Source organism: Nelumbo lutea, chromosome 4, assembly GCF_056320005.1.
Source record: "Nelumbo lutea isolate HS-2025 chromosome 4, American lotus-T2T, whole genome shotgun sequence".
Lineage (NCBI taxonomy): Eukaryota > Viridiplantae > Streptophyta > Magnoliopsida > Proteales > Nelumbonaceae > Nelumbo > Nelumbo lutea.
In genome coordinates, this window is record NC_142687.1 from 12,000,909 (window position 1) to 12,072,508 (window position 71,600).

General features: G+C 41.8%; 3 protein-coding genes and 1 pseudogene across 5 annotated transcripts; 3 read left to right on the plus strand and 1 right to left on the minus strand.

Annotated features, from left to right (window-relative positions):
• The first annotated feature begins 5,546 nt into the window (after nt 1-5,546).
• On the plus strand, nt 5,547-18,746 carry LOC148853939 (splicing factor PWI domain-containing protein / RNA recognition motif (RRM)-containing protein). Of its 3 annotated transcripts, XM_088985201.1 has the most exons (9): nt 5,672-6,336; nt 6,838-6,920; nt 7,588-7,654; nt 7,793-8,049; nt 8,214-8,366; nt 15,707-16,127; nt 16,348-17,007; nt 17,098-17,696; nt 18,071-18,746. In XM_088985201.1, exons 2-9 carry the CDS (start codon nt 6,915-6,917, stop codon nt 18,320-18,322), a joined length of 2,415 nt encoding a protein of 804 aa, XP_088841327.1. In that variant the 5' UTR covers nt 5,672-6,336; nt 6,838-6,914; the 3' UTR covers nt 18,323-18,746. The 3 variants fall into 3 exon arrangements, with proteins under 3 accessions (XP_088841326.1, XP_088841328.1, XP_088841327.1); XM_088985202.1 differs by lacking the exon at nt 7,588-7,654 and having other exon boundaries at nt 5,574-6,336; XM_088985200.1 differs by lacking the exons at nt 6,838-6,920; nt 7,588-7,654 and having other exon boundaries at nt 5,547-6,336.
• A 14,932-nt stretch (nt 18,747-33,678) lies between these two features.
• On the plus strand, nt 33,679-36,783 carry HB-1 (homeobox 1). The gene is made up of 4 exons (XM_088983579.1): nt 33,679-34,366; nt 34,876-35,009; nt 35,388-35,627; nt 36,087-36,783. Exons 1-4 carry the CDS (start codon nt 34,285-34,287, stop codon nt 36,477-36,479), a joined length of 849 nt encoding a protein of 282 aa, XP_088839705.1. The 5' UTR covers nt 33,679-34,284; the 3' UTR covers nt 36,480-36,783.
• Nucleotides 36,784-39,144: 2,361 nt separating this feature from the next.
• On the plus strand, nt 39,145-40,190 carry LOC148853941 (WD repeat-containing protein DWA2 pseudogene; annotated as a pseudogene).
• A 13,833-nt stretch (nt 40,191-54,023) lies between these two features.
• On the minus strand, nt 54,024-56,572 carry LOC148853942 (methyl-CpG-binding domain-containing protein 9-like). Its single transcript, XM_088982075.1, has 2 exons — nt 55,334-56,572; nt 54,024-54,742 (listed from the first exon to the last, which is right to left on the minus strand). Exons 1-2 carry the CDS (start codon nt 56,249-56,251, stop codon nt 54,497-54,499), a joined length of 1,164 nt encoding a protein of 387 aa, XP_088838201.1. The 5' UTR covers nt 56,252-56,572; the 3' UTR covers nt 54,024-54,496.
• Between the last annotated feature and the right edge of the window lie 15,028 nt (nt 56,573-71,600).

The window sequence follows — 71,600 nt, forward strand, 5'->3', positions numbered from 1 at the left end:
AATCGGAACGGTCCATATTCGGGTCGGTTTATGCAGATATTGGTCGGAGTAGACAATCCAGACCGGGCAAAGCACACAGGCACTGAGCCATCTTGCTTGAAACCATTTTGAACTCAGGTCGACTTGGACCGGCTTGTACCAAGTATGTGTAAATATTGATTGGACCAGATGACCCAGATCGGGAAAAGCAAGCGGTACCGAACCATCTTGCTCGATGTCTATTCGGATTCGGGTCGACTCGTATCGACATATGTTGGATCGCATACGCTTTGAACTGGTTCAGGCTCGAGTCAAATTGACTTGGATTTATGTTGGATGAAGTGTGTCGCTTCAAGACAAAACTAAATTTAGTCAATAATTATTAGAAAATTAATGCATTAATTATAAATTATTCTGTTCAAATGAAGAAAATAAAAAAAAAGGCTAAAAAATCCACAACCCAACCCATTTAAATGAGCAGGTTGGGTGGGTTAGATACTGGGTGGTTTGGGTGAAAATTTGCCACCCCTACTTGAGACGGAACTAATTGAGGTATTTGAAATTATAGACTAATGAAGGCATTGTCTTCTACCTTTAGGTTTGAAACACATTATTGTTTAGTTATTTATTTGCTTTTAATTATTGTTTCCCTATACCATATTTCATGTATTTTTTCCTCTATTTTTCTTTGAAGATAACTAATTCAGTCTCAAGGTAGAAGATAATGAACAATGTTTTATTTTGAAGGGTAGTTTTGACATTTTCAATAGATAACTGACGGTCGATTAACAATAGGGACCAACTTGACACTTTTTGAATGTTTAGGTACTACAATGACACGTTTGGAAGCTCGGGTACTAACTTGACACTACCCCCAAAATTCAGGGTACTAAAGTTGAATTCTCCCCTCCTTTTTTTTGTATACGTTAGAGCATGGTTTTCAAAACTAGACCGAATGGTCGGACCAAAAAACCGGGAACTGGTCACTTGATTAGTTTCATTTTTCCCGGAAACTATTGATTTTGGTCAGCAAACCGCTGAACCATTCAAACCATTCGAACGGTTTGACCATTTTTTTATTTTTTTTAAATTTTATTGTCAGAACGGGCCGACCGTTTAAGTTGAACGATCAAACCATTCGAACCGATAACCAGATCCCTGACCAGTTCAGTTTTAAAAGACATGCGTTAGAGTACACTTGCTTTTTTACTCATCTTATATATTTTTTTATGATTCATAAAAAATTTAGATATAATATATCACTCGTTTTTGGAAAAAAAATGGTGCCTTTGATTCAACAAGTATAGATGGAAAAAACGAAACTTGCCTTTTTAAGTAAAAAAAAATAGAGATATAAGAATGAAACTCTAAGGCATTACAATAGTGAGTTCACATCTTCTATGCCCTTTGTGCAGATTTTTTTTTGGGGTACTATATCAATAGCAACCTGCTACATCATTTTCAAAATCACTTTTAAGTTTAAAATGGAAAAATAGCCTAGTGTTGCAAACTGCTGTTGGCTTGGTACAAAACCAAGGGGACAGAGGACGTAAATTAATCAAAATCATAATGGGCCATTCAGATTCGAAATATTAGGTGGGGTGGAACCTGAATGCCATCCCATGGAATGGAATCTCCCCCTCCGAGGAAATGGCCATCCCCTTCCCTTTTGGAATCAAATCCCATTCCGATTGATTCCAATGTCCACTTCAATTCATCTTTGAATCAAACAGACTTGGGGAATAAATTATTCTGATTCTAATTCTAATTTCGAACAAAATGGACCTTAAGTCCCTATTGAAGGCAGTGTTATTGAAGCTCAGTTTGGAAGGAGCACAATTACGAGTGCAAAATCTTGTATTTTGTATATATTTGCATTTGTACTCTTTCACAAAGGAAAATTATGAATGAAAGGGCTTGAAAAATGTAATGGCATTGTTCATGAAGCAATAAACCTTCTTACAAAAAAAAAAAAAACTTATTTGTAATATTACAAAAAAAAGGGATAAAAGAAAACATTCCAGATCTGCCATCACGAACTATTCCTACATCCATTTGTGATGATGTAGCCAAATTGAAATTGGATTTTGTAGAAATGAAACGCATTTGAATGCCCCCTGTACACGGGCGGGGGTTGTTAGCTTGAGATAGATGAGAGCCTTCCCATCAAATTTAGCAAAATTTGGAGGGTGAAAGGCTAACTTGGTTTGTACCACTTGAAGTAGATAAGAAAAATAATTTGGAATCAATTGGTTACGTGATTCTTTAGTTGGTTTGATTATGACATAGATTTGGCTCTGATAAGGGAGACATTGGAGAGCACGAGTAAAGCATTGTATGAAACTTTTGCTGTGTGCATATCAATGGAGATGGACTAGATCCATTTGCCTTTAAAAGGGATGAATGAGCCATTCAAGAAGAAGTTGTAGCCACCATTTTTTGAGACCACATCTCTGCCCCACAACGTCCCAATAATGGTACCAGAACAGATGATGTCATCATCGGGAGATGCTCTCAATACATGACTGGGATGTGCTGTGGAGCATTGTGGGGCAGATATGTGAGTTCCCATTTTTCTTCACTCATGAAGCATCAAGATTTCAAGTGTTTCAAATGTATAGTCACTATTGGAAAGGTGATTGAACAAGATTTTCACTTAGGGAGATTCAATCCAATTGTAAACTCTCTACCATCTGGTATAGTAAATGAAGTGTTGTTGCAAACAACTATTAGCAAGTTAACTCTTCCATTTTAAAGCATATTGCTTTTCCCTTGTGACATGATAGAGTTAAGAAGGCTTACCTTACTCATAGTGTCACTTTGATAGTTACTCTCCCTATTAGTACGAGGAAGACATTTGATTATACTTCAATTGAGGCCACTTGAAAACCTGCTTCTTTGAGGGTTTAGGTCAAATATATATTGTGATTGTCATAAAATGCCAGGGCATCATACCAATCAATGTATTTATCTTCAACTCGCAGTACATAATCCTATTGACAATGAAACTTTGGGTCCGTTTGGTTTTCAGGAATAGAAGTTTAGAATCGGAATCAGAATGGGTTATTTTGATTCAAACTGTTTGGTTGGCCGGAATAGAAACCCCATTGCCATTTCTGCTGGAACATTCCCTGCCCCTCTCTTGGGAATGGAATCCCATTCCTGCTGATTTTAATTCCCAGTTTCATTCCTGTCTGAACCAAACAGACAATGGGAATGGACTATTCCGATTCCAACTACGAACTAAACGAACCCTTAATTGTATTCCTTCATCTTAAGTAATAACGTTGATGATGAGCATAATTATTAAACATAGCATGGATTTTCATGTTACAAATATTATGGAAATGATCAACATCAACAACTTTTAAATGTAAAAAGCCTCATTGTTCGTAACTAACAAAAAAATGCTACTGATACCCTTGTAGCCTCAATAGGTAGATTCCTAATAACTAGTAGACCTGTTCACATGTTGGGCTTGGGGATTAGTTGTACACAGTTTCATGCTTGGGCTTCAAGCCTGGCCCATTCATATTTGGTAAAAGTTAAGCCCAAGCTAGGCCCATAGACAAATCTAATAACTAGTAAAAGTGCATGTGTGTTGCACATAACATTTTCAAAAAAAAAAAAAAAAACAACAAAATGGAAACAATTTGAAAACTGAAAAAAGGCTTTTTGAAGAATACCATCCTATTTATATTGTTTAGGGGTGTCAATGGTATTTGAGAAATCGATTTTGAATTCGAGTTTTGACATAATTGAATCGAATTTGGATATAACACTATTCGATTTGATAAATGTCAAATATTGACTGATTATTTAATTATCATATACATTATATAAAATATTTAAATAGTAATAATATAAATAGTAATAGTAATAGTAGTAATAATAATAGTAATAATAATAATAATAACATAATTTATATACTAGGTAAATTACTAAAACCTCCCATGAAGTTTGATAATTGCAATCACTTCCTCTGAACTTCATGACATAGTTGCAACTAGACCCCCTTTGTTATAATTCACTAACTAGAGGCATGAAAATGTTCAAATTACTCATGCAGTTACTATTGAAGCTGGTTTTTTACAGAAAAAACATAACAATAGGAATGATAATTTAAAATTGAAGCTTTACCTTTAAGTGATTGATACAAAAGGGCAAAATTGAAAAACAAAAAAAAAAAAAAAAGATATGGGAGGGGTCTCGACTAACAATTCATATGAAGAGAAAATTAAAAAAAATAAACATTTTGGTGAAAGATAACTACATGGGTGTTTTGGATTTTTTCATGCCTATTTTTAAAGAATTTTAACAAAAGGGAATCTACTTGCAACTATGTCACAAAGTTTAGGGGAGGTCATTGCAATTATCAAACTTCAAGGGAGGTTTCAACAACAATCAGAAACTCGATGAGAGGTTTCAACAATTCACCCTTATATATCTATATAATTTATATAATTATAATATTTATTATTTACCTAAATAATTAATCGAACAAATTTGAATTGAATAAAATATTCAAATATTTAATCAAATTTAAATTCGGACATTTATTTTCAATATCTATCGAATATCAAATCAAATCTAGATATTGAATTTTCTAATTGGATTTAAATTTAGATATTGCCTGATTCGATTCAAATTCAATCCGTTTGCACCCCTAATCTTGCACATAACGACTCATCAATAATCTATCACAGCCTAATTGTCACACACTCACACTAAAGTTGTTGTTTACCATTGTTTTTAATAGAATCAATAAATGTAAACATTCACATGGTTGTGATAAAACAAGTGTTACCATGAGTCCATGACCATTCATAGTTTTAAGTTATAAAAGCACCTCTACAAATAGCTTGGGAAAAACATATTTGATTAAATTCTCATGCTACACATTGTACGAAGGTCGCTTAGGTTGTATTTGGTTTGAAAAAGCAAGGTAGGAAAAGGAAGGGAAACATGTAGAGCCAGCATTGTGCACATGCCTGATGTGGGCCTAGGCCAGATTAGCTTCGACGAAAAACTTATTTCTGGGCCCAAAAATATGCGTCTAGTTGGATTTAAGCATAGCATGGTTGCAAGAGATAAGGGTTCCCTGCTCTACTATTTACACAATCTTCTCCACATGAGACATGAGACATACGCCTTTGATTTGGCATGAGCATACTTGTAGTTGTAGTTGTAGATATGGACCGGGTTAGGCCTGGCACTAGGTATAACGGGCTTCATGTGAGTTTAGGCCCAGCCTAAGCGAGCACTTATCTGTATTAAGCTGGGCCTTTTGGGCCCAGACATTATGGGACATACAGGAGCCCGGCCTTCGAATCAAAAGATAAGCCCAGGACTGGAAATTTGCGGGCCAGATGGATCAGGGGGAGGGGGGGGGGGGTAGGCAATGATCAGTTTGATCACCCAGCTTGTGCAGAACTCAATATAAAATCTTGACCTTCCATCTTATTTACTGTAAAGAAACCCTGCCGGGAAGACCATGTATAATCGGAGCCGAAGTATCAGCTTAGTAAACCCGACCCGCAATGCCAATTCTGTGATTGTATTCTTATTTCTTACCGCCCCTCTCGCCGAAGCTTATCAGAAGGCAAACAGAACCGTGACAAGCAGTCAGTGCATTTGGGAAATCAATCCATTGAGAAAATCTGAATATCAAATAGACAATAGACCAAGACAAAGGTGTTTAGGGTACGCTTACAGCCCACTTCCCCGAACGCAACGTGCTGCAGATCCCTCCAATGGAAGTTACTCCATCCTCTCCCGCAACCCTAGAGGCCAAAGCAGAGCCCTCAGAAGCCGAGAAACCAATCCAACAATCAAATCAACCAGATCCATCTCCTCCCATTCTTGCACCGTCGGTGCCTTCTTCGACTTCAGCTGTAGCTGCATCTCAACCCGCCCCGGAGAATCCCAATTTAAATCCTCCTCTTTTAACTCCATCAATTCCCCCTCCAGTCCAATCATTCCCCCCAGCGACGATCGCTACTGCGCCTATCCTTCCTCCCGCCCCGTCCTTTCGTCCCGTGGCGCCTGTTCCTGTGCCGATACCGCAGTTCTCTCCCCTCCCAAACGCTAATGTACAAAACCCTAATTTTCAGGGCGCTAGCATTCAGAACCCTAGTGTTCAACCGCCTGGAGTGAACCCTGCTTCAGTTATGCTTCCAGGCATGCCAAGCGGAGCCGGTTCGGTTACGGTCTCAGTTTCACCGTTACGTCCCACCGGTATGTACCAGGTTTCTCTCGGACAGGTCCCCAATCCTGCCATGAGACCTTACACGCAGATGCCCAACGGATTCCTGGCTGTTCCTGCTCCAGCACATCAGGGCACTATACCTCCTCCTGGTGGGTTGTTATCCTTTTTCCTTATCTACTTTTTATTCTCAAAAGCAAGTGTTTGGAGTTTAGTGGACGATTTCTCGCATGTTAAATTTCCCTTTTTTTTCCTAGCTTGCTCACGTCTTTCGTGGATAGTAAAATTCACACTTCTGGGTTTAATTTTATTGTATTGAATTGTTACGAACTTGGAAGATAGGTTGTTCTTAGATATTGACCCTGGCCATAATAACTTCTAGGTTGGCTATTTGTGGCCTGGTTTCCTAGATCACGTGCTCAATAGATACATTTTTAATTGTTGACGAAGAACAGCTAAAAGAAGAGTAGATTCTCGTCCGCAACGAGAAGGTTGCCTGAGTTTAGTATCACGGGTTATGAGTAATCATTGTAGTGGTTGGCTTTAGTTGGGCGGAGTTCTTGAATGAGAAAGGTACACAAAGAGTGTGAAAAATCCTATTCGTTAGATAAAGGATGCATGAGGTATCGATGACAGGATGTTTTCTCCTACAGTGTCTTGATTGATCACGGTGTGAAAGGTTGGAAGGCTTCATCTTGCGGTTCTTTAAAGATCCCCTTCTACAACACCTATGTTGGTATGAATAAATTCTCTTAGTTTTCTTGAATTTTGATAAAGTTGCACTGTTATGGTGAAAACTTCTATTTTATATTTTTGGCAATTTAAACTATACTCGGGAAATTCAAAACTCAAAGTCCATGATGCCAACAACTGTGTCAGTCCTTCACAGTAAATATAAGTGTTCAAGTCTTCGAGACTAAATAGTGGCTGGTTTTATCATCTTCCTCCTACTAAGCTATTTTCTGTTAGATATAAGGATACTTCTCTTTTTGGCCTTCATGGGTTTTAGATTTGCGGCAGCATATCATGTTAGCAACTGAGTGCTCATTGCGCTTGTGTTACAAGGTATCACAATCTCTTTTTTCCCCATTACATTATGTCCATCTTTCTGTTTCTTTTCTAGTGTATTGCCGTGTTCTTTTTTGCCCTTTTTCTTCTTTCTTTTTTCCCCTTTTCTTTTCGACTTCTATGGTATTCAAAGGCAATGGAACATGGTAGTGTAGTGTTGTATCAACAACTCCCTTGGTTTGAGTGAGACGCTGCATGTCTCATATTGCTCAATTTCACATTTAGTGCCTGGGATAACTTCTGAAGGATACTATTGTTCAAGGAGATATATAAGGTAAGCTGACTTTACATTTATAGTTTATAAGCTGGGTGCTGTTTTCCCCATTTTCCTTCAGGTTATCTGTTCAGCTGGTGATAGTTGCCATGCCTTGCTGCCCATCTCTAATATGCTTGTATTGTGTGGTAAAAGCATTTGGTTGACTTGTCAAATTTTTTCTTCTTTAAATAAATAGTTCAATTATTGGGAAGACTATGATCATTATATATGGTTTCTAGGCTTTCTCTGACAAGTTTGCATAGATATTGTTTGCATCCATGCAGGAATTCCACGTTATGCCACTCCATATACAACTATGGTCCGTCCCGCTTTTCCTCCACGTCCACCAGGAGCAATTGGTGTGGTTCCTCCATTGTCACGACCTCCAGTTCCAGGGATTCGTGGAGTTCCACCGATTGTGCCCCCTGTTATAAGGCCAGTTATTCCCATTGTTGCCCCAACAGAGAAACCACAAACCACCGTTTATGTTGGAAAAATAGCACCAACTGTGGAAAATGATTTTATGCTCTCCCTTCTCCGGGTAGGTTACTTTTATTTTCTTATATTTTAGATTGTTAGACAACAGATGATTTTCCTGATTCAATCCTTTACAAGCTACAATGTTAAAGTACTTTGCATTTAGTTTTCTTTCTTTCTTTCTTCCCCTTCTGTTTCTTATGGGGTTTTGCATCCGTATTTTTGAAGCTTTGTGGACCTGTCAAGAGTTGGAAACGTGCACAAGATCCTAGTGATGGAACTCCAAGAGGTTTTGGATTCTGTGAATTTGAGGCTGCAGAAGGTGTCCTTCGTGCACTGCGTCTGCTAAGTAAATTTAATGTTGATGGACAAGAGCTTGTGGTATGGTTCTGCTATAGTTATTCTATATGGAACGCTATTTTATTGTAGTGCACTGGTTCATTCTTTTAGTTCTGAATTAATGACTATAAAACAGTGATAAGAAAAATAACAACTGCAAAACACTGATGTTTGTCTACTCCATTGGGGGTAGGAAGACTTCCTGCACTGGTTTGGTATACTTGCTAAGTAACTTGTTATGTGTTGCATAGACATGAAGAGTGCCAGATGCTAATTCATGTTACTCAGTCATACTTCTCAAGCCAAATAAGTCTAAACCCGTTTGTGTGCTCATACTTAACTGATTTGCATATCTTTTCATTTCTATCATTGCAAGAATCTGTGCAAGGAAAATAGTAACAGTATTATTTGAACTGACCTTAATGATCATAAACATTTCAGCCACATGATGCGAACCAGATATGGTGAAGCATATGCAGAAATTGGTTTGACAATATTTATCATACATAGTTTTGCTTGCATAGGGGTTTTGTTAAATATGTTTAGAAGTGGAATAGTATACCTTTTTCATAGTTATATACAACTATACAAATTGTTGAATATTCCATTTGATGAGATTGTACTCATTAATGAACTATGAGGTTTACGGTAGACAAACTTAGTTTAGAAAGCTCTATTATTTACTTCTAACTTGTTCTTAGGCAGGCACTTTGAGACTCATTTTGGCACATCCAAACTGACCTATAACTTTGAATGCTATTACATTGAGACCTTATCTCAGCCTTCTGCCTCTAGTGGTCTGTCTTTCCCTGTTAAAGAGGTTTGGAACAATTTGTATATACAACTATACAAATTGTTAAGTATTCCATTTGATGAGATTGTACTCATTAATGAACTATGAGGTTTACGATAGACAAACTTAGTTTAGAAAGCTCTATTATTTACTTCTAACTTGTTCTTAGCCTGGCACTTTGAGACTCATTTTGGCACATCCAAACTGACCCATAACTTTGAATGCTATTACATTGAGACCTTATCTCAGCCTTCTGCTTCTAGCGGTCTGTCTTTCCCTGTTAAAGAGGTTTGGAGATTCCTCCTCGAGTTGGTAGTTTTTGTTGGGAAGCATTCCTAGAAAGAATTAACACATGTGACCTGCTTCAAAGAAAGAGACCCAATTCTTGTCTATCCCCACATAGGTGTACTCATTAATGAACTATGAGGTTTACGATAGACAAACTTAGTTTAGAAAGCTCTATTATTTACTTCTAACTTGTTCTTAGCCTGGCACTTTGAGACTCATTTTGGCACATCCAAACTGACCCATAACTTTGAATGCTATTACATTGAGACCTTATCTCAGCCTTCTGCTTCTAGCGGTCTGTCTTTCCCTGTTAAAGAGGTTTGGAGATTCCTCCTCGGGTTGGTAGTTTTTGTTGGGAAGCATTCCTAGAAAGAATTAACACATGTGACCTGCTTCAAAGAAAGAGACCCAATTCTTGTCTATCCCCACATAGGTGTATTCTTTGCAAAGTTGAAGGGGAAACTGGTTACCACCTATTGATTTCTTGCCTATTTGCTAGAATTATATGGGAATGAGTTTTCTCCCTTTTTCAGTGCAGCTGGACCCCACCCTTGAATGTGAAAAAGCCTATTCTCTCCTTCTTACTTTAGTTGGCCTTTAAAAAGATGGAGAATTATGTGGAGATGTATGAGGGCTGCAGTCTGCTGATCTATCTGGGAAGAAAGAAACTCACGTTCCTTCTCAGAAAAGGAAAGAACCATTGAGAATGTAATGGAGTTTATACATTTAAGGGTGGCTCACTGGCTGAAATCTCTGGACATATTCACGGTTTTTTCCTTGGATGACTTGATGAGGAATTGGTTAGAGATAGCTAATTCTGCCCAGGTTAATATGGTTTCTTCTCCCTCTTGGACCTCTCCCCCACCTGGATTCATGAAGCTGAATTTTGATGGAAGTAGTTTAAGGAACCCAGGGCTCTTTGGTATAAGGGGAGTGTTCAGGAATGAAGAGGGGCTTATTATAGCCATGTTCTCAGGCCCTATTGGAGAAGGAGATTCCCTTAGGGCTGAGATCCTTGCGGCTCTGGAAGGCGCTCAAAGAGCAAGGGAGCTGAACCTAAGAAAAGTGGTTTTTGAAGGTGATTCAGAGGTGGTCGTGAGATGGCTAAAGGAAGATAACTCTGGCATCTCGAACTGCAGCAATGAAAAGAAAAAAATTAAGTGGCTGACCAGGGACATTGAGGTGAAATACAGTTTGGTAAAGAGAACTGCCAACTCACTTGCTGATGGGTTAGCCAAGCAAGGGGTGAATAGGGGATTTTTCTTTTAGGCTCATTTCTAATCTTGTATTTTTTGTTTTGCTAAAATGGGGGAGTTAAGAAAGTTTACCTCCCCCTCTCTTGTAATTAAAGTTTCTTATTCTTAATAAATTCTGCCATTATTGATAAAAAATGGTATTACATTGACACTTTTCTGTGGATGCAGTTTCCCTGTTAGTCTTACCAAAAAAAAAGTTTCCCTGTTAGACATGCTTCTCTGATGCAGCAGCAGTAGAATTTCTGCAGAAACTTGATATATTTATACTCTAATCATGAGGACTTCTGGCATTCCTTGTATCTTGTATGCTACAGAAAGGGCCATTCAGCTATGCTAGCACTTTTTTATGCTGTGGACCATCCACTTGCTAGCTTTGATCTTATGCTTAAAGGCCAAGTACAATCTATCAATTCTCAATCGTTAAGATTTTTTATGTCTTTGATTTTACATAGTGCCTTGAGGGTCTTCTCTGTAACAGTTCAGGATCTTGATTACCCCGTGCTCATCTGCTAAATAGAGGGGAATTATTTCAATTAATGGTCTGTCACTGCACCACAGGTCAGACCAGTATCATACCTGCAAGTCTGCATGTATCACTTATAATGTCTTGCTCCTTTGATCAAGGGTGGAAACACTTTTTTGATTCCTTTCCATAGAGACAACAATGTGACTAAGTTACTACACTTGTATCTTTTTTTTTGATCAGTAAATATGTGTTTTATTAAAATTCAGATTCAGATTGTAAACATTTTATACAATTTGATGATGGGACTGTTGATCCCTTTTCCTCACTCTATTTATCCCTCATTACAATGTAGCCCAAAATAATTGTTGTCTCAATGCCCCTTGTTTTGCTAATCCATCAGCTAGCCCATTTGCACTTCTATGGATCCATTTAAATTCAACCTCAACCTCCTTGGCAATCTTCTCCACTTCTCTAATCACATGTTTAAACGTCCATGGGGTGTGACTGCTATTTGTTGCCCATGAAATTACTACTTTTGAATCCCCTTCCACTTCAGCATGTCTGCATCCTAGTTGTTTGGCTAGCTTTAACCCTTGTAATAATGCCAGTAGCTCAGCCTTCAACGAGTTTCCATTGCCAATCGGCCCTGAGAACATACCCAATATCCTCCTGTTAGGGTTTCTTAATACTCCTATTCCTGAGATGCTTGGATTTCCATGAGCACCCGTCAAAATTCAGCTTTACTTTATTGCCTTAAGGTAGTTTCCACTTCGGCCTTATTTTATCTCTTACTCTCGAAGATTGTGCTACTTCGGACCATTACAGAGCTTGTATCTTGTTCCTCTTTCTCTAAAGTCCTGTTTTTTTTTTTTTTTTTGATCAATAACACTTTCATTAATTCATCAATAGAAGATTTACAATAGGAAGACAAACACACTTATCTTCCAAGAGCAACAAAGAACCTCAAGAAAAGGGAAAAAAAGAAAGAGAAAAGAAAGAAAACACACTAAAGTTACAGCTTGGCCCAAAAAAGTGAATCCCTTTTTGCCTTTTGTTTAGCTAAACCGTTAGCTAGGGAATTAGCCGATCTTTTAACCCAATGTATCTTAACTTCCATCTCCCGCACCAGCCACTTGAATTTCCTCCTCTCATTGTTGTACTTCCATAAGCCATTGTGATATTTAATCAGCCACCCTATCACCACCTCTGAATCCCCTTCAATTAAGAGTTTCCTGATGTTCAATTCCTTAGCTTTTTGGACTCCTTCCATAACTGCAAATATCTCAGCTCTAAGGGAGTCACTCACTCCAATTGGGCCTGAGAACATGGCAGAAATGACCCCATTTTCATCCCTAAAAACACCCCCAATCCCCGATTGTCCCAGATTTCCCCTACTACACCCATCAAAGTTTAGTTTCACGAATCCAGTAGGTGGAGGGGTCCAAGCCACACTCATTATTGACTTAGTTTGTGTGCAACTTGCAATTTCACCCCACTTCCTCAACAAGTCATCCATAGTGTAATTTGTGAAAAGCTCCAGAGATTTCAGCCACTGTACCGCCCTAATATGAATGATAGCTCTTAGATCTGCTGCTCCTCTTTGAGCTTCTGAGAATATCCTGGAGTTTCTTTCTTCCCAAAGTGTCCAACATACTGCAACCCTTAGTCCTCTCCACATTGTCCTTCCCCTTTTTATCCGCCACTTGAAAAAAGAAGGGGAAAAAAGGCCTTTTAAGTCTGCTGGGGGGTTCCAACTACAACCAAATAGGGACAAAGCCCATTCCCAAATTGACCTCGTAAAATGGCAAGACACCAGTAGGTGAAAACCAGTCTCTCCATCCGCTTTACAAAGAGCACACCACTGAGGTGACAAACAAGTATTGGGTCTCTTCTTTTGGAGTAAATCACCAGTGTTGATTCTTTCTAGATAGGCTTCCCAACAAAAACTATCAACCCTAGGAGGTATTGCTCTGCACCAAACCTCCTCAACAGGAAAAGGAGGGAAGGTAGGACTGGTGGACAGACTTAAGACTTTGAATCCCTAAAGTCCTGTTTTGCGCAATTACATTTCATTACAGAGCTTTAGATTCTTTGATAAACTGCCACCATAATTTTCCTAGCAGTTGCATGTTACTCTTAAACGTTGAACACCTAGAACTCTACCAACCAGATTTGAACAGACTTTTTCAATCAATCAAGTGGCATTTGAACTTATTATTTCACCTTCTAAAATAATTGTCTTTGTAATTTTTTGTACTAGCTGCAAAATTAGCTAGAATATGCAATATAGACTTGAAGTAGGTACATTGGTGATTTACTTGTATAAGAATAAGCTTTCTTGCCTCCAATAAATAGCATAGTTTCACTTTCCAGAATGCTAATCATGGGTTTGCAAATAGGTTTTTAGGCATCCTGCTGCTCCCATGGTAAATCAGCTTTTAACCCTATTTTATCCCAACAGAGTCCCCATGAATCCTTGTAACCACACTTGTTCCCTAATGGTTCTATCCTGGGCAGCCAGCACTTTCCCTACCTGTTACTGTCAATCTCTGAATCTGCCCCTCCATGCGTTGTTTTGTGGCACTTGCGTTCCTTTCTCTTTTGCTTTTATTGTTTGACCTAAATAAACAACCAAACACATAAGGAGTACGCATTTTCCTCTATAGAAATTCACAGGCTGTGATGGTATGAATTTATACTTTTTGGTCATTTAGATATATGATTGTTAAGATTGGTAACAGACATCATTGTTTAGCAATAAATGCTTTTTCTGTGTGCGTTTTTACTGATGTTTATTCAGCCCATTGAATCAGTTCTGGCATGCACTGTGTTTGAACTTTGAACTGCCTTGAATATACTAACCCTAAGTTAGAAATAGGAAGTTGGAAAAGGTTTCAGATAATCTAACCTGATCTGTCATAATAGACATGCAACTTGATGGTCTGATGCTCCTTTTCTTGGGGCAGTCTGGGAGAGCAAGAGTACAAGTAACATCAATATGACCCTCCTTATGGGTGTCATGGGTCAGGGTATAGACTGGGTTCAATCCTGGTTTAGTTCTTGCTTTCAAAGTCAATTTTTTGGTTAAGGTTGGCCTTTTTTTGCACCTGCGAACATGAGAACTTTGCCCAAGCAAGTAGCTTATGTTTCTTGAACAGTGTAGTCGATGTTGCTAAGTGATTCTTTTTGCTTCCTTGAGCGTGTTGATGGGTTCTAAAGTTCCTCCATGCTTCCACTTTGTGCTCCTTATAGTTTCTTATTCCATCTTAGAGTCAGATTAGAATAAGTGATCGGTTGCAAGTTGAAGGGGCAAGAAGGGCTGGGGGCATACAAAAAATGACTTAGCCACATGGGCTGAAGTAGTAAGAAATGCTTAAAGTGCTCACAATTTAACAGTAGATATGACACTAAACAGAATGGGATGGTGAAGCAGGGTTCATGTTAGCAGACCCCATATAGTAAGGGCAAGGGTTAGATGATGATGATCTTAAAGTCAGGTTTAACCAATGTAGTCTTTCTCTTTGGTTCAGTAATTGTTATTCAATGTTGGGCTGTTCTTGAGTTTCCACAGTTTCATGCATTTTTAGTTTTATCCTTGTTTCTTTTCTTTTCTCTTTTTTTTTTTCTTTTCAATCGTTGTATATAAAGTATAGTCTGGTCTCATAAGCCATATTGTAATATCTTAGTTCTTGAGGGCATTTTGCCCCTCAGAGCATATCTTATTTACTCATTCTATTATTAACTGTTGATGTAAACGATCAACCATGTTTACTTTTATATGCATGCCAAGTCTCATAACTGTATGGGCTACTATGCTAATTCATTTTTGTTTTCAATATCCACTCAAAACACATACTTGCAGTTATTTTTGGACCCAATATTGAAACTGGAGGCGCACTTTGGAACATCACAAAGAAAATATGCAATTTATTTTTGATAAAAAAGCAAAATCTTTTTTTTTTTTTGTAACAAGCAGAATTTAAAATTGATAGCCTCTGTTTAGTATCAGTGTTTTTTTTTTTTTTTCCGATAAATACTGTTTAGTATCAGTGTTATGAGGCATTACAATGTGTGTATTGACTTTCTTTTTAATTTTTTCCAGATACTGATTTCCAACTCCATAGCAGTTTTTTGGAGTTGTATTTTTCTCACTAGTTGACTTTGATACTCCTAATACCAAAACCTTTCTTATCTTCCTACAATTCACTGCTTACTTGTGGATTGCATTTACTACTTTTGCATTTATTTGAGGATTAATGTTACTACATGAAACAATATTACTTTAGAGGAGCTTTATTCTTTCCATGCTTGTGGGGGAGAAGCCATCTACATGTTGGTTTTAGCAGAAAATAATTTCTGACTTTCAAAATAAACTTTTTTTTGTGTGAAATTGAAAGTCCATCAGTGTAACTGCTGAGCAACTCTTATGTGAATGGTATAGATTTAAATTAATGCAATGGTTGAAAAGAAGGTAGAACTATTCTGCCACATATCAAGTATCTTTGAATTTGTCATATCTGTTGTTACCACTATTTGATCTTTCTCGTTGTTTGCTGGACTAATTATGTTACTTACACAGCTGAATGTTAACCAAGCAACACGAGAATACCTAGAACGCTATGTTGAAAAGAAAACTGAAAGGGAAAAGAAACTCAAGGAGTCTGAAAGTGAAGGTGCTGAGAAAGAGGAAGAAAGTGCACCAGGTGTTGAGAAGAATGAAACCCCAAAGCCTCCTGTTGAGGACTCAAAGAAGGATGAGAATGATTCCACGGAGAAGGAAAACCAAGACAGTACCACCTTTGGCATTGTGACTGAAGAAGATCGAGAAGCTGACAGGGAGGCCCTGGAGAAGCTTACAAGTATGATTGAGGAGAGGTTAAAGACCAAACCCCTGCCTCCTCCACCCCCACAAACACCAGTTGATGGTTCTGGAAAGTCAAATTCTGAAGTGCCTACCAAATCAAGGGATGGGGACTCAGATGTTGATATCATGAAAAGTGGTGAGTCACAATGGTGGAATGACAAAGCTTTCCTTGTCTGTGCCAGTAAGGATGGATGGAGGGTCTCTGGCATGGTGACTGTTGAATCATTGGCATCTTGGTCAATTTTCAGAACCCATCCTTATTACACAGATTATATTTGTTGTTTTTATTTTTCTCGTTGGTGGTTATATTTTAATTTCGGTTCAATGTTTTTTCTTTTTTGATCTCAATGTTGCAGATGTAGCAGAAGGTGAGACAACAAGTGAAAACAAGGCTACAAATGAGCGTGATAGGTCAGAAACAAACTCACCTGACAGGAGAAGATATGATAGGAGGAGTAGGGAGAAGGACAGAGAGCGTGACTTAAAACGGGAGAAGGAACGAGAACTAGAAAGGTATGAAAGGGAAAGGGAGAGAGAACGGGTTAGGAGGGAGAGGGAACGAGAGATGAAGATACGAGAGGCTGAGCGTTTGTACAAGGAACGGTTAAAGGAATGGGAGGCTAGAGAAAGAGAGAAAGAGCATCAACGGCAGCATGAGAAGGAGAGGGAGAAAGAAAGAGAACGGGAACGCAGGAGAGAGATCATGGACCAGGAGGATGAGAGTGATGAGGATGATACAAGAAAAAGAAGGCGCAGGAGTAGTTCCTCTGAAGAGAGGAGGAAGAAGAGGCAACGGGAAAAGGAGGATGATTTGGCTGACAGATTAAGGGAAGAGGAAGAAATTGCTGAGGCTAAGAAGAGGGCCATTGAGGAGCAGCAACGGCTGAAAGATGAACTCAAGAGTCAATTAATTAATGGAAATGATAAACCTATATGTCCTGAAGAAAGCAATGAAGGTAGACATGATTCTGCTGAGCAGGCTTATGAAAGTGATACTGATCATGGTAATCACACAGGTGAGTGTCTTGTAAGTTTTTGTTTTTGTGTTTTTAGGTAATTTGTTCTATTTTCTTTTATTGAGAAAGGTGTGGGTTGTTATTTAATAGGTGATATGATTCTAAGAAATGGCGCTACTGATGAATCGTCCATGAGATCTGTTGCTGTCACGGATACAAGGCAGAGTGGTAATGCACCAACTCGGAAGCTTGGATTTGGTCTGGTAGGTTCTGGAAAGCGGACTGCTGTCCCTTCTGTTTTCCATGAAGAGGATGATGATGATGCTGAGAAAGAGAAAAAGATGAGGCCTCTGGTTCCTATTGATTACTCCACAGAAGAGCTGCAAGCTGTCCAACCTACTCCAGGGGCACCATCTCCAAATCTGGCTGCAGCAGCTGAATTTGCAAAGCGTATCTCAAATGTTAATCCCAAAGAAGAGAGGCCTGATGCAGAAAGGGAAAGAAGTAAACGATCAAATGACAGGTTGAGCCAGCGGGATCGAGATAGGAATGGTGAAGAGAGTAATCGTAGTAGAGATGACAACAAGGAAAAGAATTATGAACGGGATAGGGATCGTGAACATGGTCCAGATAAGCTGAAGACAACTGAAAACAAGAAGCTTTTGGATGCAAAACAATTGATTGATATGATCCCGAAGACCAAGGAGGAATTGTTCTCATATGAGATAAACTGGGCCGTGTATGACAAAGTAAGTGACATCACATTTAGCTTAATTGCATGCACACTCTGGCATATAAGGTGATTTTTCCTCTAGTTGTCCTGAGAGAGGATTTCTTAAGAGGCAACTACTGAGATCGTCATATGCCCATCCAATTATTCCCCATAGCTGCCGTAATTGAGTGTTATGGCTTGTGGATATTATTATGTATTGAGAATTCTTTCCTTTGACTTAGTCAGTTTAGTCCCAAAGTCTAAATTAGCCATCTGGATTGGCTAGGTTTAGACGTAGCAATCAATAATTTTTTCAATAGTCCATGTCCCTTTTATCTGCTGTGTCTCGGGATTTTGATGGTTGAATTCATCACGTTGGAACAATGCTTACATACTGCATGCCATTGACAGCATGAGCTGCATGAGAGAATGAGGCCCTGGATCTCAAAGAAGATAACTGAGTTTCTTGGGGAGGAAGAGGATACTCTGGTTGACTATATTGTGTCTAGTACCAAAGATCATGTGCAGGCATCTCAAATGCTGGAGTTGCTGCAATCTATCTTAGATGATGAAGCGGAGATGTTTGTGCTCAAGATGTGGAGGATGCTCATCTTCGAAATCAAGAAAGTTGAGACAGGTTTATCTTTGAAGCCTAGGACCTGACAAGCCAGGTATTATTTTTTTACACATGGTATAAGTAACGTTCCTATGATTTCTTGCCTTGGTATATCTCACATATTTGACTTCATTGTTATTGTAGAAGAAACATAGGTTGAAAGGAAGTTTGCCCTTGCAGCTCTTTTTCATTTTTTATAAAATTTTAGCCCTTGTTTTTCTTTTCTTTTTTAAACGTGCATCAAGTTGAGATTAGCAATCAAATCCTGATATTGTAGTGGATACATGGTGAAGAAAGTGAATCTATCTATTTTATCCAGTTCAAACAGTTCTCTAAGAGGTGGTTAGACATTCACCTGAATTAGGGTTCGATCTCTGTCACCACACTGTTATAATTCTTGCCTTGAGAACCAAAATGTAGTGAATCTTGATTTGATGATGTCATTACATTCTTAATGGTGGGATTCATGAACTTGGGTTCTGGCTTTCTAAGATATATATATCGAAGAGATGTGATTTTTTAGCATTTCCGACATCTCCCCGAACCATGAGCGTACAAGAACTCATTGGTGGAACCAAGCACATAAAATTGAGTTGGAAGGAAATTTTCTCCAACGATGTACTTTTGTATTCAATATTTGAAGAGTTCCATGAGTAACTGGCTTCCTATTTCATGGAGGCAATACATTCCTTTTTCACACTTGACACTTCTGGATCCAGTTTACTAGACTGGAGCTGCAAGGCCGGTTGTTTTGTTAGAGTATTTCTGCAGACAATCGACTGTATTTTTTATCATCATTTAAGAAAAGAAATTCCCTCTTACCATCTTTACTCTTACTGTTGTCAACGTGCAGATTTCTTTTCTTTTTGTCTGTAGCTGTTATGTTATTTGATGTAGCTCAAGCTCACTAACTGTTAGACTTGGGCCATGTTTGGAAGTGTTTATTTGGAATAAGTGCTTATTTCGGCTGGGACCACACCACTAAGCACTTATTAGAATTTGGGAAATAAGTTCAAAATAAGTGTTTATTTTAAAAATAAGGGTTTATTTTTTAAGCCCAAATTTTCAGTTTTTAAAGTTCTAAGCACTCCATTTTTTTTCTCAAAATTATCCCTAGTTGAATTTTAAAATACCACTCAAAAAATTATTTTTGTAAAAGTACTTTCGTAAAATATCTATTAAAAAAGTACTTTTGTGAAAGTGTGTTTTTATAAAAATAATTTAATGGAAGTACTTTCACATGGTATATTTTGAAAATTTCAAAGAAAATGAAAGATAAAATTGTCACAAATGCTTATTTAAGTGTTGGATAAAAAGACCATCAAACACCCAATATTTATTTTTTTAAGATAACCACTTGAAAAAGTAGGATTTTAAATGCAAATAAGTGCTTATTTGAATAAGTACTTGTTTTTAAACACTTGTTTTTAATGTAAGCACTTCCAAACATGCCCTTAATCTGCAATGGTGTCATGTTTTATCTGATTTAAAATGGTGATGGGCTGTATTGCACCATTGATATAAAATGAAATTGTTCCATGTATTGTTCCATAATTCCATTGCATTTGGAACCATTATCCAACCACCTAAATCGTCATGGCCTTGCGGGAATGTTTTACAAAATTTAGTCCTAATAATGGCCTGCATTTCATTCTGGGCATCTCTAGGTAATGGTTGAGATGCCTAGGAAATGATATGGAAGTGGTGTTTCAATCGGAAAAAAAGCCTTCAACTAAGCGTCAGTTTGGCATTGATGCCTTTGCTCAAGAAAATGGTGACACATCAGCATTATGTCTGAAAAAACGGTGCTCTAGAAAATGGTTTTGTTTGGAATTGTTTTTTTTTTTCATAAAAACTGGTGCTTAAGTCATGTCATGAAAATCAGGAAGGCATGGCTTGGAGCAATGCCAAACATGGCATTTTCTGGAGTTGCAGTTTATTGCTGTTAATACCGGGGCAGTGACGGGCATGCTGTGGTACTGGATAATAGGTACCAGTGCCAAAAATGTTTCCTCCTAGAGCATTCGTGCCAAACATAAAAGGTTGCTGTTGCTTTAGGAAACGATTTACGTGGCAGTAACATTTTCAAACAAAAAAAGACCTCTCAGAAAATGGTGCTTTTAATTCACATCAGCAGCACCATCTTTTAAGAAAACGGTATTATATCTGCAGCATTGATGCCTAACATATACGCAGGTCAAGTGGGGCCTTAGTTTAGTCATGACACTAATTTGGTCAATTCATACTGCTCTTCACGTAGAAGACTCTGGATGAACAACTCGTTGAACCCCGCACAGTCCACATGTACCCCCATCTTGTTGCCTGTTCTCATGCCAATAAAACTCCCCATCCCAAATCCTTGTTACGACCAGCCATAGAACTTACTAGATGAGCCACAATCAATTGGTACATGAATTCTGTTCTTAAACCTTGTATCGGAGTTTTTATTCAATGGGTATTTTTGCCATCCAAGTGGGTTCTCGCCAATGAGTAAGATTTTATTCTTCAAAATAATTACAACTGTACAATCTATGATATCGGAAAATATGTTTCAGGGTAAGCATTGGCCAATCAAAACCCCCTTGAATTTGGATGGAAACATCTGATTGATTACTCCTTTAATGATGTGGTTGATGGTTGATTGGTAGTCAAACCCGTCAGATCAATAAAGATAATGTGTTTTTGCTGATATGGCAATTTTGCAATCTTTTTAATTTCAGTTTCAAAGTTGCAATTTTGCAATTCTTTTTTTTTTCTCTAAAATTTCAGTTTCAAACTATCTTTCTAGAACTATAATACACATGACAAGGCCTTCTAGGCCCAAATTTTGATATGGGAATATGGTGTTGGACCAAAATTTGAAGACAGATTGAATCATTATATTCAAAAAGTAATTTACATCCACTGTTCTGACCCATTTCTAGACAAAATCCCTTTGTCATACTTCGTCTATGTTTATGAAATGAGTGCATGTTGGAATAATTGCTTATTTGATAAGTGATTTTTTTTCATTATTTATTAATTTTTGAGAGTTCTTTTCTAAAAGTACTTTATTTGTGTTGCAGTGTTCAGTAACTTGCTTATCTCATTATGTCCTTATATTTGCAGAAATTGCAAATAAAGCCATACTAAATTATTCAAAATAGATGAATAAAAAGCTAGAAAGAGAGTAAATAAAGGATTTAAAATTCACTATTAGAGTAGATGCCATCGGCTAGGGTTGATTGGGTGTTGGATCTGAAAAAATCACAAGCAAACATGGTGTTAAAATTTGAAAAATCAAGGGAAAATAGAAATGAATTGGAGAAAGAATGAAAAATGCAGCAAAAAAAAAAAAGGAAATTAAACAGTGATGTTTTAGAAACCTGTTGATGAGATTCTACAATAATTGCTGTCGCTGCGAGTTTAGAGAGAAAATAATAAGGTGTGGGAGCAGTCCCTAGAAAATAAATAAAACATTGGGGATTGTCTTGTTCCAAAAATGCCACCTCTTGCTTATCTTTTAATTGCTTATATTGAAAGCAAGCACTTATTTTGGGCTTATTTGCCAAACTAAGGACTTATTTTATACTTATGCGTCATCCCAATACTTCTAAAATAGGGGCTTACAAATATGCTAATATATGAATTATACTATTAGCTTCTTTATTTAAATCATGGTTTTTAAAACGTAATCTGAAAATGAAACTTGATGGTGCACAATTCGGTCGGTCTTAGCTGCTGGTAACTTTGCCTTTGATAGAGTTGAAGATGCCTGAAACAAGGAAGAAATTGGAGGTTTTCAGGGAGGAACCCGACAGGAATACTCCGAAGCTCAAGTTAATACTCTTGATAAGGCAATGGAAAATAAGAGATTTCAAGACCAGAAAGCACAAATATCACATACCTCTTTCTCTGGGGAAGAAGGTCTTTTATAACCACTTGGTGCACTCACTCCCAAGTTTCTGCCAAGTTAGGTATAACCGCCTCTGTGGGGGGCAGACATAACCGCCACTGTCCTCTCTGTCAGGGCCGTCTCTGTCACAACTGAGATGGCGGTGGCAGGTGATCGTTACGGCGTGATTGCCATCTGTCAGATCTAGACCAGTCAGGTGTGCTGCCTCAGAGTACGGACTTGTCAGGTACAGTTTCACAGTTGCGCGATCTAGAGCCGAGGTGCTAGAGTGGTGCGCGAGGTGAAGTCGTGAGTTTGAATGGGAGTATGTCCTATGTCCCGAGGTGTCGGCATATAGTCCGGGCTTTGCCCCTCGCGGGCTTCTCTATTAACCTCGGGTTTCTTAGGGAAAGCTCGGGTTTCACCTCCTAGGAAGTGTGGGTTCCTTTCGGGGAGCTCAAGCCTCTTCTTGGGGAACTCAAGAGCTCGGGCCTCTTCTTGGGCAATTTGGGAGCTTGGGTCTCTTATTGGAGAGCTCGAAAAGCTCGGGCCTCTTCCTGAGACGTGGCCGTGCTATGTCACTGTGCCAAGCTGACGTTCCTACCAAGTCACCCCCGTTTCTTCCTCGTGTCGCACAACCAAGGGGTCAGGCCAAATCTACCTCCATCAGAACCGTTTATGGCCACCGGTTTTCGTGCCGACGGTTTGATCATCCGGTTTGAACGGATGACTCATTCTGATAATAAAAATAAAAAATAATTAAAAATAAAAAATGGCCAAAATCGTTTAATGGGTTGACGGTTTGACCACTTAGGTCAATGGGTCATTGACCGATTCAACGATTTTTTGGCCAGGGATCGGGTTTGGGGTAAAACAGAACCGGTTTCCTAAACAGTTCTTGGGCTGAACGGTCCGACCATCCGGGTTAATGGCGGTTCGAAAACCATGATTTAAATGACATTTGCATATTCAAAAGAATTCCATAGATACAAAATATAATCACTGTAAATCAGATCTAGAAAGCTATTAGCTTCTTTTTCATTTAAGAATCTGCACAATGTTGGGAATATCCGAAATTAATTTGATATGCTTTAAGTGGTTGTTTGGGAGTTCTTGTTGGGTAAAAAATAAGTGGTTATAGGACATTATTAAGGCATTTATGAGTGTTTTTGTGAAAAAAAAATACTTCTTTCAAACGGGGATAGTATAGGTAGTTTGAATATTATGTGGGAGGAGATAAAATCCAAAATTTTGAACTCATTCAAAACATGCTTATTTCCTAAAAAGGCATTTATTCAGGCTTATTTCTAATGCAGGTAAGTGTTTATTGGTGTGGTCTCAGCCTAAAATAAATGCTTTTTCCAATAAGTGCTCAAAAAATAGGGGCTTACCTCTCATGAGCTGCCTCCAAGGCCATTATAGCAGCATGCCATTCTGCTTCAAGATTTCCTTGATCAAGGCATTTTTCTCCTGTGGCATAACAAACCTGATTTTTTTTTTTTCATTTATAAAAACAACTAATTGCAGCAATCTCTGTTATTGAATCGTAGAAACCATTAGCAAATACAGTTCTAACATGAACTGGTGGAAACAAAGCCGGTAGATTCCTTCATTGATCCTTATTTATGGAATTGATGCCCCTTTTTTCTTTCCGTTCAAAAGTTATAATTTAGGCAACAGGTTTCTATGGATTCAAATGTTGATTGATATTCAAACGTCTGCTTATTACTTTTGTTAAAAGCATCCCCCCTCAAGCCGGGCTTTTGGGTTGGGTCATTTAGAGCTGTGGATCAAGGGGGAAATTGTATGCAAATTGCAAATTGTCTAAGGCTGCATTTGGATGTAATGTGAATCAAAAACTGATTTTGTATGTATTTAGAAAGAGGGTGTAATTATCATCAAGGTAAAATTATATTCTGATTCAGTTTTGTATGCGTTTAGGTGGAATGTAATTTTATGTCGATAATAGAAATAAAACCTCATCAGCTCTGAAGTTTTATATCAATTAATGTAAAAATTACATCAATTTCACCAATATAAAACTTTATACTCTTCCACCATCACTGCTACATCAGATATTGGGATATTGACATTTTACACTGATGACAAGTGCAGCCTATAGAAAAGAAGAGAGAGAGAGAGAGCTTTGGCTGTTGACAATGTTATTGGGCATGGCATGTTAAGTCATTCAATTTCCTGCTTATCTTTGGTCAAAAGAAAATGAAGGGCAATTTTGCATTTACCCTACACCCATGGTGACGTGTCATGCACAAAAATGTTCGCAACAGCCAAGGTATTTTATGTGATAATGAGAGTGTCCTGCTTATGATGCCGAAAACGCATGGTACCTAAAAAGGTGGATGGATATGATAAAAGTAGTAAGCAATTAGTTGGTATTCATCGAAATTCACCTCCAATAGTTCAAAGCTCTTTTGGTATCATATCCTTGCTGCTAGTGGCAGAGCGGGGAAAATTTTATTTTTCTTTTTTTTTTTTTTTGGCGACGTGAATTCAGGGATTCAAGTCCATGATGGAAACCTATCTCCATTGGTGATCGGGGATGAAGGTTCATTCCCCCCTCAATAGGGATTGGGCACAGAGATGGAGAGTGTGGTGTCTCCCCCATGTAATACCGTGGCTCCACCCCTGCTTCCAGTTCCAGTATCATAGAAATCGCTTTATCATAAAAAAAAAAAAAAAAATCTATACTGCTAGAAAAACATGAAACCTGAAGGGTTTTGTCCAATTAAAACCTTATGAATTTTGATAAGAGGTGTCAACAGACTGATTTTGGATTAGATACCATCCAAACCAGTATTAATTTGAACGGGTTGAAGGGATCAACAAGACATTGAATTGGATCAATTCATATTTAATGGTCCAAAATATTTATTGGATTGGACGTGGATTTGTTCATTAGGCGACGTGAATTGAGTTGGGGCGAACGTGGGAGTGGAACATTTGACATTTCATTTGCTTTTTGGACACCAATAGAAAGAAATGGCGTAGAGAGTGGAGGAGAGGACTAGAGATGAGCTGTGCTGAGGGTTACAGGTTCCAATAAGTGCCACACCCATCCAAACTGGTCCCCGCGCTTTGGGATGCATCCATCTCTACTCTTTTCTTAGTAGTAAATTCGTCAATTCTCTAGTTCTGTAGTTTCCAAGTGCACGTACCACGTGTCTCTAAACGCTATCCTCTCCTGCAAGTTTGCCGCCGGTGGGGGGTGACATATGATGATACGACTCTTGGAGTCTTTGAGTCCCTCCCTCCTCCATACGCCAATCCTCTCGTCCCGCCCCAGCGCTCCCTTCGGCTGCAAGTCCAAACAAAGAAGAAGAAACCCATGGCTTCTCTTTTGTTTTTACTTGAAATTACGTACGTTTACATTTACATGTATTGCCAAGTAGCAGGTGTTGGGTTTTAATATTGTTAGAGATTAAATTTAATGAAGTTTGATTGATCAATTATATAAAAAATATATTTTTATAAAACCAGTTTCTAATTTATTCTACATTATAAAATTATTAAACTTGTTTTGGTATTTCAACAGCCACGATTTAATCGAATGTGTTCAAGAGACACTATAAATTTAACACCAGTACTTCTCCAAATTTCCATAACCCCATTTTCCCAGTAACATTAGGTGATGAAGCAATTGATGATGCATTTCAATTAATAAATAAGCATTATAGAATTATTATAAAAAAAATACATATGGTGGGTTTTACATCCGGGATGACGATCCGGTGGATAATGTCTCAGGAAGTCATTGCATCATGTGGTTATCAAATGTTCTTTCGATCACTTTTTGAAGCCTTGACTGTGTTTTTTTTGACTTTCTTCCTTTTCTTCTGCCTTTTTCGATTTGAGGAGGGAGGGTTTTCTTGATCTGTACGTAGTCCACCAACCAAACCCCAAAATTGCTACTGATGAGTTAGTGAGCATACTGCTTATTGTAGGGTCCATGATTCCTTTTTCTTTCAACTCTAAAGAGTGCCATTGCCTTTCTTTCTTTGTGTTTCACTTGTGTCCATCTACATCCAATCTTGCAGAGAGAGAGAGAAAGAGTAATTTAGAATGGAAATGGAAATGGACAAAGATAACAATTAACAAAAGATAGTTGGGGTATATGTTTGATAGAGTCATAGTATCCATCGCATTTGGAAAAAAGAAAAAAGAGAAGCACTATCTTATGCTTCAACTTTATCATCATCTTCCATATACAAGCATACGGATTTTATATTTATAATATAAACACAGTATCGCATGAAAAGCATTGTTTGTTCTCTAAGGTGATATATATTACCTCCATCCTTGCTTTCAATTTCATCCATTCTCTCTATCAAAACCTCCATTTAACCCTTTCCCACTTTCCTCCAAAGTTGATACTCCCCCTTTTTTTCTTCTTTCTCTTTTATATTTTATATATATATATATATATTTAATATATGTCATCAATCAGAACATACCACCATACAGGTAATCTCTGTACTTGAGCATGGAAGGTTACTGATACACTTATTGGGCAAGCCCTGAAGCACAGAATTTGAATTTCACTCTGGGTGCTGCCACTGTTTGAGCCCAGGTTGGTTCAAAAAAGAGTAGATTTGATCACTGGATTGCTCTTGTCAATTACCATTCATCTTATTAGATAATAATCAATTTATTCAGGAATTTCACCTAATAGCTTAAGCTTTTAGGTTGAATGGTTATTTGAGATAGTGTCAAAGCCATTTTGATCAAGTAATTTAGTGTTCGCTTCTATTATAATTAAATAAGTTTCAGCCCAAGGTAAGGGTGAATCTATACTTAATCACGCTTTAACCCAATAAACTTTCATGGAAGAGAGTGTATTAGAGAATATCAATTTATTCAAAAACCTCACCTAACAGGGGCATGATAAATCCATCTTTGGATTGAATTTGGAGTTAAAACTTAATTCAAACTGGGTGGGTACACATGTGGGTTTTTGAGGGTAAAAGATGATTAAAGAAAAAGGCAAACGAGCACTTGAACATTATAATATACTACTTGTCTTTAGTCTTTTAAAAACACAATATAATTATTAGTAAAAGCCTTAATCTGGGTTAGCTTTAGAGTTAGCGATGACGGATGAGTGGTGAGAGAGTGAAAGAGAAGAGAAAGAGTTTGTTTCCCAGATTCCGTTTGATGGATGAATGGGAAACGATGATAAGGGTGGTTTGATGCAGATTTCAGTGGCAGCACGTGGCTAAAAAGATTCTCGGGGTTTGGTTTGTGTTGGGGGTAAAGGAGACCCATCTCCTCTTCTGGAATATAAAATTCCATTTTGCTTTCATTGTTTTTTGTTCCTCAGACTCAGAGTGCTAATAAGTAATTGCAGACAGATCACACTTCACAGATACATATACTCGCTATTTGTGGACAACTAGCAAACACATGTTAATGATGCTTCCCTTGATTGATCCAAGGCTTCAGATTAAAATACTTGGAAATAATAGCGATTACGTGTCGGATGACTATTGGTCCTCATCCGCATTACTCCCTAAAAAATCGAAAGATTTTATCCTTTTGAATTTTGATTATTGGGTGCCTTTTTCTTTTAGTTTTTTTTTTTTTAATAATAGGCCAATGATCTGGGACTCTCAACCGTCGGATTGGTCTCAGTCTGTTTATATATACCACAGACAACACAAACGGAGTCTGTAACTATAACATAGATTATTAATTAATTAATTTCTCATGTTCTTTTACTACCGGTGGCTACAACCCGACTTTCTCACGAGCTATTCGGGTTTGGTTTGGCTTGTGTGGTTCGCGAGTCTAATATAATAAATACATATTTTTTATTATATATATACATGCATATATATATATAAATAAAATAAATAATTTTTATAATTCTTATTTTGTTGTATATAAAATAAAAAATATTTTTATATGTATAATTTTTATTTTTTAGAAAAAAATTGGCTTATAATCGAGTTCGAACTTACAAGTTTTGAACATAGTTGAGCTTGAGCTTAAGTCTCTAACTTGAATCAAGCTCGAGCTGGAGCCTAAGATTATTTCAGCATGCCGAGCTTGAATAGCTAAGTATTCGGTTCGGCTTGGTTCGGCTCGAATCCACCCCCTAGTGGTCATCGAACTGTCCATGGTTCGAGTCTGGGCCGGGACAGCATGGATCTTTTACGAACATTTATTGGTTCTATAAAATTAGGGTTAGGGGGAAATTGGATTCGGTGCTCACACTGTTCTTTCAGCCCTACATTAGGAACATTTCCCATGAATAAAAAGATAAAAGTATGAAGATGTTTCCAATGCACCTGAAAAATAGTTGTGAGAATGGTGTGAGCACAATTTTGTAAAGACTGAATATATCTACCCTCAATTAGAGGTGAGCATTGTTTGTTAAAAAAAAACCAACTGAAAGTTCAGTTTTGGTTTTCAGATTTAAAAAATTAGTTAACCGAATTTATATATAATTTACAGTAGCAAGAAAATTACAATAGCAAGAAAATTTACATCCAAACAACTGGTATGATAAAAAAAAGGTGACCAATCAAATGGTATTCATCACAATTGAAGGGGTGTTTTGATTAGTTAAAGCACTTTTGATATATATTAATATTATATAATATATTATATTACATAAAATTTTGTTTTAACTGAAATAACAAAAAATTCAAACAAATTTTTTTTTTTCAGTTTTCAGTTTGGTTTTGATTTTAAGCATTTTGGTCTATTCAATCCAACTTTTAACTGAATAAATCAATAAATCGAATAGTCACCCCTATAGAACTGAATCAATTATTAATCGAGACAATTGGGCCTAATCCTATTATACTTGATATATAAGAATGACAGTAAATAGTAGGCTATTTATGAATAATTTTAGCCAAAATTTTTTTATATACTGTCTATAAAATCTATCCTTTTGATATAAAATATAACAAAACTTAAAAAAAAGATATCTCTGTATATTATTAACCACCTAATCGGTTCGGGCCTTAATTGGTTTGAAACAGCAAAAACCCAATTATAATTCGGACACAAATGACAGACACAGAACCATTGACAGCTCTGTTGCTACGAAAATGGACTACACTCAAATATTTATATCTTAACCCGAACGATGCTTCGATGTTGTTCCATATAATCATACAAATAGCCACATGGAAACCAATTCCAAACTATGTTTCCATTATTCAAAAAGCAGAATTAATGAATAGTTTGTGTTTGTGTATTAGTTGACTCAATTTTAATTAAATTCCTCCTTTGCTACTTTTTTTTTTGTCTCTCTATTTAATAAATAAACCGAAGTAATGGGGGGTTATGTGCTTTTGATTTCTCTTTCTTCCACTAGAGAAAAGAAAAGCTTCGATTCTCTGGGGCCCTCGCCCCTCTGCTACGTGCAACTTCTCTAAGTGGCGAAGCAAGGCCGGAGAAAGAGAGAGATGGAAACTGAATATCTCCAAAAGCTTCTTTTGGGAGGGTTTGTACGCCAAACACGTCCAAGGTTCTTGTGGCTCCGTGAGTAGACACGTATCTCATCCACATGAATCGGATTTTGGGGCCCATCTAAACAACTTATTCCCAGCCGATCATCATCATCGTCATCATCTGATCAACTGAACATGGCTCTGATCGTATATATCATACATATTTCCCATTTTCGCCTCAGGTGGAGGTGGGTCCCCATCAATGCGTCATGCAGCCTAGGTCTCTAGATTATTCGCGATGTCATCCCTCCACTTCTGGCCTCTGGCTCTGGGCAAGTGCCTGCCATGAGCGTCAACTAAAGTAAGAAACGCAAAGAGAAATGACTCACTACGTCTGTGTATAGGAGGAAATCTCACGCTACACTCATTGGAACCGTTTATCAGACGTGGTTCGATGATGAACTTAAGATCGTGACCATCAAATCAAAATAGGTCCAGATTCCAGGCAGTAAATGGAACGGGTTTTTTCTAGGCGAGTCGTGTCGTAAAAGCATCAAAGAGCGACCCCCATCGAGAATCTTACACGTGCAGTAAACTACGGACATCGTATTCATCTAACCTAAAAGGTCAGCCTGGTCATTTTACCAGATCCAAGAAGCCAAGAAGTCGGAATTTTTATGAAAAGACGAAAGAATCCTTCTTCTCTTCGAAAAGTCTCTCCGGTCACAAATCACAACAACTCAGAAGTCGCAGGTCGCAACAAAGTGGGTGGTGGCACACTCGGGCATTAGTCGGCCGAGCCTGTGGAGCCGTACGGCCACCGGTGACGGGTGGGGGTGTTGTTTTTTCAAATATCCTGTAGAATTGTGTTTTACAAGTGCGTCCATGTAATTTATCGAATTTGTATAAAACTCCTAGTGTTTTCAAGCCCTTCCGGCTTGGACCACCATATCTAATGTCAACACCGTTAGAAGTTATTTTGATTATCATTTGGCTCTCTTAAAATAATTATGAACCCAACGATGAATGATGTATTAGAATATAAATTGAATGGAGACAAAATTACGCACTAGGTTGGGAACCAATCACGATCAAACGCATCAATGCTTCATACACATAAGCTGTGAATCTCACGTGGGCCCAGGTGTATGGAGCAAATGTGTTTACTCGTAATTTATTGTCTCCACAATCTTCAAAGAATTAAATTTGCATTATCATCAATTTATCATCATCACCATCATCACCGTCATCATCATTATCATCATCATAACTATATTTCACCATTTTATTTTGATTATCATTTGACTCTCCTATAAATGACATCTACGATAACTTACCATGAACCAAAATGGACCACATTCATTGATTCGACATCACAGTCACCACCATCATCACACCACCATTTAAGTCTTCTTTCAAGTTTCAACCGTTGTTAAATTATTAAGACCTCCGATGATGGGTGAAAGTGGTAGACCATTCATTTTCTGCCACGTGGACACCCAAAGCCACATTGGCACTTAACGTGGCAATATTTTAAAAAATATCCATTAATAGGATGGCTAATGCCGACCAGATGCACCCAAGCTCGGTTGAAGACAACTCGGGAAGACCGATTTGAAACATCGGTCATCACCTTGAAGCATTTATGCAGCCCAGGCATCTGACGTGCTATCCGACCTATGTGATTCACTTGCCTTGTTCCATTCAAGCCATTTAATGGCCCCAGAATATCTGAAGAGCACATCGCCCACGTATGAGTCTCCCCCATTTTTTGGGTAAACAGTGAGTGGTCGACTTAGTGACCATTCCCAAGTGTTCCCTAAGATCTCGATAATTGAGGCCTATTACCTTCAAGTATGTCGGAGGCATTCTAGCAGTTAAGGATTAAAATATCAACATGATACAGAGGCGTATCGAACCCGAGTTTAAGAAAAGTGCTTCACTAGAAGAAGGGATTTAACATGATTCAATCCTTTAAACCTAGGTCGCCTAGTAATGCAAGGATCTTAACCATCAAGCCACCTTCTATTTCATGATAATAAGTGAAATAAATTATCTTTTATTGAAATTAATTCTTACATTTAATCTAAACAAATAATATATTCAATAACTCCATGTATAAATTAAAAAGAATAATATTCAAAATTATCATTTTATAAACCAATAAAATAAATAATTTATCAAATCCACACATATATAAATGATTTTTAATTTCAATAAATTTATACAAATAAAAATATTATTAATAGAATAGTTATTTTAATACTTAGAATTATTTATGTAGACTTGATAAATTATAATAATTATTTTATAAATTATTAATTAATATTTTAATTTGCATTAAACAACAATGTATTTATTATTTACAAAGATAAGATATTGTTTACAAAATATTTAGGAATCTAATATAAATTGAATCTATCAAATCCACTAATATACATTTAAATAAAAAATATTTTTTTATTTTAAAAAATTCATAAAAATAATAATATTAATAATAGAATAATTATTTTAGTAATTAATGTAAAATAAAAATAATTGATGTTAAAATTGAAAATAGTAAAATTGAAATAATTGATGTAATAATTCCAATATGATGGTTGCATATGTTTTGTGCATTGGATTTTAATAAAAATAAAAATTGATGCATTATCAATAAAATTGTATAATATCTATGCTTCCCGTTATATCAATATATAGTAATACATTTCTTTAGATATACCATTAAAATATACAATTCCTATATATTTATATATTATTTATAGTTATTTTGACATTAAACTTGGTGTTATTAATATAATTATTGAATTTGTATGCATTTCCTTAGTGCAACCAAGTATTTTCATATTTTTCTTTCGTATCTATGCATTTCTCAAGCGTATCCATATCCATAATCAAGTTGTTCAATATGATACTCGATACCGATACTTTAATCCTTGATGACTTCTTCTAAAGGCCTATATAAGAGCAACTCCTTGCCCTCAAACGGTATGCTCTCATATAAGCCTTCTAATTCTTATTCTACTCCTCTCAACTTGGTATAACTTGCACAGGTTCAAGACAAATTAATAGTGTCTATTAATTTGTAGTGTAATTTTATTTGCCTGATGTAAATTAAAATTATGCAAGTACAAATAAAAAAGTGGAAAATTGGGTTTATTTTTAATTCAAAATTTGCTTTACTTCATCTAGAATGAAAAAAAAAGTAAAACCCAACTAGTAGTTTATTCCCCCACGATCACCTTCTAAACGAGTACTGTTTTTATCCTCTACAATTCTTTAAGTCCTCTCTATTTGGACTTTGTTGCAACAATAATCTTAATGATGATATGGTATTTTCAATAATAAACAGTATGGCTGCAATTCGGTTGGATTAAGCTACATCCAAATCCAATTGGATAAACGAAAAAATACTGAATTTATTAATTACAATACAAACTTTATATAATTATAATATTATAATTACAGTTATATACTATATACATTATAATTTTCAATTGAAGTTCCAAAACCCTAATAGATTCAATTATATAATGGACTTACAAATTCTAAATAATCGAATTAGGTGTCTTAACTTTCCAAATTCCGTTAGCAGCCCTAAATTCACAAAATACCCTTTTTTAGGGTTGAATATGTAATTTATGGAAAAAACGGGGACCAATAAGAAATGTGCAAAATTCAACTATACGGACCACGGACGGTATGGATGACGAAAACTGGTAGGAATTATTTTTGTACATAAAGGGGGAATGATAACATACGTCGGCAGTAAAAGTAAAAAGTGAAAGGAGAATAATCCAACCGTATGAGAAATCAAGATAATATGACAGAGTAGGTTGGATGCTCGAGGGTCGAGGGAGCTGACAACCAACCGACAGGAAAGGATGGAAACTAATTAGCACAGATCTTTTGAAAAGCATCAGGCACAAACTACGAGGACTTCACTGTTCCAGTAACCCTATCCAACGGCTCAAGTCTGCTGGCGTAACTGTCACCTACGGTGCAAATTAGTCAGACTTCCTCCCTCCGCAGAGCGCCTCCACATGCAGTGAAGTAATGCTATCATGAACAGATGAAATTACTAACAACCCCCAGCAGCATCATCAAACGAAAAGGGTATTTCAGTCACTTTCACTTGGTTTCTATCACTGCACGCGAGTATATAATGCGCCTGTTCTACTCACCCTCAACTTTCTCTGCTAAGAACACCATACCGGGGACAGAAGCGGAGAGAGTGATAGTTTGAGAGAGACGTGGTGGTCGGAAATCGAGCTTACGCCCGCCGGTGTGTCGGACGTAGGCCAAAAAGCTTTCGTATAGTCTCTGCTTTTCTGCCTTTTCTTCCACTGTTTCAAGTGTTTGGTTTCTTCTTGGCCCGTCTTCTGATCTGGTCTGAATTTTTCAATAGTCTTTTGTCCCCGTCTGTGGCTCAGGTTGTCTGACTTATCCACCTGAAAACTTGAAGGAGCTTAGAAATATTGTTCCCGTGATGGGATTTGGTATTTGTCCATTGGAGACCCCGACAAGGTTATTGTGGAGTACTAGCTTCTTTCGTCACAAGATCATGATCTTCTGAGAATTAAAAAAGTAAGCTTAGAGACCAGAATTGTCGGGGGTTGTGGGGTTTGCTTTCCGCCGGAAAAATATTGACGGGGGAGGATTCTCCGACGATCTGACACACCTGTAGATACGAACAGTCTTCTTTTCTTTAATGGATTCCGGCCGTCTCTTCTTCGATACCTCCAGCCATGGGAACATGTTACTCCTCGGGAACGCAAATCCCCTTTTTCGAGGTAATCCATCGTTTGTTCCCTTCTCGCTGTTTACTGTGTTCCGTTCTTACTTACTTACTGCCATTCGTACTGCTTCAGTCCATGTGCAAAAGCCTTTTTCTTCTCGTTTATCTTGACGTGGATAAAGATTGAATTTTGGACGTTCATATATTAGCAACGCGGACTGTGTTGTTTTCTGTGTATCAAATTGGAATCTTTCCTTTAATTGAAGATCTCTGTCGCTAAATTGCGTTTCCTCGTCTAAATTTTCACGAATTCTTATTTGTTGTTATTTGACCTTTTGTTAGCTTCAGGATCTGCTTTTTAATTTTTATCATCAGTTGTTTTTGTTAATCAATACTTAAATTTTAGTGTCAATTTGGTTTCTGCTTATCATACTTCTGCAACAATTTTAGCATTTAAACATAAATAAATTAAGAAGGCTATGTTACTTGGTTTTAATATCTGCAGCTGATCTTGAGAAATTTATTTAAATTTACCGATTTTCTGTTGTGATAAACAAATTACAGGGATGAGATCGGTGCTGAACATGGAGGAAAACCCAAAGAGGCGCCCCTTTTTCACCTTGGCAGACGATCTGATAGATGAAGAGTTTTACGACGAACAGTTGCCGGAAAAGAAACGCCGGCTCACTCCAGAGCAGGTTAGTGACTTTCCTAGCTGGTTCATGCTCGTAAGTCGTATCTTCAACGTATCTTAACACTAAAATTCTTCGAGATATGGCATATTCACTAGCAATGCATCAAATCTCACTGTACTGTTATCAGCATCTGTCCCTCCTTTTTTCTTTCAAAACATCAGAGAGTGTGAATGAGTACTCTTATCTAATTAAATGAACTAAATTGTTCCAACCCTGTTGAAAATTCCTGCTTTTATCGAAAGAGAAAAATTTCTCAAAAAAAAAAAAAAATCCCACTGATCCGGATCCCTCAAGGCCTCAGTCTTAACGAACTTTGTTTAATTAAGAATTGATTATTCTGGGTACTTATATAATTGGCGGGGTCTTATCTCTTATGACTAGGTTAACCTCTTGGAGAAGAGCTTCGAGGCGGAAAACAAGCTGGAGCCGGAGCGAAAGACCCAGCTCGCCAAGAAGCTTGGTCTACAGCCGAGGCAGGTCGCCGTTTGGTTCCAGAACAGACGAGCTCGCTGGAAGACTAAGCAACTCGAGAGGGATTACGATGTCCTCAAATCTTCTTACGACTCTCTCCTCTCGGAATACGATTCCATCGTCAAGGAGAATGAAAATCTCAAATCCGAGGTAAGCTGTAAGAAGCATGTCCCCTTCAACTTCAATTAATTGCAAATCTTATGCTTATCAGAAACTTCTTAGTCTTCTAAATTTGGCATACTAATGAAGGAAAAAACAAGAAAAATTAAAATGGGTTTAACTTAAATAACGTAGTTATCGTTTTCCTTTCTGAATTCTAATTCCTATTGATTTGGACCCCCGGGGGAGAGGGTGGTGGTGGCCTCCGTGTGTATTGTAGCTCACTAGCTTTTCTCCTTAGTGGGGAAATTTGTAGAAAATAGAATCTGTTCTTCAAAGAGAAAATAACTGTCTTAAAGTTGATTGACGAATATACCACCATACTTTTTCTCGAAATGACGTCCAGAATCTTTCTTCTGAAGACGATAAATTTCACTTCAGTCAAGGGTAATCTAGTAATTCTGATCGACGTGTGGTTGCCCTTGCATGGTCTCGTGGTGGTGGGTGCAGGTGGTTTCCTTAACAGATAAGCTGCAGGCTAAGGAAGCTGCCGAGGGAACTATGATGGTGGGGCAGAAGGCCGATCCTCCCCTTCCAGTTACTGCCGACGGTGAAGCGGTGGTCCTTGTAACAGTGAAGGTGGAGGACCGGCTAAGCTCCGGCTGTGGCAGTGGGGGGAGCGCAGTGGTGGACGAGGATGGTCTACAGCTCGTGGACAGCGGGGATTCGTATTTCCCGGCAGACGACGACTACCGCGGTTGTATGGGCCCGGTCGATGGCATGCAGTCGGAGGAAGACGACGGTAGCGACGACAACCAGAGCTACTTCTCGGACGTCTTGGCGGCTGCTGAACAGCAACACCACGAGGCGGGCGAGGCCTTGAGCTGGTGGGTCTGGTCTTGAAGTCTTCTTCTACAATTCCCCAAATGGACAGAGCAACCTTAATACATGGTTTTTTATTTTGTGTACTACTAGCTAGTTGTTTCTATGTGTAATCTCTCGTATTCTCTCTCCCTTGGTTTGTTGCTTATTTAGAAGACAAAAAAGATGAAAAAAAACTCGATCTCTCTCTCCGCAAATTCATAGCTGTACAACTGGTAATGGGGGCGGAAGCAAGCAATGACCACTGTTTAACCTCCGCTTCTTGGGGATATTAATTAGCTTAATTTGGGTATGAATATGATATTGATTTGGTCAAACAAATAAATCATCTATGTAGTAGCTTAGCTAGCCTTGGCAATGGCAATAGTGTACTTTTCTTCTTGTTACTGTTTATTCAATCAATGTTCGACTGTTCATGGTATCTCCCGGTCCCGGCCGGCGATCATCTATGAATGAATGAAATCTTCCTTTTAAAGCAAGGCAAGTACTTAATCCTCCCATCACTTGGCAACTGAACTAGCTAGCACAGAAATTAAGACTGAGTGCTCATATTAGACAAATGTATATATATGACTGACTACTCTTATTATATATGGGTCGATATGTATGGAATTAATGTCGGTGGACTGATGAGTATTAATTTCTGATATAATTATATATGAACACTTAATTAATTACTAATTACTAATTACTAATTACTAATGGGTCGTAGAGGTTGGCTTCTTCTCGAGTCTCCGCCGAATCAAGGCTTGGGATGGTGCGTAATGATCGAGAGAGAATTGATTTGAGTAGTGATGGAGATGGGTTTGACGTAAGAGACAGCCAGCTGGGTGGATTGCGGGGTTGTAGTCGTAGTCGTAGGAGTGTGTAGGACCATATTCCCTGTACAGAGAGAGAGAGAGAGAGAGCTGAGAGCAGATGTACACACATTTTCAGGTTGTATAGATTTGGTGGGAAGGATGGTCATATCTCTTTCACAAAACCCTCCCATTTTATTCCAATAGCAAACAAATCAACGTCTACTCGACTAGTCCCACCTCCTTTTCTCCACCTCCCCACTCCTTGCCAATGCCAACCACCACCCTGGTAGGGTATCAAATAGGAATAGGACATTAGGACCTCTCTCTCTCTCTTTCTCTCTCCCACAAGACCATTTGCTTCTTGGATTATATAAATAAGCAGTCTCTCTCAAAAGACTACTAGTTGCCTCTGGGTTGATATAAATAAGTAGTGGTCCATAATAGATAAAAGGTTACACAGTACTACAAAAAGGCAGAGACATGTTTGCATGTCAAATAACATCATCATCCACCCGGGCAATTGCTAAGAGACGTCATTCCTACATACATTAATAAATAAAAATCGATGCTTCATTAATTTCTAGACTTTTTCAACTTCTTTTTTTCTGTTTATCTATACGATTGACTTTCATATATACATGCATTATATATCACTCATCAATTAGATATACTGGTTTTCTATATAATTAAATATTTTTCTCACTTACTGGTTTTCTATGAATGTTCTCTCATACAGGGCACCTAAATTTAACTTCTATTTTTCAAGTTGAGCAACTACCAACTACCAATATTGGCCAAAACTATTCTACTGGAATTCATTGCAGGTTCTACGTACATGGCTATACACAATAAGAAGGTATTAAGGCCCCATTTGGTTCATGGGAATAGGCATCTACAATTAGAATCAGAGTGGCCATTCCTATTCCAATTGACTGTTTGGTTGGGCAGAATTAAAATTCCATTTTCATTCTTGATGAAATGGTATTCTCCTATTTGAAGCAATAGTCAATTTTTATTCTGATTTCTGTCAGAATCAAACAAGGACTATGAGAATAGATTATTCTGATTCCGATTCTGGCTGGTTCTGACTGTAAACCAAATAAACCATAAAGCAATTAAATTAATTTGCAGAGTTAAATGGATCCAGCTGCAAGGAAAACCGGATTATTTAATTTTGAATTCAATTCTTAACAAGCAAGCATGCGAGCTTGAGAGGCCAAATTTTCAATTGAGCAAGCATAAAGCATCACATATCCTCCCTCCCATGTGATGCAGCTCAACACCTACGCCACAGTTTTTGGTTCAAAAATGAAGGAAGAAAAAAAAAAAAGGAATATCAACAACTTACAATAGCATAAATCGGAATCTCTTCTTTTTCTTCCATGTTTGTTTAACCTCTTTTCTTCACCAAAATTCCATTCTAACATGATAAATGTCCAATGAGTTTACACGGTCCCCCTCCTTTGAATTGTATTGTAGGCCTCAAACCTCTTTTCTTAACCTGCCTCTTTTGAATCTATCAACACTCACTCTGCGACCACCGAAATTGACGAATCCTGACCATTCATTCACCAACGTTCGGATTGGGATTATACCAAAATCTTAAACATTTCGGTGTAGTGTAATTACGCCAGCATGCTCCTTCTTCTTCTTCTTCTTCAGGGACATCCAACGGTTGTCTATTAAATTTTTTTTTAGCCCACCACAACAAGATAAGATAAAAATAGATGATAATAATGATGGCGACGTAATGACCAAGGCTTCCTACACTGGCTCGATCGATTAGACTTCTTATCCGACGTCTCCGAAGTCCAAATATTCTGCCACGTGGATCAATGATGTGTCAACGAGGTAGATGACAAAGTTTACCTCCTCGGTCCAAGTGAATCATATAGAAGCGCAGATTTGCTGAAAACAAAAACTCTGCTCACGTGGATCAATGATGTGTCAACGAGGTAGATGACAAAGTTTACCTCCTCGGTCCAAGTGAATCATATAGAAGCGCAGATTTGCTGAAAACAAAAACTCTGCTCACGATGCACAAAAATTGAGAACTAAAAGGATCAGTTCGGGAAAAGCGAAATGCCGATTTTGCCCTTTACTATTGTTCAATTTTTCAGAATGAAATGCCAAATTTGCTCCGTCTGTCTCCATCTCCCTAACATCAGCAAATGATCTGATGCCGCTTCCAACAATTGTATATGCTAAGCATAGACAGCCGCAGCAGGTGACGATGACAAGTTCGAGCGGTTGGCACTGGTCCGGTTCAGTTACAGCGATCTGGTAATTTTAGTGATTTAATGCAGCTTAGTACAAGCTGAATTTTCAGGTGCAGGAATGCAGGGAGGATCAACGGGCATCGGTTATGGTCTCAAATACCAGGCCAGATGCATTGTAGATGTCAAAGGCAGATATAAATCACAACCAGCTCCATTTGACCCGACTATGCGAGGGTTTGTTTTCTCATCCTAACGAAACGAGATCTGGGATCTCTCCTCTTGTCGCTACAATCTCCGAAACTTCTCCATCGTTTTCTCGTCATATGAAGCAGCTGTTTCCAAATCTTTGGTGGCATCTGGAAGGAGTGATGAGTTGATTGGCATTGATGAAAGAAATATTTTCTGGAGATTGGATTCTGCAAAAGGTACAATTTCAGGAAACTGTTGATATACTGCATTCCTTCTCTGGTGGAGCATGAGATCCGCATGATCAGAATGCAGTTCCAACAACATGTGATTCATCAATCCAGTTTTGGGACACAAAGGATGATGAAGAAGACGAGTTCAACTGAGCATGCACATGCTCGCAATGTGGATTATAACACCAAAAAGCAGAACAGAACATTGTTAAAAGTGATGGATGTGGTAGCCATGTGATCAGAGGCTCCACTATCCAGAATCCATACTTCTGAATCAATGATCCAAGTAGGTGAAGTGGATGAATTACCAGCAAAGTTGGCAAATGAAATGCTGGTATTGTTCCCTTGTTAATCCAGCAATCAGAGATCCATCTGCAGCACTTACATTTTGGATGGCAGCCTTCCCATTTAGTTAGTGTGACCGATTTTCTTGCAATGGTCGCAATAGTATTGATGGAGCGCAATCCAGCCGGTCCTATCTGTCAACGATCTTGTCTCTGAACGGAGCTACAGGGAACCTGAAACGCAGAGGATGAGGAAACTCCGGGAGGAACCCAGTGCGATTGCTCCGAAGCTCAAGTTAGTATTCTCTCAAAGGCAAGATAAAACCAGATGGCGCAAAGTTCACATACCTTGTTCTTGGGGGATAGGGAACCTTTTATAACCACTTCGCGCACTCACTCTGAGGCTTCTGTCAGGTTGGGTATGATTACTTCTGTGCTTCTGCCAGTTCGGGCGTCATCCCCTCTGTTGGGACAAAACCGCCACTGCTCCTTGTCGGAGCCGTCTCTACAACTGGAGATGGCGGGGGCAGGTGGCGGTGGCAGGTGGCCGTTGGAATGCGGCTGTCAAGCGTCAGATCCCAAGTCTGTTAGGTGCGTTGCCCCTGGAAATGGACTCCTTCGGTGTCAGGTACGGTTTGTTCAGTTCGGTGTCCTAGGGGTGAAGTGCTGAAGTGGTGCGGGAGGCGAAGTCTTGAGTTCGGAGAGGTGTGGCCCGAACTGCCATGGGGCAGGCCAGTTCGGGTTGTTGCCCTTTTGTGTTCATAAGGCTCGGGGCCTAAGGGAGAGCTCGGGCTCCATACTGGGAGTTCGGGCTCCTTGTGGAGAGTTCAGACCGCTGGTTCCTCCCTTCGGAGCTCATGCCTTGGCGAGCTGTTATGCCAAGCTGTTGCCTTTGCCATGTGTTGAGTGATTACGAGGTCGGGCCAAATCTCCCTTCATTAATTGCCCCCACTCCTCGTGCTAAGGGTCTTGCCCTGGCACGGGGAGTTCGGGAGGTGGCGGGTGGATTTGTCTCGTACTTCGAATTGGTTGAGTGGTAGCGCGAGGTGTGTTGCTAGGATTCTTTTGGGTTTCTCGAGTGCCCAAAAGACGGGGGATGTGCCGATCTTCCTACAAATGCTAACTGACGTGATAGCGTGCACCTTCTTTCAAAATTCAAAAAGCGTGCTGTTGGGAGACGTGACAGCATGCGCCTAATTTCAAAATTCAAAAAGCGCGCCGCTGGGAGATGTGACAGCGGGCATCTTTTCAAATTTGAAAACGTGTCACTGCCGCCTTTAATATGAGGAGACGTGCGGTCAGTTTCGAGAGACGTGTGGCCAGTCACGTCTTGGTCTTAGGAGACATGCGGTCAGCGCTGCTGCGAGCCGTCGGATTGGCTTTGATCTGAGCCGTTGATTCTTGGTTACTGCGGGTATAAATAATGGGGGACCCCAGTTGCTTTTTGTCACTTCTGCGCTTTGCTTCTTGAGCTTGCGTCCAAGTTTCAGTTTGCGTCCAAGCTTTTAGTTCGCAATCAAGGTTTTTTGCTTGTGTTCAAGTTCTCGTAGTCCGTTCAAGCCTTTTTCTGGGTGAGTACTTTCCTGGAATCCACCTTCCCTCCTCGATGTCTAGCTCGGATAGCTCAGACGGTTCTTTAAGTCGGTCAGATGCAGGTTCTACGAACTGAGTTGCATCCCCTGATGGTCCTAGCAAACCGGAGGTAGAGCTTGAGGAAGAGTTCGAACCCGTAGGCCGAGTCGCCTCGGGTAGTTTGGCATCCACCTCTCGTCGAGGTCGGATGTTAGAAAAGTTTGGTCCCTCGACCATGATGCCTGGGGGGCTCTAGTCCCTTATTACCTATTACAACTTGCTTGGGGAGTACGCCTACTTCATACCTTCGGGTAGCTTTCCTTGGGAACACAGTCCTAATGAGATCGCGATATTCCGGGAGCAGCTTGCTGCAGGGCTGCGACTGCCTTTCCACCCCCTCCTTGTCGAGGTCATGAACCACTTCGGCGTTACTGTCGGCCAGCTTCACCCGAACTCCATTAGTAACTTGGTGGGGACAATCTCCCTATTTTGCGAACAAGGCTTTCCTTTAGACTTGGAGATCTTCTCTTCCATTTTAATGCTTAAGAAGCAAGCGGGTCCCCTTCACGGGCGTAGGCAGGCGTATTACCTATCTCCTCGCCTGGGTTTTAAGCTTTTACATGAACTTTCCAACAAGGTCCCGGTGTGGAAGCGGGATTACTTCGGGGTGCGGAGTTATTGGGGTGGCCGTTTCAGACTGGGTGGGTGATGGCCGCCCCTGACTTCGGTGTCACGCTTGATAAAGAGACGGTGAAGGGCCTCCGGCAATGGGCATGGCTTGGGCTAAAATGCCATCAATATCTGACGGAGGCCAAGCTCATTGCGGCCGGCCTAAGTTCGGGTAGGTTCCTTACTCAGAGATTTTTTGTTTTGCTTTGTTCTTTTGTTTTTTCTGATGCCGAACTCTTTTTGCAGGTGTGATGGACTCAGAAAGGACTCGTGGTGGGTACCTATTTCAAGTCATGAAGAGGAGGAAGCGAGTCGCCAAGCGAACTCGTGCCGAGCTGCCGCAAGATGCGGAGCCCGAGGTACCAGACCACCCATCAGAGGATCCGCCCAGGGAGCCCGAGGTGGCTCCTCCTGTTAGACAGTTTTGTATGCCCTTAGCTTCAATCAAAATGATGTACTTTATGAGTTTATGAATAAAAGTGCATATTTGATTCATGTTCCCTTGGTATGTTTCTGTGTAATACCCTTAAACTGGACACTTAATGAGACTCGTGTTAGTTTAGAATGTTTACAGCCAGTGGGTCGGTCTGGGGAGACCTATCCTAACAAGGCTAACACTGTGGTGCCACCAAGTCGGTTGGGGTGGCGTGTCTCAGCTACCGGGGTGAGACCATAGGCACACACAGTGTGGGATTAATTGAATCTTTGAACTGGACCAGATTTCCAGTATTGCCCTGGACCTGGGAGATTGATGGGCAAAACTGGAAAGTTACACCCGACCCCTAGACTCGATTATGATACTGCACTAGGTGTCGGATTGGACTGTCTTTAATGTACCAATCAGTGAGATCCTGAGCAGGGGTCAAAACCTGGGTATGTTGGGACAGTCTAAGAATTCATTTGAGTGGGTGATCATAGTGACAGGATCAACCCCTTTGTTGGACAAAGGTAATGATCGGGGATGCACTCTCACTCATGGAAACCAAGACTGTCGGCAGTCGATTTCAATCGTTGAGATTTATTTTGTAAAATATATTTTATATGAGATATAAAAGTATATATATTATGGTTTCGAAATGTTTGCAAATAGGTTTTAATTCCCGGGGTCCATACTTGAGAGAGTGCAACACTGTTCCTTGCAGCCGAGGGAGAGGTCCTCTCTTGTCGGGCAGTGTATGATCATTATGGGCTGAGAGGTTAAGTGTAAGACCATTGAGGATAATACCTGATGGGCTAATCTTGCATCTGCCCACAGTCATTGAGTGTTACAAGGTGGCTTGGCCCAGGGACCACTTAGGGTAAGTGTTGGGCCCATAGAGCCCATCTGATGGATTTCAGGAGGTGCGCTGTCTATAACAGTGTATTCGGCCAGGCCTTGTAACAAAGGCTGGGCTGAACCCATGTGGCTGATGTGTAAATCAATGTTTGGGTCCCACGCCATACAAGGAAGCCCAACTGGGTAGCAGTTTGGAAGGCTAAATGAATACATAACCCTAAATGGGCCTTAAGCCCATTTCGAACTGGGCTAATTTGATTAGTCACTTAAGGGGCAAATTCTGAGATAAGATCAGCTGATAGGATTGGGCCCACACCCTATCCACTCAAAGAGTCCAAGATCTAAATGAGATTTAGATATGAAAACTTCCTAATTTGATTAGGAGATGGCTGATCTAATCTACAGATAAGATAAGGATTATCCCTTATCTTAAAGGGACTTTTAATCCATATATGATTTGGGTTAGCAACTCCTAATGGGATTAGGAGCTGATCCCTTTAAGTCTATAAAAGGAAGAGGGGGCGGCAGCCTTTAGACATCACAATAGACAACCAACAGTCTTGTCTTCAGCGTTGAGATCACAGAAGAGAGAATTCTGCACCCTGTAAATACTCTCTAGCCTTCTCATTCCTGTAGCCGCCGCCTACAGTAGTTCGATCTCCATTCCTTGGGAGAAATCAAGATTGGATCTTGATTCCAATCTTTTGGAGAAAAGATTGGTAGGAGTTGTATTCATAAGCCATCCAGGTGATTCTTGAGAAGGATCAAGTTCTTTTGGAAGAACACTGCTGATTCTGCTCCACCCTGCACTGCGCCATCTTTAGTGGGAGCAGATTTAGGATCCTACCTTGGGCGTGAACACCTCCATTGAGAGATATTATTTCTTTGTATCAGGTATTATCTCTCCCTACTCCTTTTGGTTCAGATCTGGTTCAGTTTATGGTTCAAGAATGATCCTTGAAAATATAATTTTCTAAATAGGGAATTCAATTCCCAGTTGAAGGGGAGAGAAAAATTTTTGAAATTCGCCCCCTTATTCTGCAATCTTTGGGCGTCCATGTGATGGATTTCCTATCCCTTCACCTCCAATGCAAGAAGCGGTAGGGATCCCTTATGCCGAGACTACTTACACGGGGGTTCCGCCTACTCTGGTGCTCCCGCTTACTCTGGGTCCGCTTATACGCGAGCTGGGCCCTCAGGCTCGGGAGCCCAAGGGGAATTCATGAGTGTGTTGTTGTCGAACTACGCTCTTCAGAAGAGTAGGGAGGCCACTTTCCCTGAGGAGGTCGTGGCGTGGACCGATCTCCCTTTGAACCAGGTGGCCTGTCGTGCTGCCACTCATGCCATGGTGGTAAGTCAGATTTCTTGTCGGGCTTCTTTGCTTTTATCCCTCTTGCTGTCGTTCTTTTTAATCACTTGTTCTTCCCTTTTGGTAGGTGAACTCTTCTATCCATGCCTTGGCGGCCCAAGTGGAGAGGAGCTCGAGGCAGGCGCGAGCTGCCGAAGAGGCTTTTCGTGCTGCTGAGGCGGCTGCTCACGCTGCACTGACCAGGCAGGCGAGGTCTCAGAGAGATGCCGAGGCCATGGGAGTTGTTGTGAAGCATATGGCGGACCTGAGGCGGGATTTGCAACATCAGGTTGAATACCTTCAAGAGGACATTAGGGAGAAGACACATATCTTTTCCCAAGGCATTGAGGACGCTAAGAAGAAGGCCGTTGATGAATACATCGCCTCGCCGCGCTTCGATGACCTGATGGTGGATTCGTACAGAAAGGGCTTTAAACCAAGTCAGTGGATGATCCAGAATACATACCCTGAGCTTGATATTAGTGCGATATCCACTTTGCGCATTACTCAGGAGATGGTCGATGCTGCTGATGGTGAGCCGGACTCCGAGGGCGAGGCAGGACCTTCGGGTGTTGTTGAAGTGCCTTCTGATGAAGAATAAGTACCTCTGGGCCTGCAAGCTCGATATTATTATTATTATTATTTTTTGAAATGTACACTCTTATTTTGAAATGGAGTGACTTTCTTTTGGTTAAGTGTTGGTTGTTCTTTCTCCCGAACTGACCGTATTTGCCGAACTGATCATATGCCCGATCTGTTTCTTGCTCGGGTCACTCGCATGACCTGTTTTGATGTTTAATACTTAGTCTCTGATATGTCGATGTCCCTATTAGTTCGTTGTCTCCACTTCGCCTGAGCCTTTGGCCACCACTTTTCTTTGCTTGCCTATGCCAAGGTTCCTTCGTTAGCTCGGTATCCTAGCCCTTAGGCTCTGGTAGCGATTTTGTCCACTTCGCTTGGTGGTCTATAGGTAGTATTGCCTTAAGTTGACGATGTTCCACGCTTGGGGTACTTGTTTGCCCTCTAAGGTTTCGAGCTCGTATGCCCCCTCGAGCGTTCTCTTTACTCTGTAGGGCCCTTCCCTATTTGGTTCAAGTTTGCCCATGCCGAGTTCGGGCACCATGATCTTACGGAGAACCAGGTCGCTGACGCGGAAGCTCTGCTTCTTTACTCTGGCATTGTAGTACCGAGCTACTTTTTGCTAGTTGGCCGCTGTTCGGATGTGCGTGAGGTCTCTTACCTCATCTAGTAGGTTGAGGTTAGTACGTAACTCGTTTCCGTTTGTCTGATCGTCATATGCTTCTAGTCGCAGTGTAGGTATTTCGACAATGTCGTAGGTGAGGTTAAAGGGATCTCTCCTGTAGCAGTTTTTTCCGTAGTTCGGTGAGCCTATAGAACACTTGGTAGCTCGTCCGCCCACAACCCTTTAACTCGGTCTAGTCGTGCTTTCAGTTTGCGGAGGATGGCTCTGTTCATTACTTTTGTTTGACCGTTTGTTTGCGGGTGTGCGACCGATGTGAAGTTCTGACGAATTCCCATATCTTGGCACCATTCTTGGAACTTGATATCCTCGAATTGCTTGCCGTTGTCGGAGATAAGTACCCGAGGTAGCCCGAAGCGACATACTATGTTCTTCCAAAAGAAGTTCTGTATGTTTCGGGCGGTAACTGTTGCCAGAGGTTCTGCTTCTATCCATTTTGTGAAGTAATCTACTGCCACCACTAGGAACTTTCTCCCACCTGTTGCTGGCGGGAATGGCCCCAGGAGGTCGATGCCCCATTGGCAAAGGGCCATGGACTGGTGAGGTACTTGAGGTCGGAAGCAGGCTGATGGTGGATATTGGCATGCTTCTGACACTTGTCGCATTTTCTGACGAGCTTGATGGCTTCTGCCTTCATCGTTGGCCAGTAGTACCCTTGTCAAAGTGCCTTATGAGCTAGGGCTCTGCCTCCCAAGTGTCCGCCGCACAGACCTTGATGAGTGTCACGGAGCACGAACTCAGCTTCGGTAGGAGCAGCGCAGGTAGGGCAGTGTGTAGGACTGTCGGTACAGCCGTTCGTCTATTATGTTGTATTTGACTGCCTGGCGCTGCACCCTCTTGGTTGCATTGCGGTCCGCAGGGAGGGTTCCATCTAGCAAGAATCTCACAAGTGGGTCAATCCAGCTCGGCTCTGCTTCAAGGACAGGAGCGACCTCCTCTGCCCCACCGAGAATGCTAGGCCGAGGTAAGTCCTCTATGTACACGGTTCTCATGGTGTTGTGACTCGTGCTGGCTAATCGGGACAAGGCGTTGGCCTCAGTGTTCACTAACTTCGATATTTTCCTGATGAAGTGTGACTGGAAATTGAGCAGAGCCTCCTTTACTTTTGCTAAGTAGGTGATCATAGTCAGCTCGCGCGCTTCGTATTTTCCCGTAACTTGGTTGACTACAAGTTGAGAATCGCTGCAGATAACTATGTGCTTTGCCCTTACTCTTTGCGCTAGGTTCAGTCCGGCTATCAGTGCCTCGTACTCTGCCTCGTTGTTGGATGCCGCAAACTCAAAGCGTAGTGCGTATTGCAGTTTCGTGCCACCTGGGCCGCATAGTACTATTCTAGCCCCACTGCCCTGTTGGTTCGAGGACCCATCTACGTGAAGGATCCAAGGCTCCTCATCCCAGTTCGCGTTTGTTCTAACCAGGAGAGATGCCACACTAGCTGCTACTTCACGGGGTTCAAACTCTGTTGGCTTGGGAGCTCCGTGCTCACATGAACTGGGGATCTCGGGCTCGACCGGCCTGGGGACTTCGGGGCTGAATGTGCATTCGGCGATAAAATCTGCTAAGGCTTGGGCCTTAATAGCAGTTCGTGGTTTGTACTGGAGGTCATACTCGCTGAGTTTGATGGCCCATTTCGTCAGCCGACCAGAAACCTCGGGCTTGAGTAAGACTTGCCTCAGAGGTTTGTCAGTCAAGACGATGATAGTGTGAGCTTGAAAGTACAGATGGAGTTTCCGAGCTGCTACTACCAGTGCGTATGCTAGCTTTTCTATCTGCGGGTACCTTGTCTCGGCTTCCTACAATATTTACTAACATAATAGATGGGTCGTTGGACCCGATCTACTTCTTTTATTAGTACCAAACTGACCACCTCGTCGCTTGCCGAGAGGTACAGTTCCAAGACTTCGCCCTCCTCGGGCCGGGCTAATATCGGAACACTTGCGAGGTAATTTTTTAGCTCGTCGAACGCGAGCTGGCAGTCTTGGGTCCACTCGAACCCTTTGCCTTTGATTGCTTTAAAGAAAGGCAGGCAGTGGTATGCCGATTTGGACATGAAGCGGTTCAAAGCGGCTATGCGACCGTTTAGCCTCTGAACCTCTTTTACTTTCCTGGGTGGTCTCATATCTAGGATGGCCTTTATTTTGTCCAGGTTGGCTTCAATACCGTGCTGGTTGACAATGTACCCTAGGAACTTACCCGAGGTGACACCGAAGATACACTTGTTTGGGTTCAGTTTCATGCTAAATTGACGTAGAATTTGGAAGACATGATCTAAGTCTTGTATTAATTCTTGTGAAAACTACGTCTTGACGATCATGTCGTCTACATAACATTCTATTTTCATGCTTATTAAGGAACGAAATAGCATATTTACAAGTCTTTGGAAGGTCACCCCAGCATTTTTTAATCCGAAGGGCATGACCTTGTAGCAGTACAGGTCAACTCGGTTATGAAGCTGGTTTTTTCTTCGTCGGACTGGTCCATCCCGATTTGGTTGTAGCCTGAGTAGGTGTCCAAGAAGCTTAGCAACTCATGTCTCGAGGTCGCATCCACTAGGCGGTCAATTCTGGGGAGGGGGAAGCAATCTTTCGGGCAAGATCAGTTCAGGTCGGTGTACTCGATGCACATGCGCCACTTGCCGTTTGCCTTTTTCACCAGCATTGGTTGGCTACTCAGCTCGGGTAATGAACTTCCCTTATGAAGTCTGCTGCGATGAGCTTTTCAACTTCCTCGTCGACCGCCCTCCAACGTTCTGGGGCTAAGTTGCGTTTCTTCTGTCTAATGGGTCTGACTACAGGGTCAGTATTAAGTTTGTGAGTTATAAGGCTAGAGTCAATACCAGGCATATCGGCCGTGGACCAAGCAAAAATATCTAAACTTTGAAGTAAAAAACTCACCAGTTTGGTTAGTAGAGGTTCCTTGACAAAAGCACTGATCTGTAGTGTGCGAGTTGGGTCCATGGCCGAGGTCGGGATCGCGAACTTTTCCTCTATGGGCGAAGCTCGTTCCTCGCCTTGCTTCGTAGGCCGCTCCAGTTCAAGGTCGTCAGCCGCCTTGGTTTTTTCCCTTCAGGGCGGCAACATAACACTTGCGAGACTCAAGCTGGTTGCCCCGCGCTACTGCCACACCGAAGTCTATAGGGAACTTCATTGCCAAATAGTAGGTGGAGACCACTGTTCGCAAGATATGCGTAATTAGATGCCCTATTATGGCATTGTATGGGGAGGGGGTCGTGACCACCAGGAAATCGTGGTTGAGTCTGACCGCACAAGGCCATGTGCCGACTTCCATAGGTACTGCTATTTTCCTAAGGGGTCTGACTTCCTCTCCGTTGAAGCCCACCAGAGGAGTGTTTGCGGGCTTCAGCTCGCTTCTCTACAACTGTAGCTGGTCAAATCCTTAGTTTTATGACAAGTGCGTCATCGTGGGGGTAGTGGACCCCTCGTGCATCGTCTTCCGTGAAGAAGACCAGTTCTTCAATCTTTGGCCTTTTTGGAGGGTTCTGTTCTTCTCGGGTTGCTTCGCGAACTGACGTTCAGGCCGCTGCCGAAGTACACCCTGCTACCACCGAACCTCCCACTATCACATGGATGGTTCCCCGAACTGGCCTCTCTTCCGGAGGCAGTCACTACAACAGTTCGGCTGGCCTGCTGCTTGACTCGGGGGCATCCTTTCCGTGCTCCCCTTGCCGACCTGCCTTATTGTTATTATTATTATTATGCTGTGCAAAATTTCTCAAGTATCCATGACGGATAAGTCCCTCTATCTCGTCCCGGAGATTATTACACTGTTCGGTACTATAACTGTGATCTCTATGAAAACTACAGTACAAATTTTTTATTTCTCTCATTTGGATTCCCCTTTAGGCCAGGTGGCCACTTCACGTATGGGGCGTCTTTGATCGTCATCAAGATCTCGGTTCACCTCATGTTTAACGGTGTGTAATCCGTCTGAACTGCTAAGGGAGTTTGGGACGGCTAGCTTGGCTTCGCCTCCCGGGCCAGGTTTCTTCTGTCACCTGGGTTGGAGGGCTCGCCTTCTCTTTTCCTTTTCTCAACCCCGCCTTCGGTCCTTTGGTTGATTTCTTCCTCTATTCTCATGAACTTGTCCGCGAGCTTGAGGAATTCGGCCACAGTCGCGGGCTGACTGGCTACCATGTGCCATTTGAACTCCTTGTGCGTTACTCCTCTCTTGGCCGCCGTGAGCTGCACCACGGGGTCTAATTGCGGTATCTGCAAGCAAGCTTCATTGAATCGCTTGATGTAGCCCCAGATGGATTCTCCTTCTCTCTTTACTACTCCGAAGATGCTTTCCTCGGTTCTGGGGCACCGCTTGCTGGTGACAAAGTGCACGGTGAAGACCTGCACGAACTGGGCCCGACATTTTATCGACCCGGGGGCCAGGTTCCTGTACCAAGTGCGGGCTACCCCCTTGAAGGTGGTGGTGAAGGCCACACACATGCATGATTCACTGGCTCTAGCGAGGTGCATTTGGGACTGGAAAGCATCGACGTGGTTGTTGGGGTCAAATGACCCATCATACTTGTCCAAAGGTGGGAGCTTGAAGTCTGGGCATGGGGACTGCTAGGAGTTCTGATGCGAGGGGGGAAGGAACAGAGAGAATTGTGGCAGCTTTTACCTCGTTCGAGCTCGTCTCTTCCTTACCTCTGAGCTCGGGCAGGACATAGGTGGCAGTTTGGCGCTTCGTCGGCACCTTCGTTGTTGAGTGGGCTTAGTACTGGCGCTGCTGGCCTCTGTGTTGCCGAGCTCGAGGGGCCCAGAATGTTGGTAGTCTGCTGCTAGGGCGCTGAATCGGTTCTCTATGAGCGGGAACTCAGGCTTGGAGCACTTGAGGTGCCGACTTTGTGGGCGAGGTTCCCGACCCGCCTGCGAGTTGCGAGGCGGGGGTGATTTTTCTTTCCCTTCGGCCTAGGGATGAGGCCTGGCTGTTAGGGGGGTTCTGGAGTTAGGAGGCTTCTCCTCGGTGAGGGCATCCACCCTGAGGGGAAGCCTTAACCGGCTTCGGAGCAGGGTGCCGAGGTGGAAGCAGTGACTGGTTCAGGGGCAGTTGGGGGAACTATTGCTGATAGTGATGCTGAGAGAGGTGGTGCAGTACTTGGTGTTGCTGGAATTGTTGCATTTGGGCTTGCATTGCCTGTATGCACTGCATCAGGTTGTCAAATTGGTTCTGGCGGGTCGCCGGGGGGACAATAGTTGGTTCAGCAAAAGTTGTTTCAATAGGGAGTGGAAGGGGGATGCTCATGGCAGGAAGATTTACGGGTGCCACTGTTTGTGGCGCATTCAAGCTGGGGATCCCATCCACCGAAAGGGGGATGGTGAACTGTCCAATGCACACCACGAGGGCTTGGAGTTGTTCCCCGGTGGTGTTCATCTCTGAGCCACGTCCAACATTGCTGGAAGAAGCCATGAGTGTTGGGGTTTTTGGAAAAATAAGAGGTTATGAGGGTTTTAGAGGGAGGATTTTAGAAGCGTTCCCACAGACAATGCCAATTGATGGTGCGCAATCCAGCCGGTCTTAGCAGTCAACGACTTTGCCTCTGAACGGAGCTACAGGGAACCTAAAACGGAGAGGATGAAGAAACTCCAGGGGGAACCCGGTGAGATTGCTCCGAAGCTCAAGTTAGTATTCTCTCAAAGGCAAGATAAACCAGATGGCACAAAGTTCACATACCTTGTTCTTGGGGGGTAGGGAGCCTTTTATAACCACTTCGTGCACTCACTCTGAGGCTTTTGTCAGGTCGGGTATGATTATTTCTGTGCTTTTGCCAGTTTGGGCGTCATCCCCTCTACTAGGATAGAACCGCCACTGCTCCTTGTCGGAGCCGTCTCTACAACTGGAGATGGCGGGGGCAGGTGGCGGTGGCAGGTGGCCGTTGGAATGCGACTGCCAAGCGTCAGATTCCAAGTCAGTTAGTTGCGCCGCCCCTGGATACGGACTCCTTCGGTGTCAGGTACGGTTTGTTCAGTTCGGTGTCCTAGGGGTGAAGTGCTGAAGTGGTGCGGGAGGCGAAGTCTTGAGTTCGGAGAGGTGTGGCCCGAACTGCCATGGGGCAGGCCAGTTCGGGTTGTTGCCCTTTTGTGTTCACAAGGCTTGGGGCCTAAGGGAGAGCTCAGGCTTCGTACTAGGAGTTCAGGCTCCTTGTGGAGAGTTCGGACCGCTGGTTCCTCCCTTCGGAGCTCGTGCCTTGGCGAACTGTTGCCTTTACCACGTGTTGAGTGATTACGAGGTCAAGCCAAATCTCCCTTCATCAAGTATCATGATCAATATTTTGTGTTATTTGTATTAGATTTCTATTAACTGATTACCTAAAATGCTGTTGCATCAGATGTTGGAGATCGTCCATCGGCTAGGTTTGGTGTCTTTCATCTTGGAGTACTAAAGCATATACTTGTCATATGTTTGGTAATGGTTCCATTCCCAAAATGTTGTATCGGACATTACTAAATCTATCATCTAGTCCCATAAGGAACTGGTATACTCGCTCGCGTTCTCGCTCAACAAGGAACTCTTTTGAAAATTTACACGTACATAGGCCACAGATGCAAGCTCGTCCCATAGGCTCTTCATTTTTGTGAAGTGCACGGTGACAAAAAGATTGTACTGTTTAAGAGAGTTCAATTCCATGTTCAGGTGAAAGATTCGAGGAGCATTGCTCTGAGAATACCTTTTGTCTTCAAGATCTTTCCATATGTCCCTTGCACTACCGATGTAGGCCACACTATCGTGTAGATCGCGCACAAGGGCAATGTAAATCCATGAGATTACAAAAGAGTTGCAGCGTTTCCAGGCTCATTGCTCCATTGGTTTGCTCGAGTCAGGCTTTTCAATTGATCCATCTGCAAAACCGACTTTGACTTGGCCCATAGAGCATACAACATTGCTTTGCGCCAAGTTGCATAATTATCGCCATTGGGAGGAGGCGAGTGATGGAAGGGTGGTTGTAGAATCGGTGAAGTCTTATCTCCTACGGAGGTGAAAGGCAATCTTATGGTGGGAGGAAGCTGGTAAACCCACCCTGTTTTATGAATTGTTAAGATATAGTAACTTCCATCTTCTACTGCTTTCGTTCTGTATTCCTTGGTGCAAGCTTAGTGCTGCTGCCCAGGACCCGCCATTGCAGTAGTTCTTCCAGAGGAATCGGCAGGAGAAAATATGCTGCCACTGCTCCTGAACCTGGGTGGCCTCAAAGCATACAACTGCCGAAATGGACCTACGACTTGATAGAAGAGAGACCGTCGAAATGGAGATTTTTCACCTTTCAATGCCACGCCTCTGCATATGCTTCATCAGCCTGAGTGTCGAACCAGACAAAAACCATCACCTCTCCTGCCTTGGCCTTCTTCACTTTCTTGTCCTCCATTTGGGTGAACTGTATACAACCAAGGATCTCTAACAACATTTGAAAGGGTTTGACTGTGGGTGTCACCGAAATGGTGCGTGGAGACGAAAAGGAGATGGGAACAGAGAGAGAGAGAGAGAGAGAGAGAGAGTGGAAGAGGAAGACGGAGTAGATTTAGGCAATTTGTTAGAAAGGATCTTTTAGCAAATTTTGAAAAACATATCAGTCACGTGATGTCAATGTGACAGAAAGTTGACTACTCAGAAGGTTTTAGACAATTGTAAGACAATTTGAGTACTTTTAAGACAATTTAGTTAGTCAATTAACTAAACCATTTAATAAATTTGCCCATTACCTATATCTATATAAAAATCAGAGAATTGAATCGATTAAATGATTGATTCAGTTCGGTTGTGGTTCAATAAATCTAAAAAAAATCAAAGGACAGGTTCAGTTTGAGAAATTTCTCTACAGTTAATAACTGCAGAATACTTCTCTTAGGGGGTGGTCTCATCATCCTCCCTCGGAATAATACGTCCCAATTACTGCTGTTGCAGTTCATTCAAAATGCTTCTTCAAACCTCCATAGAAGGCCACTTCAACGAATTCTTCCTGATCCAACATCCATGTTAGTGTGTTAGCCTGTTAGGAACGCTTTATATGTACAAAAAGGAGGCAACAGTGTAACTTTCCCCAAATTTCCATCTTTATCCTCAATGACCCTTGGACCCATAAACCACAATGAAGTTGGAAGTTTCCTTCACATTGTACAAGGTCGTCCTGCTGCCACCTCACATTGCCACAGAGGATTATATTAGATTTGGTTCGAGTCCTCAGATAACAAGACATGCAAGCTTTTCTTGCCTGGTTTGTTGTTTGGCTTTGGATTGTCTATTGGATCCAAAGTGGGTAGAAACCTTCTGATAAACAATGGTGGAGTCCAGTGTGTATATTCGAAGAGCAAGGGAGTTAACAGTAGGGGTCTTGGCTGCAGCAGATAGGGATGACCAATACCACCAATCATTCTTCAAGTACTCTGTCTTAATCATGTCCTCGACTATGATAGTTGCTTGAACCATCTGCAAGAATAAATCAATATTTTGTTCAAACTTCATTCAACTCTTGAGAAACTAAGAAGAGAAGAAAAATGAATTACAAATAATTGTCCAATGGGTCTCACCTAGCACATACATGGTGATAAGCAAACCTGGAAAATCACATTCTATGGATGATAAGATGTAAGTGGTAAATGGTGTGCAAGAGAAGCTTGGATTCTTGCATCCATCAACTCAATTGAGTTGATGCACGATCCAGCTGTGTCCCTAGGGTGGACCCACTGAATGTCATGCCCCGTCTACATGAATGTGAGCCATGTCTGACCACGTTACATGTATGGATGTACTGAGGTGGATTCCATCTCGAATACTACCCTCATATATAAATATTGCTATGCATACATACATTTTAGTCATCATTTCTCGTCAACACCAACTACTTTTCTTAGTAAATGTGCAGGCAGAGTAACAGAGTAACGTTGGATGGATAGGCCATTTTAGTTACAGATCAAAAATTGAAAATAGCAAATATGTCTATAAAATCTGATGAGCAATTTAAAATCCAGTTGCATAATAAATTATGGAACACCAAATAAAGGAAAGAATTCAATTTACCTCAAATATGGACTCTGCAGACTTAACATATGCACGCCAGGCACATCTCTTTGCTAATTGCCCTTTTGATGGTCTCAGGGCCTCTTCGGGAAGAGCAGCATCCATGTCAAGTAAGTTAATTTTGAGGCGTCTTAAAATTTGAGAAACTTTTCCCATCAATGGTCTCAATGAAGACTCAGGAACCATGCAGCAGTGACCAACCTCCAGATCTGCAGTTCTATTATCTAAACAAGATAGAGAATCTCTATGATTCATACATTCATATGTGGGTCCTACAGTTTTTAGTGACTCACTGATGCCAATGGCAGCAAAACCTTTGGGAAGATCGTATACACCATCATTATGGTTCACAATGTCTGCAATGCCATTCTCTTGTGAAAACACTAGCCGTTTTACTGCAGGCTTGGCACCTGGATCAGCTTCATCTTTTTGGATAGGGACTAACATTAATGTAGGACCACTAAGATAAGGAGAAGTTGATGAGACTAACAAAGGAACCCCATTTGAACCAATAAGTCCTATTTCTTGCACCAGATCCTTGTTAGAATTTCTAGTGACAAACTTACTACTGATTTCATCGATATTATATGGGCATGCTACTCCCTTCTGAAATTTAATCAACCTAGAATTGATTTCAAACTTCCTACTCTTTGATAGCTCAGATATGTCTACTTCCTCATTGCACTCCTGACGTGTCCCCTTCCCTTTATAGAGATCATTTTCCTTGTTGCTAGCATGGGCGAATGATCCTGAGCTGCACTTTCCATCATTATGCACTTCAAGTTCCACAACAGTGAAAAAGGTCTGGTGACACAGTAGGCAATGATGTCTAGATGGCCATTCAGGTTCAAGGCACTCACATCTGTACATTCTCTCCTCATAAGCTACTTTTGCTCTCCTCCCACGCTTCTTGGGCATGTCACAAGTTTCTAGCTCCAAGCAAGGACCATACTTCTTCTCCAGTATGTTAGCAGTCCTAGTGACAAGACAATCAGTAATCTCCACTTTTTCACAATCCAAGGACTTTGATGAGGTCAAATGAATCTCATCCTGTACAGGATTTCTAGACTGTCGGGAGCCATGAGGTCTTGATCTCTTCCATTGTATAATGGATTCTTTCAGCTCTCTTCCTCTTGGATCACTGGCTTTTAACCACCCAATAAGTTCTTGAATTTCAGCACCAGATGGCGCAAAGTTCACATACCTCGTTGTTGGGGGTAGGGAGCCTTTTATAACCACTTCGTGCACTCACTCCGAGGCCTCTGTCAGGTCGGGTATGATTATCTCTGTTTCTGCCAGTTCGGGTGTCATCCTTTCTGCTAGGACAGAACCGCCACTGCTCCTTGTCGGAGCCGCCTCTGTAACTGGAGATGGCGGTGTCAGGTGGCCGTGGCAGGTGGCCGTTTGAAGTGCGGCCGTCGAGTCAGATCCCAAGTCAGTCAGGTGCACTACCCCTGGGTACGAACTTCCTTGGTGTCAGGCGTGGTACGGTTTGGCGTCCTGGAGGCGAAGTCTTGGAGTGGTGAGTGAGGTGAAGTCTTGAGTTCGGAGGTATGTCCTGTACTGCCATATTGTAGGCCAGGTTAGTGAGGTGAGTCCCGTGCTGCTATAAGGCAGGCCAGTTCGGTGAGGTGTGTCCTGAACTACTATAAGGCAGGCCTGTTCGGCGAGGTGTGTCCCGAACTGCTATAAGGCAGGCCAGTTCGGCGAGGTGTGTCCCAAACTGCTATAAGGCAGGCCAGTTCGGGTTTCTGTCCCTTGAGTGGCTTGGGGCCTAAGGGAGAGTTTGGGCTCCTAGTAGGGAGTTCGAATTGTTGGTAGGGGAGTTCGGTCCGCTGTTAGATCCTCCCCTTAGTGCTCGCGCTTTAGGCATATTTTTGTGCCGATCTGTCGTCTTTGCCACGTGTCACGTAACTGACAGACGTGGCGGCGCACGCTCATTTTAAATTTCAAAAAAGCGCGCCGCTGGGAGACGTGACAACAGGTCTTTTGAGTTTTGAAAAGAGCGCGCCGCTGCCATTTTGAAAGGTTAGGAGATGTGCGCTGACAGTTGTCAGTTACAGAAAGACGTGCACTGGCACTTGTTAGTTACAGAAAGACGTGCGCCGACGCACCATCAGTTTTAGAAAGACGTGCGCCAATCACGTCTCAGTCTCAGGGGACGTGCGGTCAGCACGAACGCAGGCCGTCGGATTGGCTCTGATCTGCATTGTTGGTTCTCGGTTACTGTGGCTATAAATAGTAGGGGACCCCAGTCGTTTTGTCACTTCTGTGACTTGCTTCTTGAGCTCGCGTTCAGGCTTTTCAATTCGCGTCTAGGCTTGTTATTTCGCCTTCAAGTTTTTGGCTTGTTCCAGTTTCGAGCTCATATGCCCCCCCGAGCGCTCTCTTTACTTTATAGGGCCCTTCCCAATTTGGTCCAAGTTTGCCCACGCCGGGTTCGGGCACCATAATCTTGTGGTGAACCAGGTCGTCGACTCGAAAGCTTCGCTGCTTTACTCTGGCGTTGTAGTACCGAGCTACCTGCTACTGGTAGGCCGCTGTCCGGATGTGCGCGAGGTCTCTTACCTCATCCAGTAGGTCAAGGTTGGTACGTAACTCATCTTTGTTCGTCTGATCGTCATATGTTTCTAGTCGCAGTGTAGGTACTTCGATTTCCACCGAGATTACTGCTTCAGTGTTGTAGGTGAGGTTGAAGGGTATCTCTCCCGTGGTGGTTTTTTCTGTAGTTCGGTGAGCCCATAAAACACTTGGTAGCTCTTCCGCCCATAACCCCTTAGCTCGATCTAGACGTGCTTTCAGTCCGCAGGATGGCTCTATTCATTACTTCTGTCTGACCGTTTGCCTGCAGGTGCGCGACCGATGTGAAGTTCTGCCGAATCCCCATACTCTGGCACCATTCTTGGAACTTGATATCCTCGAACTGCTTGTCGTTGTCAGAGATCAGTACCCGAGGTAACCCGAAGCGACATACTATGTTCTTCCAAAAGAAGTTCTGTATGTTTCGGGCCGTAACTGTTGCCAGAGGTTCGACTTCTACCCACTTTGTGAAGTAATCTACTGCCACCACTAGGAACTTTCTCCCACCTGTTGCTAGCGGGAATGGCCCCAAGAGGTCGATGCCCCATTGTGCAAAGGGCCATGGACTGGCGAGGTATTTGAGGTCGGAAGCGAGCTGATGGTGGATATTAGCGTGCTTCTGACACCTGTTGCATTTTCTGACGAGCTCGACGGCTTCTGCTTTCATCGTTGGCCAGTAGTATCCTTGTCGAATTGCTTTTTGCGCGAGTGCTCTACCACCCAGGTGTCCGCCGCACAGACCTTCATGAGTGTCGCGGAGTACAAGATCGGCTTCGGCAGGTCGCAGGCAACGCAAGTAGGGGAGCGTGCAGGACCGCCGGTACAACCGTTCGTCTATTACGACGTATTTGGCTGCCTGGCGCTGCACCCTCTAGGGTGCATTGCGGTCCGTAGGGAGGGTTCCATTTAGCAAGAAGCTCGCGAGTGGGTCAATCCAGCTTGGCTCTGCTTCAAGGACGGGAGCGACCTCCTCTGCACCACCAAAAATGCTAGGCCGAGGTAAGTCCTCTATGTACACGGTTCTCATGGTGTTGTGACTCGTGCTGGCTAACCGGGACAGAGCGTCGGCCTCAGTGTTCTCTGACCTCGAGATTTGCCTGATGAAGTGCGACTGGAAGTTGAGCAGGGCCTCTTTTACTTTCGCTAAGTATGCGATCATGGAGAGCTCGTGTGCTTCGTACTCGCCCATAACCTGGTTGACCACGAGCTGAGAATCGCTGCAGACGCCAATGTGCTTTGCTTTTACCTTTCGCGCTAGGTTCAGCCCGGCTATCAGTGCTTTGTACTCTGCCTCGTTGTTGGATGCCGCAAACTCAAAGCGTAGTGCATATTTCAATTTTGTGCCACCCGGGCCGCATAAGACTATTCCAGCCCCGCTGCCCTGCTGGTTCGAGGAGCCATCCACGTGAAAGATCCAGGGCTGCTCATCCCAGTTCGCGCTTGGCCCGACCAGGAGAGATGCCACACTGGCTGCTACTTCACGGGGTTCAGACTCTATCGGCTTAGGAGCTCCGGGTTCACCCGAACTGGGGATCTCGGGCTCAACTGGCTCAGGGACTTCGAGGCTGAATGTGCACTCGACGATAAAATCCACCAAGGCTTGGGCCTTAATGGCAGTCCGTGGTTTGTACTGGAGGTCGTACTCGCTGAGCTCGATGGCCCATTTCGTTAGCTGACCGGAAACCTCGGGCTTGAGCAAGGCTTGCCTTAGAGGTTTGTCAGTCAAGATGATGACGGTGTGAGCTTGGAAATACGGGCAGAGTTTTCGAGCTGAAATTACCAGTGCGTACGCTATTTTTTCTATCTGCAGGTATCTCGTCTCTACTCCCTGTAGAATTTTACTAACATAATAGACGGGTCGCTGGGCCCGATCTACTTCCTTTACTAGTACCGAACTGACCACCTCGTCGCTCACCGAAAGGTACAGTTCTAAGACCTCGCCCCTCCTCGGGTCTGGCTAAGGTTAGTACAATGGCGTGGTAGGTTTTTAGCTCGTCGAACGTGAGCTGGCAATCTTTGGTCCATTCGAACCCTTTGCCTTTGATTGCCTTAAAGAAAGGCAGGCAACGATCTGCTGGTTTGGACATGAAGCGGCTCAGAGCAGCTATGCGTCCGTTTAGCCTCTGAACCTCTTTTACTTTTCAGGGTGGTCTCATATCTAAGATGGCCTTTATTTTGTCCGGGTTGGCCTCAATACCGCGCCGGTTGACAATGTACCCTAGGAACTTACCCGAGGTGACACCGAAGACACACTTGTTTGGGTTCAGTCTCATTCTATATTGATGCAAAAGTTGGAAGACAGAATTTGTCTTTTATTAATTCCTATGAAAACTGTGTTTTGACGACCATGTCGTCTACATAACATTCTACTTTCGTGCCAAGTCTTTGGAAGGTGGACCCAGCATTCTTTAGTCCGAAGGGCATGACCTTGTAACAGTAGAGGCCGAACTCGATTATGAAGTTGGTTTTTTCCTCGTCGGATTGGTCTATCTTGATTTGGTTGTTGCCTGAGTAGGCGTCCAGGAAGCTTAGCAGCTCATGTCCCGAGGTCGCGTCCACTAGGCGGTCAATTCGGGGCAAGGGGAAGCAGTCTTTTGGGCAAGCTCGGTTTAGGTCGGTGTAGTCGACGCACATGCGCCACTTGCCGTTCGCTTTTTTCACCAGCACTGGGTTGACTACCCATCTCGGGTAATGAACTTCCCTTATGAAGTCCACTGCGAGGAGCTTTTCGACTTCTTCGTCGACCGCCCTCCAGCACTCTGGGGCTAAGTTGCGTTTTTTCTGTCTAATGGGTCTGACTACAGGGTCAATGTTGAGTTTGTGAGTTATAAGGCCAGGGTCAATACCGGCCATATCCGCCGCGGACCATGCAAAAATATCTAAATTTTGAAGTAAGAAATTCACCAGTTCAATTCATAAAGGCTCCTTGACGGAAGCACCGGTCTGTAGCGTTCGCGCCGGATCTGTAGCCGAGCTCAGGACCACGACTGTTTCCTCAGTGAGCGAAGCTTGTTCCTCGCCCTGCTCCGTAGGCCGCCCCAGTTCGAGGTCATCGGCTGCCTTGGTTTTTCCCTTTAGGGCAGCAACATAGCATTTGCGGGACTCAAGCTGGTCGCCCCATGCTACCCCCACACCGAAGTCCGTGGGGAACTTCATTGCTAGATAGTAGGTGGAGACCACTACCCGTAGAATATGCGTAATTGGCCGCCCTATTATGGCGTTGTATGGGGAGGGGGTCGCGACCACCAGGAAATCGTTGTTGAGCCTTACCGCGCAAGGTCATGTGCCGACTTCCACAGGTACTGTTATCTTCCCCAGGGGCCCGACTTCATCTCCGTTGAAGCCCACAAGAGGAGTGTGCGCGGGCTTCAACTCGCTTCTCTGCAATTGTAGTTGGTCGAACGCCAATTTGAAGAGGATGTCCGCTAAACTGCCTGAGTCCACAAGTATGCGCCGGACTTCAAAGTCGTTGATCCTTAGCTTTATGACGAGCGCGTCATCGTGGGGATATTGAACACCTCACGCGTCGTCTTCTGTGAAAAAGATCGGTTCTTCCGTCTTCGGCCTCTTCGGAGGGTTCTGCTCCTCTCGGGCCGCCTCGCGAACTGACATCCATGCTGCTGCCGAAGTGCAACCTGCTACTACTGAACCGCCCACTATCACGTGGATGGTTCCCCGAACTGGCCTTTCTTCTTGGGGAGGTCGCTACAAGGCTTCACCCGGTCTGCTGCTGGAGTCAGGGGCATCCTTTCCGTGCTCCCCTTGCTGACCTGCTTTATTATTATTGTCGTTATGTACAAAATTTCTCAAGTATCCGCGACGAATGAGTCCCTCTATCTCGTCCCAGAGATTGTTACATTGTTCGATGCTATGACCGTGATCTTTATGAAAACTACAGTATAGATTTTTATTTCTCTCGTTTGGATTACTCTTTAGGTGAGGTGGCCACTTTATGTAGGGGGCGTCCTTGATCATCATCAAGATCTCGGTCCGCCTTGTGTTCAACGGCATGTAATCCGTCCGAACTGCTAAGGGAGCTCAGGACGGTTGGCTTGGCTTTGCCTCTCGGGCCTGGCTTCTTCTGTCGCCTGGGTTGGAGGGCTCGCCTTCTCTTTTTCTTTTCTCGACCCCGCCTTCGGTTCTTTGGGTGATTTCTTCCTCTGTTCTCATGAACTTGTCCGTGAGCTTGAGGAAATCGGCCATGGTTGCTGGCTGGCTGGCCACCATGTGCCATTTGAATTCTTTGTGCGTTACTCCTCTTTTGGCCGCTGCGAGCTGTACTACAGGGTCTAACCGTGGTATCTGCAAGCATGCTTCATTGAACCACTTGATGTAACTCTGGATGGATTCTCCTTCCCTCTGGATTACCCTGAAGATACTTTCCTCGGTTTGGGGGCACCGCTTGCTGGTAACCAAGTGTGCGGTGAAGATCTGAACGAACTGGGCCCAACTTCTTATTGACCCGGAAGCTAGGTTCCGGTACTAGGTGTGGGCCACCACCTGGAAGGTGGTGGTGAAGGCCACGCACATGCACGACTAACTGGCCCTAACGAGGTGCATTTGTGACTAGAATGCGTCGACGTGATCGTTGGGGCCAAAGGACCCATCAAACTTGTCCAGAGATGGAAGTTTGAAGTCTCTGGGCATGGGGACTGCCAGAAGTTCTGATGAAAGGGGGGAAGGAACTTAGAGAATTGGGACGGTCTTTACCTCGTTTGAGCTCGTCTCTTCCTTGCCTCTGAGCTCGGGTAGGACACGGGCAGCAATTCGGCGACTTCGTTGGCGCCTTATTTGAGCGGACCTGGTACTGGTGCTACTGGCCTCCGTGTTGCCGAGCTCGATGGGCCCGGAATGTTGGCCTGTTGCTAGGGCACTGAACCGGTTCTCTGTGAGTGGGAACTCATGCTTGGAGCGCCGAGGTGACTTTGTGGGTGAGGTTCTTGACCCACCTACGAGCTGCGAGGCGGGGGTGATTTTTCTTTGCTTTCGGCCTGGCTATTAGGGGGGTTCTGGGGTTGGGAAGCTTCTCCTCGGTGAGGTCGTCCACCTTGAAGGGAGGCCTTAACCGGCTTCGAAACAAGGTGTCGGGGAGGGAGCAGTGACTGGTTTAGGGGTAGCTGAGGGAACTGCTGCTGATAATGGTGTTGGGAGAGGTGGTGCAGTACCTGGTGTTGCTGGAGTTGGTGCTGCTGGAATTGTTGCATTTGGGCTTGCATTGCCCGCATGCATTGCATTAGGTCGTCCAGCTGGTTCTGGCGGGTTGCCAGTGGGACAACAGTTAGTTCAGCGAAGTTTGTTTCAATAGGGAGTGGAAGAGGGATGTTCAACGAAGGAGGGTTCAGGGGCGCCACTGCTTGTGGCACATTCAAACTAGAGATCCCATCCACTAAAAGAGGGATGGTGAACTGCCCAATGCACACCACGGGAACTTGGAGTTGCTCTCCGATGGTGGCAGTTTCTGTTCCACGTCCGGCATTGTTGGAGGAGGCCATGGGTGTTGGAGTTTTTGAAAGAAGGGTAGGTAAGAGAGGTAAGAGAGATTTAGAGGGAGGCTTTTAGAAGCGTTCCCACAGATGACGCCAATTGATGGAGCGCAATCCGACCGGTCTTAGCTGTCAACGATTCTACCTCTGACTGGAGCAACGGGGATCCTGAAACGGAGAAGATGAGGGAACTCCGGGGGGAACCCGGCGAGATAACTCCGAAGCTCAAGTTAGTATTTTCTCAAAGGCAAAGTAAAGACCAGATGGCGCAAAGTTCCCATACCTCATTGGGGGTAGGGGGCCTTTTATAACCACTTCGCGCACTCCCTTCGAGGCCTCTGTCAAGTCGGGTATGATTATCTCTGTTTTTGCCAGTTCGGGTGTCATCCTTTCTGCTAGGACAGAACCGCAACTGCTCCTTGTCGGAGCCGTCTCTATAACTGGAGATGGCGGTGTTAGGTGGTCGTTTGAAGTGCGACTGTCAAGCGTCAGATCCCAAGTCAGTCAGGTGCGCTGCCCATGGATACGAACTTCCTTGGTGTCAGGCGTGGTACGGTTTGGCGTCCTAGAGGCGAAGTCTTGAAGTGGTGAGTGAGGTGAAGTCTTGAGTTCGGAGGTATGTCCTGTACTACCATATTGCAGGCCAGGTTGGTGAGGTGAGTCCCGAGCTGCTACAAGGCAGGCCAGTTCGGTGAGGTGTGTCCCGAACTGCTATAAGGCAGGCCAGTTCGGTGAGGTGTGTCCCGAACTGCTATAAGGTAGGCCTGTTCGGTGATGTGTGTCCCGAACTGCTATAAGGCAGGCCAGTTCGGCGAGGTGTGTCCCGAACTGCTATAAGCCAGGCCAGTTCGGGTTTCTGTCCCTTGAGTGGCTTGGGGCCTAAGGGAGAGTTTGGGCTCCTAGTAGGGAGTCCGAACTGCTGGTAGGGGAGTTCGGTCCGCTGCTCGATCCTCCCCTTAGTGTTCGCGCTTTAGGCGTATTTTTGTGCCGATCTGTTGTCTTTGCCACGTGTCACGTAACTATGGGGTCGGGCCAAATCTTCCTTCATCACCAACCATTCTTTGAGAGTCAATGAATGCTCACCACAACCATGTGTCAACGATTTCCGATATCCCACGAAGCCTCTAATAATGTATACCATCAGGTTGTGGTAAGTATTAATGTGCTCGCAAATAAAAGTTGGGATGGAGGACTATCACATAGAAATACTCTTGACTCTCTTTTGAGAGACATCCATGGTATCCTACCAATGTTTATTAATCACATCAACTATGACCTTGTCTTGGCTAACAAAATCAAATTTTGGGAAGACCCTTGGGTTGAGAAGTCCCTATTGAAAGATATGTTTCTTTCCATCTTCACGGTTTCCTCTCTTAAAGGAAAATTATTTCTACGCATGCCAACCCGAAATCTCCTTTGGTCATTGGCTGAAAATTTGGGCAATGAAAAAAAACCTTAGGAACACTGAAATTCCACTTGTTTCTAACATTTTCCATATGTTCGAACAGATACACAATAGATTTCTCAACATGTCACAAGAATGGAATTAGACGGGGGAGTAACCCTATCCAATATATTAAAAGAGGAACCACAACAAAAAACCTACCTGAAGAGTTGGCAACCGAAATTCATTTATCCCTAACTAATCTATCAAGAACCACCCCAAACAACAAATACAAAAGACTACAAATAAGAAGAAATTCAGACTACTAGATTTCTACTAAAATCCAACTTCCAATTAAAGCCAAGGGATGATGAAGATAGAACAAACTCAAAGATTGTTTTCCCTTTAAAATTAGATATGGCACAGATACAAGGAAACACACCTCTCAACATGCATTCCCAAGCTAAAATTTTTCCAAATTTTATCCTTGTTGACGAAGGTGAGATCACACATGATGCGATCAAGAAATAGGGGAAGAGTACTATGAATTGTCTTCCAAAGAGAAGTAAGCAAAGGTAGATCTGCGCAGAACTCCAACATCCCAACCAATCTTTGAGAGCCAATGAATGGTCACGAAAACAATGTGCCAACGATTTCCGATATCCCACGAAGCCTCCAAAGCAATATGCCATCGGGTTGAGGTAAGTATAAATGCGCCCACAAATAAAAGTTGGGATGATGGACTTTCACAAAAAACTACTCTTGACTCTCTTTTGAAAAACATTCATGGTATCCTACCAATGTTAATTAATCACGTCAAGCATGACCTTGTCTTGGCTAACAAAGTCAAATTTTGGGAAGACCCTTGGGTTGAGAAGTCCCCATTGAAAGATATGTTTCATTCCATCTTCATCGTTTCATCTCTTAAAGGAAATTATTCCTGAGCATGCAAACCCAAAGTCTCCTTTGGTGATTGGCTGAAAATTTGGGCTATGAAGAAAATCCTAGGAACTCTTAAATTCAACTTGTTTCTAGCCTTTTCCATATGTTTGAACATGTACATATTAGAGCTCTCAACATGCCACAAGAATGGAGTTAGACGAGGGAGTAACCCTATCCAATATATTAAAAGAGGAACCATAACAAAAACCTACTTGAAGAGTTGGCAACCCAAATTCATTTATCCCTAACTGATCTATCAAGAACCACCCCAAACAAAAAATTCAAAACACTACAAATAAAAAGAAATTCAGACTACTAGATTTCTACTAAAATCCACTTCCAATTAAAGCCAAGGGATGATGAAGGTAGAACAAACTCAGAGATTGTTTTCCCTTTAAAATTAGATATGGCATAGATACAAAAAAACACACCTCTCAACATGCATTCCCAAGCTAAAATCTTTCCAAATTTTATCCTTGTTGACGAAGGTGAGATCATACATGATGTGATCAAGAAATAGGGGAAGAGTACTATGAATTGCTTTCCAAAGAGAAGTAAGCAAGGGTAGATCTGCGAAGAACTCCAACATCCCAACCAATCTTTGAGAGCCAATGAATGCTCACGAAAACAATGTGCCAACGATTTCCGATATCCCACGAAGCCTCCAAAGCAATATGCCATCGAGTTGTGGTAAGTATTAATGTGCTCACAAATAAAAGTTGGGATGATGGACTATCACATAAACTACCCTTGACTCTCTTTAGAGAGACATTCATGGTATCCTACCAATGTTTATTAATCACGTCAAGTATGACCTTGTCTTGGCTAACAAAATCAAAATTTGGGAAGACCCTTGGGTTGAGAAATCCCCATTGAAAGATATGTTTCATTCCATCTTCATCGTTCCACTCTTAAAGGAAAATTATTTCTGAGCATGCGAACCCGAAGTCTCCTTTGGTCTTTGGCTGAAAATTTGGGCTATGAAGAAAATCCTAGGAACCTTGAAATTCCACTTGTTTCTAGCCTTTTCCATTGTTCGAACATGTACACATTAGAGCTCTCAACATGTCACAAGAATGGAGTTAGACGGGGGAGGAACCCTATCCAACATATTAAAAGATGAATCACAACAAAAACCTACCTGAAGAGTTAGCAACCCAAATTCATTTATCACTAACTGATCTATCAAGAACCACCCCAAACAACAAATTCAAAAGACTACAAATAGGAAGAAATTCAGACTCCTAGATTTCTACTAAAATCCACTTCCAATTAAAGCCACAAGATGATGAAGGTAGAACAAACTCAGAGATTGTTTTCCCTTTAAAATTAGATATGGCATAGATACAAAGAAACACAACTCTCAACAGGCATTCCCAAGCTAGAAATCTTTCAAAATTTTAACCTTGTTTCCAAAGGAGATATCACATATGATGCGATCAAGAAATAGGGGAAGAGTAATATGAATTGCCTTCCAAAGAGAAGAAGCAAAAGTAGATCTGCGCAGAACTCCAGCATACCAACCATTTTTTGAGAGGCAATGAATGCTCACCACTACCATGTGTCAACGATTTCCAATATCCCACGAAGCCTCCAATACTGTATGCCATCGGGTTGTGGTAAGTATTAATGTGGTCACAAATAAAAGTTGGGATGAAGGACTATCACATAGAACTACTCTTGACTCTCGTTTGATAAACATCCATGGTATCCTACCAATGTTTATTTATCACGTCAAGTATGATCTTGTCTTGGCTAACAAAATCAAATTTTTGGAAGACCCTTGGGTTGAGAAGTCCCTATTGAAAGAAATGTTTCATTCCATCTTCACGGTTTCCTCTCTTCAAGGAAAATTATTTCTGCGCATGCCAACCCGAAGTCTCCTTTGGTCATTGGCTTAAAATTTGGGCTATGAAGAAAAACCTTAGGAACTCTGAACTTCCACTTGTTTCTAACCTTTTCCATATGTTTGAACAGGTACATATTAGAGCTCTCAACATGTCACAAGAAAGGAGTTAGACGGGGGAGTAACCCTATCCAACATATTAAAAGATGGGAACCACAAGAAAAAACCTACCGGAAAAGTTAGCAACACAAATTAATTTATCCACAACTGAGCTATCAAGAACCACCCCAAACAACAAATTCAAAAGACTACAAATAGGAAGAAATTCAGACTCCCAGATTTCTACTAAAATCCAATTTCCAATTAAACCCAAGGGATGAAGAAGGTAGAACAAACTCAGAGATTGTTTTCCTTTTAAAATTAGATATTGCATAGATACAAGGAAACACACCTCTCAACAAGCATTCCCAAGGTAGAAATTGTTCCAAATTTTAAACTTGTTGCCAAAGGTGAGATCATACATGATGCGATAAAAAAATCGGGCAAGAGTACTATGAATTGCCTTCCAAAGACAAGTAACCAAAAGTAGATCTATGCAGAACTCCAGCATCCCAACCATTCTTTGAGAGCACTTGAATGCTCACCACAACCATGTGTCAACGATTTCCGATATCCCACGAAGCCTCCAATACTATATGCCATCGGGTTGTGGTAAGAATTAATGCGCTCACAAATAAAATTGGGATGAAGGACTATCACATAGAACCACTCTCGACTCTCTTTTGAGAGACATCCATTGTATCCTACCAATGTTTATTAATCACGTCAAGTATGACCTTGTCTTGGCTATCAAAATCAAATTTTGGAAAGACCCTTGGGTTGAGAAATCCCCATTGAAATATATGTTTCATTCCATCTTCATCGTTTCCTCTCTTAAATGAAAATTATTTCTGAGCATGCGAACCCGAAGTCTCTTTTGGTCTTTGGCTGAAAATTTGGGCTATGAAAAAAACTTTAGGAACTCTGAAAGTCCACTTGTTTCTAGTGTTTTCCATATGTTCGAACAGGTACACATTAGAGCTCTCAACATGTCACAAGAATGGAGTTAGATGGGGGAGTAACCCTATCCAACATATTAAAAGAGGAACCATAAGAAAAAACCTACCTGAAAAGTTAAGAACCAAAATTCATTTATCCCCAACTGAGCTATCAAAAACCACACCAAACAACAAATTCAAAAGACTACAAATAGGAAGAAATTCGGACTCCTAGATTTCTACTAAAATCCAACTTTCAATTAAAGCCAAGGGATGAAAAGGGTAGAACAAATTCAGAGATTGTTTTCCCTTTAAAATTAGATATGGCATAGATACAAAGAAACACACCTCTCAACAGGCATTCCCAAGCTAGAAATCTTTACAAATTTTAACATTGTTGCCAAAGGTGAGATCATACATGATGCAATCAAGAAATAGGCGAAGAGTACTATGAATTGCCTTCCAAATAGAAGTAAGCAAGGGTAGATTTGTGCAGAACTCCATCATACCAACCATTCTTTGAGAGCCAATGAATGCTCACCACAACCATGTGTCAACGATTTCCGATATCCTACGAAACCTAAAAAACAGTATGCCATCGGGTTGTGGTAAATATTCATGTGCTCACAAAAAAAAGTTGGGATGATGGACTTTCACATAAAACTACTCTTGACTCTCTTTTGAGAGACATCCATGGTATCCTACCAATGTTTATTAATCACGTCAAGTATGACCTTGTCTTGACTAACAAAATCAAATTTTGGGAAGACCCTTGCGTTGAGAAGTCCCCATTGAAAGATATGTTTCATTCCATCTTCACGGTTTCCTCTCTTAAAGGAAAATTATTTATAAGCATGCCAACCCGAAGTCTCCTTTGGTCATTGTCTAAAAATTTGGGCTATGAAGAAAACCTTAGGAGCTCTGAAATTTCACTTGTTTCTAGCTTTTTCCTTATGTTCAAACAGGTACACAATAGAGCTCTCAACATGTCACGAGAATGGAGTTAGACAGGGGAGTAACCTTATCCAATATATTAAAAGAGGAACCACAACAAAAAACCTACCTGAAGAGTTAGCAACCCAAATTTAATTATCCCCAACTAAGCTATCAAGAACCACCCCAAACAACAAATTCAAAAGACTACAAATAGGAAGAAATTCAGACTCCCAGAATTCTACTAAAATCCAATTTCCAATTAAAGCCAAGGGATGAAGAAGGTAGAACAAACTCAGAGATTGTTTTCCCTTTAAAATTAGATATGGCATAGATACAAGGAAACACACCTCTCAACAGGGATTCCCAAACTAGGAAATCTTTCCAAATTTTAAGCTTGTTGCCAAAGGTGAGATCATACATGATGTGTGATCAAGAAATAGGGGAAGAGTACTATGAATTGCCTTCCAAAGAGAAGTAAGCAAGGGTAGATCTGCGCAGAACACTAGCATCCCAACCATTATTTGAAAGCCAATGAATGCTCACCACAACCATGTGTCAACGATTTCCGATATCCCACGAAGCCTCCAAAACTGCATGCCATCGGGTTGTGGTAAGTATTAATGTGCTCACAAATAAAAGTTGGGATGATGGACTATCAAATAGAACTACTCTTGACTCTCTTTTGAGAGGCATCCATGGTATCCTACCAATGTTTATTAATCACGTCAAGTACGACCTTGTCTTGGCTAACAAAATCAAATTTTGGGAAGACCCTTGGGTTGAAAAGTCTCTATTGAAAGATATGTTTCATTCCATCTTCACTGTTTCCTCTCTTAAATGAAAATTATTTTTGACCATTCCAACCCGAAGTCTCCTTTGGTCCTTGGCTAAAAATTTGGGCTATGAAGAAAACCTTAGGAACTCTGAATTTCCACTTGTTTCTAGCATTTTCCATATGTTCGAACAGGTACACATTAGACCTCTCAACATGTCACAAGAATGGAGTTAGACGAGGGAGTAACCCTATCCAATATATTAAAAGAGGAACCACAACAAAAAACCTACCTGAAGAGTTAGCAACCCAAATTCAATTATCCCCAACTAAGCTATCAAGAACCCCAAACAAGAAATACAAAAGATTACAAATAGGAAGAAATTCAGACTCCTAGATTTCCATTAAAATCCAACTTCCAATTAAAGCCAAGGGATGAAGAAGGTAGAACAAACTCAAAGATTGTGTTCCCTTTAAAATTAGATATTGCATAGATACAAGGAAACACACCTCTCAACCGGCATTCCCAAGTTAGAAATCTTTCCAAATTTTAACTTCGTTGTCGAAGGTGAGATCATACATGATGCGATCAAGAAATAGGGGAAGAGTACTATGAATTGCCTTCCAAAGAGAAGTAAGCAAAGGTAGATCTGCGCAGAATTCCAGCATACCAACCTTTGTTTGAGAGCCAATGAATGCTCACCACAACCATGTGTTAACGATTTCCGATATCCCACGAAGCCTAAAAAATAGTATGCCATCGGGTTGTGGTAAGTATTAATGTGCTCACAAATAAAAGTTGGGATGAAGGACTATCACATAGAACTGAACTACTCTTGACTCTCTTTTGAGAGGCATCCATGGTATCCACCAATGTTTACTAATCACGTCAAGTATGACCTTGTCTTGGCTAACAAAATCAAATTTTGGGAAGACCCTTGCGTTGAGAAGTCCCCATTGAAAGATATGTTTCATTCCATCTTCACGGTTTCCTCTCTTAAAGGAAAATTATTTATGAGCATGCCAACCCGAAGTCTCCTTTGGTCTTTGTCTAAAAATTTGGGCTATGAAGAAAACCTTAGGAACTCTGAATCCATATGTTCGATGGGGTTGCACACATGTTCTTTCTTGTAAAGGAAGTTCACTGTGATCCTATCCCTCCAAAAATTAGTTGTCTTCCCTTGGGAAGTATTCCATTGGGACATTAATATTTGTGATTTAATACAAAGGAAGAGACCCAAGTGGAACAAATCTCCTGATTCGCATCTAATGTGCAAAAACAAATGG

Bases quoted from the DNA above. Each gene is read 5' to 3' on its own strand.
- HB-1 (XM_088983579.1), top strand. From the start codon at position 34,285: ATGGATTCCGGCCGTCTCTTCTTCGATACCTCCAGCCATGGGAACATG. The intron at 34,367-34,875 runs GTAATCCATCGT...AACAAATTACAG, and splicing joins CGCAAATCCCCTTTTTCGAG to GGATGAGATCGGTGCTGAAC. The intron at 35,010-35,387 runs GTTAGTGACTTT...TCTTATGACTAG, and splicing joins GCCGGCTCACTCCAGAGCAG to GTTAACCTCTTGGAGAAGAG.
- LOC148853942 (XM_088982075.1), bottom strand. From the start codon at position 56,251: ATGCCCAAGAAGCGTGGGAGGAGAGCAAAAGTAGCTTATGAGGAGAGA. The intron at 54,743-55,333 runs GTAAATTGAATT...TTATTCTTGCAG, and splicing joins CTGCAGAGTCCATATTTGAG to ATGGTTCAAGCAACTATCAT.
- LOC148853939 (XM_088985200.1), top strand. From the start codon at position 5,733: ATGGAAGTTACTCCATCCTCTCCCGCAACCCTAGAGGCCAAAGCAGAG. The intron at 16,128-16,347 runs GTGAGTCACAAT...TCAATGTTGCAG, and splicing joins TGTTGATATCATGAAAAGTG to ATGTAGCAGAAGGTGAGACA. The intron at 17,697-18,070 runs GTAAGTGACATC...TGCCATTGACAG, and splicing joins ACTGGGCCGTGTATGACAAA to CATGAGCTGCATGAGAGAAT.